The following is a 61906-nucleotide window of genomic DNA, read 5'->3' as shown; positions in this document are numbered from 1 at the left end:
CAGTATTTGGGAGAGTATTGGATTGGTTACTACTGTGTGAGTCATTGGTTCAAATTGTAATGGCTAAAAAGAAAAGGAAGATTCAATCCGAGACAAAGAAGATACTCGATTACGATACACCCGGTGTCGTCGGCAGTCTAGGGAGCGTGTCTCAATATGCTCAAGCTAAATGTATTTCACGTCCCAAAGCGAAAAAAGAATTAGAGAAAAATCTTGCCTATACGCTTCATAAACCGCGTCGTAGAAGAGGTATGTTTCAACCTTTCGTCGTCTTTGACATTGACCAACAGTGGGTAGCTGATTTGGTGGCAGTGTAAACTCTGGCTAAACAGAATAAAGGATTCAGATACATTCTGATCGTCGTTAACGCGTTTTTCAAATACGCGTGGGCTCAACCTATTAAAAAGAGGACAAGAAAAGATGTCGCGGAAGCATTTGCCAAGATCCTCAAAACTGCTTAGGGACGTAAACCTCAAACCTTACAGACAGATGCAGGAAAGGAATTTTACAATCAAGTCTTTCAGACTCTGATGAAACAGCAGAACATTCATCATTTTTCCATCCACGGAGATGCCAAAGACATTATTGTCGAATGATTTAATAGAAGTGTGAAATCGAAACTGTACAAATATTTTACAGCGGCTAATACCTTAAAGTATGTAGACAACTTACCGAAACTCGTGTATCAATATAATCACACGTATCATAGAAGTATTTGCATGACTCCCGCCAAAGTCACTATGTTCAATCCCAAAGACGTTTGGGACAATTTGTACGGCAAGTATGTGAATCTCAAGAAAAAAACCTCCTGCCTTTAAAGTGGGGGATAAAGTGAGATTGAATAAAAAATTTAGAACTTTCAAAAAAGGATACTTACCCGGTTGGACTGAAGAGGTGTTTGTGGTACGCAAAGTCTTACCGGTTATGACTACCACCAATAAAATGGAAGAATTCGAAGACACACCTTTGCAGGGTACGTTTTACGTGTGGGATTTACAAAAACTACAATTGGACGAATCCTCGTATTTTAGAGTGGAGAAAGTCTTGAAACGACAAAAAGATAAATTGTACGTCAAGTGGAATGGATATCCCGCTAAATATAACAGTTGGATCCATAAAAAAGATTTAAAGTGACGTGTGTACTCGTACTTGACACCATCCTGAGAGGAGGTAGTTTGAAACGTTTCAAAGCAAGTGGGGGTCCGAATCAAACGGGAGGTGGTATTTTTCGTTGGAGTTCGCCACCCCTGTTCTACGAACCAGGTGTACCAGGCGACATTCCACCACAAGTAGGAAGTGGTATGAGACAAGATTTTTTAAAGGTAGTGAAGAAAGAATTTAAAAGTGGATTGAAGAAGCGATCCTTGTCAGAAGTGGGACGTGGAGCGAAGAGAGGTGCTTCTATAGCACTCAAGAACGAAGTGAAACGAAAAATCAGGAGAAAGTTGAACGATATCTTTGGAGCCTAAAAAATGACTCGTATCAGTACCATACGTAGTAGTGCCACTATCATTGGGGTGGGTACAGGATATTCGAATGATCCTGTGACTCCTATTTTAAAAAAGTATAAAGGAAGACAAAGGTATCATGGTCAGCAAGGCAGTGGGTTTCTGAGGAAGAGAAGATCATTTAAGAACCGTTCTACTCGCTGACGCACCCATAAACGATGGAGACGTTGAAGTAAACACATCATCTGTAGCGAGATGGCCGTGAAAACAAGCCGCTATCAATCCTAATCTCAACCTATTCACGATTCCACCTACGGATCTTTCTACTGCTAGTTACAGGTACGTCAAAGTACCACCTCAGACAGCGAGTATTACTCACGTTTACATAGAAAGACAATCAATTACATTTATCTGGAGCGGAGTTTTGTGAAATTGTATTTGGGATTCAAGACGACGGGAAATGCCAATCTCACTTCGCGCAATGACACTGTGAATCGCATGACAACTCCAGCCAATAACCTGGCGCACACACTCTTCAAACAAGTCAATTTCCGAGCTAATGGCACCCTTCTCACAGGACAAGAGGACATGTACCATCTCAAAGCCTACATACAGACGGTGTTGAATTATGACAGAGATGATGGAGAGACCATCCTTTAACCCACAGGTTGGAGGAATGAAATCGATTCGCCCGTGACGATCGGCAAACAAAACTTGTCCCGAGAACCAAGTAAAATACCAATAACGACTTCCACGTTTAACTGCATGAAATTGTCCATAATTCTGATTGCCCGATTGCCTGATTGTCTGTTTACTTGTATGATTAGCTATTTGTAGATTTTGTGGCTAGTAACGAGTACTTTACTTCGTTTTTGGCGGACCTCATTTGAAAAACAGTTTGAATATCCTTACGTAAAGATTATTTAACTCCCAGACCAGGGGAGTAAATATGGCAGAATCCAAAAGATGGTTTCATACCTGTCAAGCTGATCGGTCGATATTTTCCAAGTTTCAGATTCCGGGGAACATTTTTCCAGGTTTGTTCTGTTAATGAACAGTTTGAAAAATTCAGAAGACAAGTAGCAGAGAAAGTCTGGACAAATGACAGAAAGTGATGGACCAAAAAGTAAGACATTTCCTGTAAAATTCAGAAACGACAATTGGGGAAACATTGTATGAAAACCAGAACCCCATGCTTCTCCATAAAGAAAAACTACCTCAACTTGTCCGGGTAATCATCTGGTGATGAGCCTTCAAAGAAGGAAACGTAAAATCATAAAAGAACTTGTAACTGTTTAAGTAACTTGCGTGTGCCTTTCTGAACTTCAGTTGTGGTACTCTAATTTCCTCTTAAGCACTTCAAAAAAATTATCGAACTATAATGAAGAGTTAAGGAGAGCAAAATACAATGGATGTTTTTCATTTGTCATGATTATTTTTGGTCGTTAAATGTGAACCATTCCAAATGAGATCACAGCCGACCGAGTTGCAAGATAAAAAAGACTGGTTAGAGGTCAATAACGACTAAGCATTCCACGCGAAATTTGATAATAGCCTGGGACTTAGCGCGTGTTGTGTTGGAACTCGCCATGTGACTAAACTTCGTTGTAAATAGAGATTACTTCATGGAAAATGCGCGCGTACGATTTTTATTCACGAGTTGTGTAGTATCAGAAAACGAACGAGTGAGCGCAGCGAACGAGTGGGTTTTCTGATACGTATCAACGAGTGAATGAAAATCGTACAAAGCATTTTCCATGCAGTAATGTTTTTATTTCATAGGTGCTGAGATTTTTTCGTGTTGTCTTTGGTAGACTTGGTAGACAAATAGCACAAATGGGGCGATGAAAAGCGTAAAAAGTAGTTTAAAAATTTCTCAACAACAAGTTTATTAAAGTGCATAAAGTTCATAACACTTAAGCTTACCTGTGTTTATTAGATATCCATCAAGTTCAATGTCTATTAATATTATAATAAAGGAAGCCATGCCAACAAACTACTTAGTGTCATGTAAAGAAAGTCAATATTCAGTTATCATCAGAGTCACTTTCCAGTTCTAAAGGCCTCAGACGTTTCCATCTCGCCGCTTCGGGACTTGACGGATCTGTGGTAAGCGTCGGAGACTGATTTACTGTGTTGATATAGATGGAAAAATTACCACCTTGAATAACAGCTCCGCTGAATAGTGCCATGGAGTGCTTACCGGTATTCTGGGAGTCGGAGGACGACGGACAAGCTGTTTCAGAGGAGGACGAAGCTGGGGTACCAGCCACCACACTGCTTAGCACTTCTGACATGTGCAAACAGTGCTGTAGTTTTCTATGCTCTTCAAATTCCTATGGCCAGATAGCTGTGCAATTTGCGTAGGGGGAATGTCATTTTCACTTAGCGTCTGGATCATTGTCTTTCTGCCGCTGTGATTTCGAAGCCTGTCGTTTTCGATTCCTGCTTTCTGCACCATTGTCTTCATTAAACCGCTGAGTTTGTTTACGCCAACCGCACCGGACTTGAACCAGCTTTTTCTTGCGAGCGAGTCCGCCTTTAAATCGTTGATTCATTTCCTCGGGTCTCTTCCTGGCAAAAAATTTGTAGACTGCGACAGGATCTCTTTCAGTTTCGTCGGTCGCAAACATTTTCGGCGGTACAGCTCTGACATTGCTGTAGTCTGAGCCAGTTCTAGTTTTCGTTTGACGTTCATTGAACTCCAAGTATTCCACTCCGTTTGCCGTTTTGTGAAGCTTTACATCTCCCCAACACATATCACGATGTTCTTTGCACCCACGGAGTCCAAAGTGAAGAGTGTTGTTTAGCCAGAGCGCCTCAGGACTACACATACCGAGCAAACCCTCCTCGTACAATATCTTTAACTCTTCGGTTGTCAAAGCTACCGATGCTTTCGGTTTATTCCCTTTTCCTTGCTTCTTTAGCTGCTTTTGCTTGGATTGAAGAACTTTTCTGGTTTTCTCAAAGACCAAGTCGTTGATTATGCTGGCAGAATAGCCCTTTTTCTTCAAATGTCGTTCGAAGCTGGCCATTAAACTTCGAAGCGAAGTCGTCTCGTACTCGTTGCCATCTTTACTGCGTACGGAGATAATAAATTCGCTAATGAATTCATTCAACTCAGCCGCTGGAATATCTTCAATTTTCCTGTCTTCGTCTTCGTTTTCAAAAATCTTTCAAGCAATCTTACATCTTTTTCAGTTTTTTGGGCGGCAATTTTGTTTTCGTGTTCTAAAATGAATTCTTCAACTGAGTAAACAGAAGCGAACCTTCCCTCGGCCATTTTTCAAAGCGCGCGGGTTTTGTGCAACGGCTCTCTCATGACGTTCTCTTCAGCACGTTCATTCATCATTAGTGAAATTTCGTCGTTCGCGTTGCTGATTGGACGAACGATAATTTTTCACGGTGAAATTTTGTCGTTCGTACTCTACATTTAGAATCAGTACGAATTTTATTCACTACGATTTTTGTGGGTAAATCTCAGTACCTATGAAATAAACATAGTTTACACACAGTAATTACATTTGATCTTGATACAGTCAACAAAATCACTTGCAGTAATATCAGAGTAATTATGCCGAGAAAATCTAGATCACTTTCGAAGAGGAAGACTATGTAATCTTGTATCATTATATCTTTCGGATCAAATGGCGTGCTTTTCGATCTTCTAAACTCTGCATGTTGAGGATTCGTTGAGTTAAACTGTCAATTTGTAGCACCTCTGAACTCACCCTTGCGAACTGAATTCCCAGTTTTCTGGGAATTCTCAAAAATTCCCAATTATGCAAATGACCCTTGCAAACTGAATTCTCAGTTTTCTGGTAAATTCCTGGGAATTCCTAGGAATTCTAAAAAATCCCCAACTTTGCAAATTAACTCTGATTTAAAAAGCTTGGAATTACTGGGAATTTCTGGGAAAGGAAGACTCCAGTTTTGTGAGGACTTGGAATCCTTAGGAATTCCTAGGAATTCTCAGCTTTACAAACTGCCTATAATTTTAGAAGTGTGGAACTCTTGGGAATTTCTGGGAATTGAATTTGAGGCAATTTTAATACCCTGAGGTCCACATAAATTCTAAGAAATTCTCAATACCTTGAATGTGAAGGTTTTAAGAAAAGGAGTAATTTCAGAGGCTTAAAACTTTGGCTCAATAAAAGGTATGCTATACAAAACTTACCAAGAGACATACATACATGTATATGTTTATAACTTAAAGATCATGAAATTTATTATTCAAGCTAAGTTTTAGTAAATCTTTACATTAATACGGATTTTCTTATGAACCAGCTGTCAGTTATGTTAAATGGAAATTGCCAATTAATCCAATGTACTCATATCACAGATTTGCTTTCAAAGGACTCTTGGATTCCATGATCAAAAAATATTTTTTTTTGTGATGCAAAATAATGTCTCGTGTACACTGGTGTGCCAAAATCATCAAACATTCATTGGCTGTTCCTTGGTAGACAACTTCCACAATAATTACATTGTTATCTACACTTAAAGAACTTCGTTAGTTATGAACATAAGTTACTTCCCTAACCTACATTACTGGTTGCCTTTGTTAGAAAACCTTGGAACAGTCAAGCTCAGTTGCCTCTAACATTGTCAGAGACTTTTTGTTTTTGTTTTATTTTTAGTAGAAATTTCATGCTTTACACAAACAAATTTAACACCTTATTAGTCTTTCTTTTTTCATGATTGTTGTTGCTGTTTTTTTTTAGTTTTTTTGCTCTGTTTTCGTGACTAATTGCTGTAATTTGTTTGGCTGTTTTTATTCTTACAAAACATTTTTGAAAGAGTTCCAATACTTGTGGATCATCCACACGCTTTGCAAACATTTGGCATGCAGACAAGACAGAGGTAGTCAATGTTCCCTTTGAGAAAAAACACCTTTTAAATGACATTTTCAATTTACTTTATTTGAAACTCTGATCTGAAAATATTTGTCAACAAGACTTGTAAGTAGTGAGAAGTGCCAACCAAGTTTCCTTTCATAACTTAATTTCTTAAATGTCCCAATCTGGATCTCCTAAAAAATATTACATCTTTTTATTTTTGGTACAAAATACAAGTCCTTCTTTATATAAAAATGAAAATTGCAAGTCACACTTCAATAATAACAGCTCTAAAGTTTACTTGTTGTTCTTCTCTGTCTGTCAGCTATCAACAAAATTGTTTTATACTTCGGACAGTGCATAACTATTTGTGGACCAGAGTTCCAACGCACCTCTGTAATCGCATATAGTTACTTCTGTCTCTTGTACAAATGTTTCTCCTTTGTAAGACGCACTCTACTCTGTTGTCACTACTGCTTTAAGTTCAGTGGAAACGACTGACTGAGGAATCGAGATGGCGGTGTTGGAACATGTTGCTGAACGCTTGCTACGGTCATTAGCTTTGTAGATTTAGGTGCTGGTACAGTGGGATCATCTATGTATCTCTTATACTTCCTAATGTGGTATCCTTCTTTTATAAATATGAGGGTAAAAGACGATTTGTAGTCGCATTCAAAACTGTGATTGGCTTGTATTTCACCTTTGCCATGAACACAACTCAAGTGAGTTTCGAGTCTTTGTTTCCTCGACAACTTTCGGCCACAAATCGTGCATTTGTAATACGATCGATTCTTGTCGATTATTTCTAGATAGAGTGAGCTCATATCATTATTTATATCACCAAGGTATCCATCGTCTAGAAGCAAGAAGTTTTCTCAACCGTTTTGCTTAATATAACATTTCTAAAGATAGCTTTTACTGTGATTCAATGGGAAAACGAGAACAGCGTGAGTGTTGTAAAAGAAATGAAAGTCGTTGGCGCCGTGGAGTTAAAAGAAGGGACAACAATTGACATATTGACTGGTACAAACAAGGGTCGAGTGGCCATCTGTAAAGCTACGATTTTGAATGTTTGTGGTGAGTAAAAATCGCGATATTCGTTATGTGATCAAAATCTTATAAAAGAATAGATGTAGCGGGTTGAATTAAGCTTACATAACGCTCGGCGTAACTGAAACTAGAATAATTCTGAGAATCGAATCGGTCACTTGCATGCCGCAGTTTCTTAAGCTTATGCTTTACAATGAAATAAACCTATCAGTAAGGTTTCAAGATTCCTTTAGTCACGTTTGGGAACATTCAAGATTCATAATAAGAACTGTTATTAAACAAACCTTATTACATAAAGAAGCCCTCCTTGGTAAAAACAAAATAATGTATTCAGCCCTTTTTTAGTAAAATCTAATATAAAAGTCACTCAATATAACAGAGATTTCTCAATTTGAGAATCCAATGAATGCCCTTTTCCTCATAGCAATCTTAAATGCCTGGTCTGAGCTTTAAATATATATATTTAAATATATATATTTTTTCAAATTCAGATGTCATGGAACCCAGATACAAAATGGTCAAGCTTCTTGTAGACAACCTCATTCAAGGCCTACTCATTGTGAGCCCAGGAAAAAAATAAAAACAGCAGCTAATTTTGCAGTTTAGGATAACTTCATTCTAATTTATTGTTACAGTTACAACAAGATTTTAATCAAAAAGTCAATTTACTTGTCTGTAATTAACCCCTTCACTCGTAAGAGTGCCTGGTTTTCAAATATAACTTAAGATATTGTATTTTATGGAAAAGAACCAACAGATTTTATTCACAATTTGTGTCAAACCAAATTTAATGATTGATTAGGACTATTTTATATGAATAGCTGTAATTGAGGATTAATCCTTATGAAGTTTTCAAGAAAAGAAAAATAAAATTCCATCTTAATATTACCACACATTGATGTTACTAATGAATCAAAAATATTTTACATGTAAGCCTTAATTAAGCTTCTAAATAAATTTCATTGATTACTTGAATTTTAGCTGGGTTTTTTAATTTAAAGTATTTATTTTGTGTCATCAGCCTCAAATTTTTGCTTAAAATTCCTAGTAATTCTTAAATATTCCTAAAAATTCTCAAAAATTCCCAGAAATTCCTAGGAAGTTTTTAGATTTACAGGTTTTCAGGGAAAGTCATTGGTTCTCTGAGTTGGAATTCCCAGGAATTCCTAGGAATTCCAAGTCCTGTTGGTTATAAACTTGGAATTTCTGGTAATTTCTAGGAATTTCTAGGTTTTTAGAACCAGAGTTGTTATGGTTGGGAATTCCTAGGAATTCCTAGGAATTCCAAAAGTCATTTCGCAAGGGCTGAGAACCTCTGAAATCATATGCTACAGGTATTAACATAGTTTACTGGTCTTACTTTACACAGTGCCTCAGGCTTTGAACATTTTGGTCACCATACCAAAAACAAAAGGAAAAAAGAACATTGTATTGAATAAATATTTAGCATCAAGTGCTCTCTTTGGGAAAAATTAGATTTACCTAATTCCTGTACAGTTTCAGTTTCTGGACTAACTCAATTTTGTTTACACCAATATAAACTGGGTGTAAGTAGAAGGGTGTTTTTAAGTTTGGCCATCCAAGGTAATTTATATTAGCTTAACACTTATGAGTGACCAGCATCTAATTTCTCCTGTCAATATCAGCCCTGAATCAAACATGAAGATCACGAGAATAAAGGCAATGATAAGCAACTGAAGAAATTCTTGATTGTTAAACAAATTCTCCTTGCCAGTGCATTAGGAAAAGTATAGAGAAGAGTATGGAGAAAATGCATACTGATGTTAGGGTGTAAAGAGTTAAGATATAGATAGTCATAGTTTGATTGATGATTCAAATATTCCTTTTTTGTTCATTTTTTTAATGTGTATTGGTGCAGTTACATTTAAATTTGTTTTTAATTTCAAGTATCAGGTATCACTTCATATGATAATTATTATTTATTAATAGGTCTTTTAGCATTTGCCATGGAGAGCCAGGATATTGCTGCAGTATTCAGAGAAGAAAACTCCATCTTGGTGAGTCAGTATTAATAACAATTTTTAAGAGTGACCAGCATCTAATATCTCCTTAAAATATCTCCTCTGAATCCGAACATTAAGGTTACAAGAATAAAGGAAATGATCATCAATTAATGTTAGTTCGGATAATTTAGTATTGGATCAGCTAATCCTGTCCGAATTGATAATTTTCCTTATTCTCATTACTTATCTGGTTGATATTGTATTGATATTGTAAGGAGAAATTCTGTCTTGGTCACTCGTGGAAGTTAAAGGTTAAGAGAATAATGCATTGTACCTACTGAGATCTGACAAAAAAAGCCTCAGAATTTAAAAGCTATTTCCTTTTATTGTCTTTTTAGTATTTGGCATCCCTTCTTTGTCATAAAAAGTTTGCTACAGAATTTGCGACTCATAACGGTGTCCAGCGGTTACTAGAAGTACCACGCCCATCAGTGGCTTTTGCGGATGTTCTATGTGTTTATATTATCTCGCTTACAATGAGGACGCCATGGAGAGGGTAAGACATTTTTCCATTTAAAAAAAATGTTTTAGGTTTTCTGATTTGTAGTTGTAAGAAATGCATTATTTAGTGCAGATTTAACTTACCAATGATCTGTGAGTTATGAGCAGACCAGTTTTTTTAAAAGAAAGAAGTAACGAGTATCATTCCGTTAAACATAAAATAACAATGAATAACGCATCTCTGCTTATTTTTCATCAATCTTCCTCTCCCCCCCCAAAAAAAAAGCTTAATTATGGATAACGTATAACCCACGGGTAGATAAAACATTACAGCACTTATTGCCTCATGAAGAGAGATAAAAAAGGAATTGAAGAAGAACTGGTTAGATGGATAAATAGAATCGCAAGCAAGGAGAAAGAAAAAGATAAAGATAAGAAACATACAGATAATCACTCAAAAAATGTTATCTTACAAAACGACCATTAATTCCACAAAAAACCTCAATGATTAAATTCTTGGTGCTCTTTTTTCTACATGGGCCAGGGGATCATGAAATTAACAAACAGAATATATCGAGGGCCCTTAATTAACTGTTTCAAGTAACTTGTTTCAGGTGTCCCTCCTACCAAACCCTGTGCTGAGTGACCTGGTCAAGTATGCATTGTGGCTTCTAGAATGTTCTCACGACTCTGGCAGATGTCTCGCAACTCTCTTTTTCTCGCTCACGTGTTCATTTCGAGCAGTGCTGGAATTGTTCGACAGTAATGATGGTCTGCGGAAGCTTGTGAACCAGATAACTAGTCAGTTGTATTTATTAATGACACGGCATGGTTTGGACCCCAGAGAAACGTGGATCGTGTAGTTCAATCGCCTGGAGTAGGATCACACCACAAGGTCAATTTGTTCTGTGACCTTTCCGTTCTCGTAGGAGTAGCAATTTCTCTTAATGACACTCATTGGAAATATTTTGCAATACGTAAAGAAATAAAAGAATAAATAACGTAGAATGTGATAATTTAATTAATAACGTTGAAGGCCCATTCTTATTTGTTACTCAAACTCCGAATATCCGTTGCTGTTCACCTCCGAGCAACTCGCGCGTGATTTGCGCGCGGAAATATTGCAATCATCACGGGAATAAATGAGTTAGAATCATCCCTTTTTGCTATATCATCTTACTGTTTAAGTATATACTATAACTATTCACCTCAGTGTCGATGGCTGGCGGTGGATATTCACCTCGCGGCTTCGAGACCCAGTGAATATCCACCACTAGCCAGCCACCTCCACTTCGATAAATAGTTTGTTACTGTTGAAATGTAGTTTAGAGCCATGCCGACCGCTGTGAATTACCAAGTATTTAATGCACGCCGTGTTTGCTTTTTGCAGACTGCGCAGTCTCGTTTAAATTTTTTCAAGCCATTTTACGGTCCTATTCCACTTGCGTTTGCATCTTGAAAACAACAAATATTACTGGCTGCAAACCATTCTAAAAGAATCTTTTTTTGTTTAACCTTGTTGTGGCAGCTAAGTACGCTTTCAATCCTTCGTCCCAACGAGGCAGAACTACTGAGTGATGATGAGGTGTTTGGCAGCCGGCAGACAGCAAAACACACTTGCATGGCTCTACGGAGATACTTTGATGCCCATCTTTACATCAGGGCAGATGCGCCTAATTCTAGGAGAAAATTTGTATATCTTTGTATATCGTCGGGTGAGCAAATTCAGTATGTTATGCGATGTAAAAGGACTATGCCCGCCCGGCTGTTTTAGTTCAGAGAGGTTGGAAGTTAACTTAATCCTGACAAGGTTTTTGGCAGTATTCTGCTGAAAATTTAATCCCATCATTGTAAATTTTAAACTTTTACCACGAAAATTTATGAACCTCGCCTAAAAACACTCCAAATCGTTTTAAATATTTACGCAGAAGATACTGTTTATGTCTGTTTGTCTGTCTGCTTTTTTTTGTTTGTTTGTTTGTTTGTTTTTTCCGCAGTTTTGTCTTTGGTAGCCTAGCACCATTTTGTTTAACTCATGTTGATGAGCAACTGTTCTCTTTCAGGCTGCATCCCTGTCTCACAGCAGTGTAATGGAGAACTGTCAGTTGATTTTAGAGTATGCTCCAACAATACTGCGCTGGGAGCCTGTTGAGGTAATAACTGAAAAATAGCGCAAAAGAAAAAAAGCGTCACATGGTCGTGGTTGATTATTTCGCAGAGGCGTATCTTGGTTTATTAAGTGGAGGGCACATTGTAGTACTGAAACTCCTATGTAGAGTGTTATAGTATTTTTCAAAAAAAGCGTCTCTACTCAGAGAGAGTCCTGGACATTGAGCATGGAACATTTACACCTTTGGTCTTCACCACGACTGGCGGAATGGGAAAGGAGTGCTTGAAGTATCATAGCCGTTTAGCACAGCTGATTGCCATCAAAAAAGGGGAGCAGTATGCCAAAACCATCTCATGGATCAGAACCAGAACCTCATTCGCACTCTTGAGATCTGCGTTGGTTTGTCTTCGAAGCTCCAGGACAAGAAGAGTGCCATGTGACATTAAGAATGTTGATATCGACGTCGAAGTTGTTGAAGGAGCCATTAAATCGGACTATTGATGTGTTTCCTTACTTCATATATATCTTTTTATTTCATTATTATTATTATTATTATTATTATTATTATTTTTAGCAGGACTTTTAGGACGCTAGATTTTTATTTAGAGAAAAGATTCAATATTGCATTTTATTTATTACTACTCTTTAATGTTTTTATCGTTGTTGGCAGATTTTAAAGAGGAATTAGTGAAAAGATGTAAATATTGGTAGTGATTGCTAATAGTAATAGTAATAATAATTAGTAGAGAAACATTTTCGTGGATTATAGTTCAAGAGATATTGAGACATTATGATTTTTTCTTTTCTTTCTAACAGATGTTAATCATCATTAATATTACTATTATTATATTCAGAAGTTTCCTCTTTTACATATACATTTCAGTCCAGTACATACGGTTCGCTTTCAGGAATAGAGTGGAGAAGTAACTTCATTCACTTATGTGTTTGTTCGTTTCTTGTTTTGTTTTGTTTTGTTTTTGTTTTTATTTTTCATTTTATTCATCAATGCGCATAAGCATAGACACACCTTGCCAATTTACCCATAACTAGAGTGAACTGGCTTCCGTCTGTGGGCTTTATAGTGTCAGAATACACACGTTTTCTAGTGTTTATTAGGGATTTGTGACAAACCACTACGGCCTGAGACGAGGACGTGGCCAAACAAAAGATCTAATTGCGCAGCACGTGCGTTTTAGAACTTTGTGCATTTCCGTAAATGCTCTCTGCGAAACAACAACGTGAAATCACCCAAATTTGCGTGGTCTGAGGACGGAAACACCGACGGCAAATTAATAAAACTTCCATTTGGAACTCAACCTTGCTTACATATGTTATGTTGAGGTTGTGGTTTGGCCCCGTAAGAGACGGAAAACACATCCAGCCACTCGCGAAATTCTAATCAAAAGTAAAAATTCATCATTTGAGTCGACGTCTTCCTCGACGCTGCCTTCCTGACTGCTCAAGTTCGTTATTATTTAACATGTTTTCCTTTCATCCTAAAGATGATAGACAGACTTCAAGGCTTCACCCTGCTGCTTCAGTTGATCTTCCTATCGTCAGACTCGGGAGTGACTAGTAATAGGTAAGTCATTGGTTTTGCTATCATTTCTCCAGAGTTTGTACGAGTCCAGGAAAATCAGGAAAGGTCTGCTTGTAGGACTGTGCTACTAGACTTTGAAATTCTTGGAAATTGTATCAACTCAAGGAATTGAAGATTTTGATAATTAAAAAATCAAAATCGTAGCAGAACATTAGTTGTAACGATTTTCTACTGCGTTCAAAAAGGTACATGAAGCTTTTTATATATATTATTACTTAAGATATTACAATTTTTCTCCCTGCATTTCAAATGCAATTTTTGAGGCCTGTCCACTGCTCTATGTCAATATCATCAATGGGTAATCGTTCCATATTTAATGGAAATTAATTGTTATTTCTAACATATTTTGCTCTATTTGTGAACTCTGAATATCTCGACTAACATTTTTGTACATTAAAAGCGTATAAACAGCTTGTTAATCCTCTCCATTCGTGTTTCTTTGTTCTCATTCAAGAGCGGGCGCCATCCGATTAGCAGCTGATGTGACCCGCCTTGCTTTAGAGATGTTGTTTGTGTTGACAGTCGGTCCTAAGGCTCAGATGGCGCTGTGCGAAGAAGTGAAACTTCCGTCAGGAGAACAACAGAAAGGAATGAGCTATGATCTACGGGAAGATAATTAATTTAGACGTGAAGACTCGAAAAATTCCCATCAAAGGTCCTTCGTGATCTTCACAAGGAGTAGAAATGTTCTTAGTCTCTTTATTTTAATGACCTGTGAAAACGTTTGTCAGCAAAAGGCCAGAAGGCTTATATACTCTCTATGGAGTCATCTTAAGAAATCTTTTTTTTCCAGGCTTCTGCTGCGTTGCGCTGAAGGGAGTTTACTCAATGACTCTGGGGTGCAAAAAGCCGCTCTCCACTTCATTTGTAACTGTGTGTGCGGTCCTCGAGTCAGGGTAAGTAGTTAGTGCACATTTCGATTGAGTTCTCTCCCCCCTGCATGAGTTCCTCAAAGTTTTCTCGCGACAAAAAAACAACAACAACAACAACAACAAAACAAGCAAAAACAAATAAGAAACAGAGTTACAGGCGTAGTTTGTTGGGTAGAGCAGGCGAAAATTGTTCATTTTGAAACTGACGTGGTAATGATGAATGTGTAAAGTTGAGTCAATATCGGAGTCAACACGATAATCTTTGCTTACCTCTGCACGGTTCCTCAACCCCCACCCTCCCCTCCCTCAACGCTGCTCTCCTCCCAATCTTAGGCTAATTAAAGTTCAGGAAAAAATTACTTCTCAAACGTTATGAATATTTGTTGAATTTAAAAGTACTTAGTGTTTAAGGGTTTAAGCTGCCAGGCCGAGTGCGTTGTTCCTTTTTTTCAGTTTTGGGTTCAACTATAGTACAGGCCTGTTTTTTTTTTTTTTTTGTAACTGCTCAATTAGTGTTTGGCGTCACCGCGATGATTACTCTTGTCTTCATTATTTGCAGATTAGCGGAGCTGTTGCAAAATTCCAATCGAAATCCAGGCCGACTTTCAAAAGTAGCGTCGACATCTGGTCCAAGATGTGGGGATGCGTCAGGGCCAGTAATGGCATTAAGGTTCTGCTCTCCTTACTGGTGGTGAAAACGTCATTGGTTGATGCAGCTTGTATTCGTGCTCTGGCTTGTAAAGCGTTATATGGTTTATCGAGGAGCAAAAAGATTTGACAAGTCATTGGAAAACTACAGTTGTTTACCAGCGGCCAGTTACTAAGTGAGTATTGCACAGTGCGGTGCTTCTTTCACGCCTGTCCAATCATGTATATTATACAGCTGGGATTGCCCGTGGGCAAGATGAAGCGAGTCCTGTGTTCTGATAGACTACCCGAGCTGTTATCCGCTTGGGATATCACTCTTTTATCTCGCGCAAGATAAAAAATTGCGTTGCGAAGACTTACAACGTCTGTAATGTTTAGCCAATGTCGGCAAAGAAGTCGTAAAAAGCAACAGAAGACAGCCAAAACACTTTGTCAAATTTAAAACGAGGAATCACCGTCACAGTTGGCTTTCTTTTCCAGCGCTTAAAAGAAACAAGTTATTCTTGTTTCTTATATAAGCAGAATAATTTTGCTATGTAGTAAGTCCTTCCTTGAACGTAATCAGTGAAGGGCTTTTGTTTAGGTCAAGACTCTTCGTCTCAGTCCATAAAAGCGCCAAAAAGAGCTTGCCAAATATCCAGCTATCTTGATCTCACGCTCGGTAAAAAACGCGTATTTTCAGCCTTGTTGACCTTCTAAAACATCATTTAATTTCTTTCATTTACGTTGACTCAATGTCGTTTGTCTTGAATTTGTTGACAGTTTTAATGCGAGAGCCGATCATTGAGGATAATGCTTCTGACCTCACCCTTTCAGCAAATATGCTGCCGAGCTACTTGAAAGAGTCACTGGTAAATCCCTCGCTACGTCCTCTGCTGTCCCGTCCCTGACTAGAATAAACAAGGTATGAACTTGAAATTGACACAAGCTGTCGTCTCACACAGGGGAGGGCGGAAACCTTCCACAGCGTCTTTACTCGACAGTTTACTGCTCATTAACTTTCGTTTGAACGGCAAACGTACGGAAAAGTCTAATTTTGATGATTAAAGTTTTGGTTAAATAATGGACAATCGATGATTTTGATTTGAAGAATTTATCAGAATCTACTACTTCGTATTTCTTGTTTAAAAATGAATGATTATCGAAACTGCCTTCAGGCTTTCTCTGTTTTTCGGAGGAGGGGAGGAGGGACATCCTTTCCCTGCTTTCACCTCCTAAAAGAAAACATTTGATCGTCGCTAAGATGGTCACACTATCGGATTTCATTTAAATACTTTTAAAATAAGAGGTGCTTTCTAGAGCATTATAAGAACAGCCCAGAAAGAAATCATGTGTAAACTTAACAGTTTTAGAGTTTGACTTGTCCTTTTACTTCTCGTACTCAATATCTTCTGTGGGGTCGGTTTTCTTACTTATTTCGATGTTTTCTTAAGTAGGACACTTTTAAACCCTTTACAGTCTAATACCTAAATATCAGCCTTAAATTTCTTAGGCTGATGTTGTTGCGCAGACTCATATTTCATATCTGGCAAAAGAGCTTTTACAACTGGTTCACATTCACCTCACAACCCAAGGTTTGTTGTGGAACGTCGAGGAGCGTTAAGAGAAAATCAGGTCAAGAGGCGGAATCACAAGCAAAATAATTTCCCTTTAAACCTATTTTTAGATCACGCCCGCTTCATAACACACTCTTGAAATTTAGAAACGAAAGTCCCAAGTCCAACAATTATGTAGAGCTGGATTATTTCTATGATTTAATAGGAATAATCTTTGTTGTAAGGCCTCTTTGTTTTTAAGTCTCTGCTTCTTATTTTGAGTGTCGTAAAGCAATCAAAACAACCAATCAGAACGAAGAAAAATAACAAGTGGAGCCAATTAGAATTTAAAGTAAAAATAAGCAACCTTCTGAAGCGCGGGAAAACGCGGGTGACAAAATCGCAACTGGTTTTAGTTTTGAATCTGATTGGTTAAGAAGGTGGCGTGAGTTTTCTAGATCAATTACAGCCCTTAGTAGAGCAAAAGTGAAGCGTCCCAGATTACTTTGGACTTTGGACTAGTCTTGAGGGTGTTTGGCTCATTTGTTAATCGAAGGTGTGGTTGTTTTGGACCAGGACTTCATGAGACTGCGGAGGTTTTACGGAAAGAAGCTAATCTACCTGACCCAAAACCTGAATCAAATCTGCTTTATACGCCTACTAAAAGGAAAGTATGTGGTGCATGTTGTCGTTGTTAAGTGTATTCTGTGATCACAAGGTCCCTTGACTCATGAGGAAAATACGATCATCTCGTAACAGCGATCGCATTTTCTAAAGTCATGTAATAATGGCACGAGTCTGCGTGAACGGGTTACGATGGAAATGACCAAATTTGTATTTTTTTTCTGAAATTCCTTTGTAAAATTCTTTTACAGGAAAAAGAATCGACAAATTAAGTCAGTCCATCTGTCCTTCAGTTCATCATTCCGTTCCTTAGTCCACCAGTCCATCAGTTAATCAGCCGTTAGTAAGGGACTGAGCTTGTCAATCTATCAGCCAGTCAGTCAGTCAATCAGCCCATCCGTTAGACAGTCTGTTGGTCAATTTAGTATTATCAACTGAGTTGGTAACGTAAATTGGCCGCCATAAAGGATAAAGCTGACATTTCGAGCGTTAGCTCTTCGTCAGAGTGACTGATGTAGGGTCTGTCAGATACTCCTTCTCTGTCAGGCAGTCAGTCAGTTAGTCTAACAGTCAGTCTGTTAGTCATTCCGTCTGTCCGTCTGTCAGTCAATCAGCCCGTCAGTCAGTTAGTTTGTTAGTCAATCTGTCTGTCATTTGCGCCTGTCCGTCAGTAAGTCAGTCAATTAGCCCGTCAGTCATTTAATTTGTTAGTCAGTCAGTCTGTCACTGCGGCTGTCCGTCAGTCATTCAGCCTGTTCGTCCATCAGTCAGTCAGCTTGTTCGTCCATCAGTCAGTTAGCTTGTCCGTCCATCAGCTAATCAACCTGTAAATCGTTCAGTAGGTTAATGCTCGCTCGTTTGGTCAGTCGATCGGTCGATCAAGTGAATCAGGCGGGCAAGCAGTCAGGCTCTTAATGTGGATCGTATCTCTTCGTACAAGACTAACCGTATGCTTACCGTCATGTCCCACGTCACTGTACACAGGTTCGATTCAATCACTCCTCAAGCCTTTTTACGGCCTTCTCCGGTGTGAGCACTCCCGGCACTCCATCCCTCACGCGGTACCGATTCAACGACCCTGGAACACCAACAGGAAAGGTAATAGCAATGTTTAGATGATTGAGCGGTCAGGATAACTGTATCTGAATGCTGATCATAATTTTGGCGTGTGCTTATCCCACCCCCGCCATAAGAACAAAGAAATTCATGGAAAAAAATTTTTTTCAATCTCGTGTAAATTTATTTGTCGAAAAGGATTATAATTTGTTGATTATTACGATATTATTATTTTATTAATGTTTTGTGTAACAATATTGTTTATGAAACGACGATCAATTTCTTTGTCTGCATGTTTACTTTGGTCAGCGGCTTCTACTTTCCGAACTTTCTCGCCCTGCACGCTCACCGTCACCTCCAACGTTGGACATGATCGTGACGCAGTATCTTCGCGAACAGCATGCGCAGTGTAACAATCCTGTGTCCGCTGGTCCTCCATTCTCCTTAATACGGTAAGTCATGTATGCCAGGGCCAAAAACATCTGAAAAAGTATTTCAGCTCGTTTGGAGGATTGCCAAGAGTTTCATTGAGAGTCTCTTATTGGCATTCCACTCTCGCTTAAATATGGCCTCGTAATGCCTTCTGTTAAGATTTTAAAGGTGGAAAGTTTCTAAAGAACTGTGGTGCTTTGTTGGTTGGAGAGTTTAACAAGGTAATTTAGTACTATAAACTGAGTTGAGAACGTAAATTAGCCACCGTTTATAGTTCCGAAGTTAACGTTTCGAGCGTTAGCCCTCCGTCAGAGCGATGACGAAGGGTAAACGTTGACTGAAGTGGTGATCAACTCGACTTATGATACCAAATTAACTCGTTGAGATTTTTTACGAATTTTGTACGACCTCTAAGTAATCACCACCGCCTATGTCTTTAACGGTAGCTACTTATATAAAAGGTTTGTGAAACCCTAAGCTTTCCTCCTGGTAGACCAGTAGCTGAGTAAGAAATATTTCTTGCCTGCAAGGTTTTCTAGGTCACTAGACAAATAGACTTTCTCTTGTTTTGTTTGTTTGTTTGCTTTTTTTTTGGTACTCCCTTACTGTTTTTTATTTATTTGTTTCCTTTTTTTGTTACTGTTTCTCCGAGTGTTTGCCCGTTTATTTAAAACTGTTTGTAACATTTATAACAAGAGTTATAAATGTGGCATCTTGCAGAATTATTTTTGAAAAACTGCACATAATGCATCTCCTCTCTTTCAATTAAAAAATCCCAGTGTTTATAAATCTGTACTTAAAATAGGGCTGTTTATCGAATCAAACGCCACTATTCCAGATGTCTAAGAAAACTCAAAACTGTGAACAATCAACTTATTCCGATTTGCCTATCGTCACACCCCACAAATGCCCTGAACCAAAGTACAGATATTACGCACCATCGAACATGACGACGAGGTTAAAGCGAAGAGAGGTATGTATATCGTTATTGTTCTTAGCTTTAAACAAAACTATTTTGCCACGGTGGCGGACAAAGGAAACACTTGTCTCATCATCATAATAGTTCGTTCTGATACTCGTGTCAGCTCTTATTCCAGAGTGATCTCCCTCGACATTTATCTGTACTAAATCTTGAAAAATGTTTTCGCGTCATGGCGGATTTAACGGCGCCAGACTAAGCAGACGGTTTGTGTACGGAAGATAGGAGATGTCTTATTTGTACTTCGTATCGCTTCATTAGAAATTCTTAATGTTCTCTTAACAGAATCATTGTAACCTGATTCTCAGACCCCTGTCCACACATAAACGGTATTTCTGAACACAGGTGACGGAGGTTTCCATAATCTCTCAACAGAATGGATTTTTTGTGTTTTTCAAAAGCGCCGGCTTATCGTCTTCGCGTCGACCAAAAGAAGTGGAGTTTTTCCTGTGCAAGGACGTGACACTAGTTGATCTCCTTTTGAAGTCTTTTATTTTCAGTTGTATCAGCAGATAGGTTTGGACTCAAGGAAACGATTCGAATATGCCAAGTTTGCTCAAGATAATGTTCAAGATAATGTTCCTCTACGGAATTCTGACGCATTTTGCGGGTGAAGTTTCACAATTAGTCTTTGATTGTGTCCAGTTTAGTTCTCGGTTGTGTCTAACTGTGTTGTTCTCCATTAGATTTAAACCGCTCAGGGCCATTCGCGATACTGAAGAAAACAGCTTCTTTACATGTGCATGTTTTGCAGTAAGTCTCTCTGTTATCATATTTAATGTGATTTTTAAGATCTATAACTGCTTAGTGGAGCGAGTGATATCGAGGACTAACCACTCTCAAGGATAGAAAAGATCCTGATTGGCTAAATTTGGCAAACACGAAGCAGTTGAAGTAAACTTAAAAAGGGACCTGTCATTTTTCCTCCTGGGGAGTGGGGCGGGGGATCGGAGTATTCTTTTTGCTTCACAATAAAATTAACCTGATCCCCCCTTAAAGTTCTGTAGTATTGTAATGATCCCACTCATTGGCAGTCAATTCTATAGTTGCTCCTCTAAGCCCTGTTAGAGACGACTGATCCCCCTCAGTTCCCCCCCTAAAAACCGTGGGATCCCCAAAAATTTTTACCTACCCCTACCACCAAGTGATAAATAAAGACTGGCTCCCGAGAGTGAATAAAATTAAAACCAATTGAAACTGAAAACCGATTTTTTAATTTTTTTTTTTTTTACGATGAACGAACCGTGACAATTCTTCAGACCTCAAATTTACTCCTCAAAAACCTATCTTCAGGGCTTGACCATTTACATGCTAACATCAGTATGTATATTCTCCATACTGTTCTCTATGTAATTCTTAAGGTGCTAACAAAGATAATTTAGTTAAAAATCAAGAGCTTCTTATTTGGTGATCATTTTCTTTATTCTCGTGATCCTAATGTTTGATTCAAGGAGTGATATTGTAGAGAGAAATTAGACGCTGGTCACTCTTAGAAGTCAAACGGTTTGAACCTCTTGTTTGTGTCGTTTGCATTTGGCTGATTCGTAATAAAATGGAAATTATGATTTTGTGTTTCCTTTTTTTTTAACTCGTGAATTGCGCGCATGCGCTAGAGCGAGTTGTAGATATGTGGGGAATAGCACTCGCTCGATTGGTCGATTCCTGTATACTTTTTTCCGATTTTAGGCTTTTGAGTGCATTTGATAGTTTTTGGCGAGTAATAAATAAACGAAATGGTGAGCTTTGTTGCTAAGAATAGTGGTGGGGTGAAAAAGAAGCCAATGATAATCTTAAAAGAGTGGTTTTTTTTTTCGCTTTAGTTTCAACAAGCGGCGTCAACGACTGGCAGGCGTGCAAGGATTCACACTGAAATAACAGAACAACCTTCGTTTTTCATAAAATTGTAATTCACAATCCTTGAACTTGAAAACAATCCGAAGATTCATTGAAAATATCAATTACTGCGAAGCGCATGGAGTTTACAGAATTAGCGTGAGATTGAGGACAAAATCGATCATTACGTTTCGTCGCGTGTGTTTTTCCTATGTGAAGCAACAAAAGATGCCGGCGACTGACGAAATTACAAGTTAAAACGAAAATCAGATAACACCTAAACAAACAATTTTAGCTACCGATTTTCAGTGAATTTTTAGAGAACAATTTTCTTTTACGTTTCAAGACAATTTGAAGATTCAAAATACATATTACGTACTAAAATGCGCAAGTTATACACCACAAAACTGATAAATAGGCCTGAAATGAAATTATATCTTGTTATTAATTATACGTTGCCTAGCACGTGACTAAAATCTACCCAGGCGGAGATCCAAACTGACGGTGGCAGGCTTGGCTTAGTTATATATCTCAAAACTCGTTCCCATTTGTCTCATTTGACAAAGAAGAATCGTTGTTTTCATTAAGACAGTATTGCCTTGATTTTCCAATATTTACAGTGATAGACAGTAAATTTCACTTTTCACCCACATTTACTTCCAACCTTTTCTTTTGAACCAGAAACAAAAATGATCTACGTTTAAAACACATGACGTCATCCACCCTTGTCAAATGTAATAGCATGACAATTTCAATTGTAATGCCTTCTTATCCCAACGTTACTTTGTTTCTTTGCTACAATAGCGAACACTGAACTACTGCTCGTACTCTACAATCAACCACAAAACCAGATAACATTAAACATAATCCAAAAAATCATGTGTCAATTCAGGAGTTTGCTCACAGAGCACTTTGATTCTACCCGTAATAATTATCCTTACTATTGTTTAAAAAAAAATGATGGCTTTTATGAGGTCATGTAAACGTAATATGTAAGTTTTTCCTTTTTCTCCTCAGCCCGATGGCAAGTTTGTTTTACTTGGAACACAAATAGGCGAGTTGAAGGAATACAACTTAATAACTGGACAGGTACAAAACTCAATTTACACCTTTTTGATTTCAAGTCAAACGCCAAATTTATCTTGAAATAGCTATATGTGTATGAATTAGTCGTTGATTGTGATAAGTTAAGTCGTCAGCTGTATCACGCCTATTTTTTTTTTTTTGGTTCTTTTTTAGATCTAAACCGCTCAGTGCATGGTTTTCATGTTCATTTGTATTTCACGTATTTATTTTTAAAAAATTATAATTTGTGGGAAGAGACGACTTATCTCTGTAGCGCAGACAGAGCAATTTCCATGTGCCAATGTTCAAAAGTAAGAGTACAACATGGAAGTTTCGCTCCTCATGTAGTTAAAAATACCTTTCTTTCTACTTCGAACAGGTCGAAAGTTTCATTAATGTTTTTCACGTTTTTTTTTTTTGCGGGGGGGGGGGGGGGCGCACCCGCCCCTCCCTCCCCCAACCCAACAACAGTCAAATGGTAACAAGTTATGTTCGATGTTGGATTTCGTTCCACATCCACAAAAACAAGGCAGCTCCGCTATTGCTTTTAAATAACTTAACGTTCGGTCAAATCCAGTTTTCTTGTTAACTGTTTAGTCTCCATATATTTCGCTGAAACCAATCAACCCTTTTTATTCATCAGTTTTGCAGCGCGTTTCGCAACGTTATGAACCTTTCTAAGGCTTATGTGACCCTTTCAGGTTGTGAATTCATTTATCACTGAAATTTTCTTTCTGTACTTCATTCTTCAATTTTTAGGACCGCGAACTTTTATTGACGTCATTTTCGTCTGCTTTGCCTCCCTGTGCTCTTTGGTCATTTGGAGACGTTTTCGAAGTGAAGTAAGTGTTTGAACTTGAAAACCTTTTTGATTCATACCACTAGTGCATTGGATAGGCACGTCCTTGTTTGTGTCTCTGCTTGGTTTATTTGTATCTCATCTTTAACAAACTACATTGTTTGTCGCAGAAACATAAAACAAACACATACTTCACCTTGTTTTACCATTAATTTTTATTGACTTGAGGATCGCTGAAGTACTAAAAGAAGTTTTACATTGTTCTGTCAGAGCTACAACTTTTACAGAAGACACTTAGACAAACTAATGTCATAAATTACAGGAGACGAGCAATGATTCCAACTTAATTCACCTGCGGCAATCAACGCTCAAGATCAAAACAAGCAAAATGGGAAATAATTTAGGTGTATATCATGGCTCGTATCCTATAATCGGATTCGTGTTAATAACGCGGTGACAGTAGGCGAACTGTAATATTTCGTCGTTACATTAATCTCTCTATTTAATAAAAAATGTTATTTACTTAATAATTTTATTTGTTTCTCTGGCTCAGACATCCATTTAACGAAGACACCTGGGTAAAGTTTAGTAATTTATCAGAAGACAGAATTATTGGCACACACGACGCTACTGCGCATGTGAGTTCAAGACATATGATGCATTTTCACTTCTAAACATATCAGGAGCAGCCTTCGTGAACACGGGACAGCAAGGAAGATAGAATCGCTAATTTCGCCCAAGTTTGGGCGCGATCATTTTTTTTCTCAAATACATGGACTTTCAAGAGGCATTTTTAGCCCAAACTTCATTGCCAAGATCACTTTTCTGGGCCTCAGTTTACTTGTTTCGAGGCCTCTTGGCTGTATTTGATAATTTTTTTAATTTGTTATTTTGATATGCTTCAGAAACAACTTTGGTTTTTCTTTCACGCCACTCAGTTGGAATGCGTCTTTTGAAACATTAGTTAAACTTTAAGGCGCTAAACTCGAGATTTCTATCGGTAGATCGTTGATAAATTGGAGGCAAAGCCTATTGATTACCTTAATTAAGGTTGACCAGTATTTTCTTGTATTTGATTCAGTTGTTTCTTTTTTTCGGTTTTTTTTTGACGTTTATGGCTTGAGGTACTTCTCTGCCAAAACCCCTTTTTATCGATAACTGATAGAATGCAGTTAGAGTGTGATGATGATATTCACTAGATTATATTCAAGCATCAGATTTACGACACTGCGACAGATCAGCGGGTACTAACTCTGCATGATTTCAACAACACTAATAACTACTCAAAGAACCTCGCCTCCTTCAATCCCACGGACGACCTGGTACTGAACGACGGTGTATTATGGGATGTCAAAGGCAAACGGGTTATACACAAGTTTGACAAGTTTAACAACTTTGTCAGCGGCGTTTTTCAGCCCTCTGGGCTGGAGATTATCATCAATTCAGAGACTATCCTTTTCTTGTTTTTATAGAACGAGCCAATGCTATACTGTAAAGCAGTGAGTCAAGATTACGTTTCACGAAAATAACGGAACACAACGTCGGCCTTCCAAGGATCTCGAAAAATCACTTTACCTCCTTCTTCTTTCTTTGACAGTGAATTAGAGAGAAATAGATATCAAGGACTATTATTTCATACGAAAAGTTTTTTGTTTCCTCATCTTGAGCGTTTTCGGGAAGCAATACACAGTCACCTGACTGATCCACCGAGTATAAACTTATGTCTGAATATCCTAGGTGATTTTCCGGCCAATTTACATCATCAACCTAGTCGATAAAACCAAACTATCTGGTTATTACCCGCCCTCCCCACCGACGGAGCCTACTGTTTCTTGTGAAACTAACCCCTTGGATTGTCTTGAGCAACTCATTTCAAATCAACAGTTTGCCTTTTGTTTTGCCAATAATCCTTGACGCTAAAAACAGTGGGATCTTCGCTCTTTCCATTTACTGGACTCGTGTCCTTCACTAGATCAATGTCACGTGATCGTCAATAGCAGTGGTGACGTCATGTATGGGGGTAATTTCATGTTTACTTGTTTACACACTTCTCAAATTCGTTGATACTTTATTAATTTTTCACGAAGGAAATCAGACCCGACATTGAGGTTTTAGTGCTTCCAGGTCGTGAGCTTTTAGTTGTGATCTATATGTCATCCCGATATTCAAATTCAAACTGAGAGCACAGAATACTCACCCGGGATTATGGTTCCACAGGTTTTCTGCAGTTTATAGACATCCAAAATTGAGTAAGGAAGTTTTTCAACTTTTCATCAATTTTTTAGCAACTTTTGCAGTGTTTGGAAAAGTGAAAGAGCTCTAGCTCTTTTATTCGACTCATAACCCTAAAACTTCCGGCTCCAGTCTTTCGAAGGTGGGATAGCGCTATCCACTAGATAGAACTCTATGCGTCGGATAGCGTTATCCGCCCTTTACATAACTGGGCCCTCAGAGAACAGTTCCTCAGAGCCTCTGAAAATAAAAAAAAATGAAAAAAAAATTAATTCTGGACTGAAGGGAGCGGTGTTTGTTCTTCCGTATTTTATAGTAAAATATCTTTCGGATCCTTTGGAAATACCGCCTTCCAGGCTCCTTGGACCGTACGAGACCTCGTTCGGATCTTTGACGCAACAGATTATCAACCAATAGGTAAGCAGGAGGGCTTGCTAAAAATTTCAAAAGAAATTTTGTTTGGCGCTCGTTATCAGTTAATTAATCATTTTAATCAGTTACCTTGACGTTTACGAAATGAGCGTGTAAATGATGTTGGAAATTTTAATTGCTTTTGAACAGTTACAATCGACGTTAAGAAGACAATATTTGATTTGTGTACCGATATAACTGATAGCTTTGTAGCCGTTATTGAGGTAAGGTTATAAATCGGAAACCTCTGCATTGTTTTGTTTTCCTCCCTTCCATCCTTCTTCTTCCATTCCCATCCTCTTCCTCTCCCGCCCCTGCTTACCTTCCTTTCTTCTCTTTTTTCCTCCCTCTTCTCACTCCTTCAGAGATGAGAGGATTCTTATGATTTCTATGAAACATTCAATTCAGTTCATCTTGATCGTAAGACCTGAGCCGACAAATTCACCTTTCATTAACGGGTAGTGATTAAATATCTCAGTCGGCCAGGGCACTGCACCCGGCATCTCGCGAGGTCACAAGCTCAAATCCTGTTCAAAGTCTCAATGTTGTTTTTGTTTTTGTTTTTGTTTTTTTCCTTCCTCCAAACCTCTTTGTGAAATCATTTGAGGAGCTGAAGCCCAATCATTAAAGTATAGGAGTCTGGGTTGGGACCCTGGTTAGGTCTTTGTGAAGTGTTCTTTGGGAAGATACGTTATTCTCACAGTACATCTCTCCACCGAGGAATAAAAATGGGTAGCAGCAATTGGTGCGAAAGCTTGACAAAATGCTGGGGAAGGGGGTGGGGAGGAGAGCCTTGCGACTAACTAGCCTTTCATTTCCAGTAGAGGAAGAAATTTGTAACACGGGGTTGAGCCACGGTCAAAAAGGGGGGTGGGGCAATGAAGATTACGCTCGCCTGAGGTCATTTTTGGTTTGGGAAACTGTGTTCGCCCACAAACAGAGTTGTGGGCGAACACAGTTAGCATTAAAACTAAATATAAAACAAACCTTCGTGTGCAGAAGTGTGTCTGCTTCAAAGTACCGTTTACGATCAAATGGAAGAAACATCGTCAAAGGGATTAACGAAAACTACACTCAAAGAACATAGAATGCAGTGAATATCAGCTCATATCTGTGTCCTCGGAGGGGGTTAAGTCGAAGCCATTTGTCTCCTCGCTGAAAAAAAAAACTGCCTCACAGTTTCACTCATCCGCTCTACGCTTTTTTGTTTTTCTTCTTTTTTCTTTTTCTTGTGGTTACGGTTACTTGCTCAATTCCGAAAATTCGGTGACGCACAATTCATCAGGTGTTTCGCTTTTTAAGCAAGCGTTTTTTCGCCTTTCATCGTCCACTCAATCTCCAAGTCAAACATGGCCGGTCAAATAATAGATCGAGAATTTTTTAACCTTAACTCGCGCTAATATAATGCCTGCATTGCAAGCTTAGGAGCTAGCAGTAATCCCAGCTACCTTATGCCATGACAACTGGGAGAAACTGTGACAATGTGAGCCATCTGACTGGCTTTACTTGACATTTCATGATTGCATAAGTTGCAAAATATCACCACAAGGATCTCGTCATCATGTTATAACAGTTCACATGAATTATTTCATATCATAAATCCCGTAATGTTCTTTTTTAGAATCAGGCGAGCACCGACGAAAGCGTTTGCCGGGTATACGAAGTCGGACGAGCGTTCGTGCCTTATTTGCTTACAAAATCCTGCACTTTGTTAGGTTGTGGACTATAGCGCTCCCCTGGCACTAAAGCAGAGATGAACTTTAAATCACGTCACTTATTGCAACATGTGTTTGATGTAGGTCAGCAAAATAACGACTCAATGCCTTTTTTCTCTTAGGAATCCGACGAAGGTGGCAAGGAAGATGACGATGTCGATGACGATGATGATGAGAATGATGATGATGAGGATGAGGATGATGATGATGACGACGAAATTGAAATCACGATATCTGGCGATGATGATTCGAATGATAACAGTGATATTGCAATCTTTTGAAGCGCGGCTTTTAAGTTTCCATCTTTCTGTTGTTAATTCAACTCAACAATGAGCACGTCATTCTGCTTTGTTTTTATCTTTGAAAAATGTATGTGTATCACACAATTTGGGAATGATAGTTTAAGCTCTGAGTTGAGCTTGTTGACGATGGAGTTTTATGTAAATTGCTATGTAGCAGAAAGTAGAAGTCATCATCGAAAAAGTTACACCCATGTTACTGATTATCAAATAAATAGAAAGGATGGAATGGTTTGTTATTCCTCTAGTAATGTAAACAAGCCAACAAAGGACTAAAGTTACTCTTACTCGCCACAGAGTTACTGCTTGTCAATATATTAGCCCAAGTGAAACAGCTAAAAGTCTGCTTGTATTTATTGCACTCACTGTGAGGACAGACACGCCACAGAAAATGACCCTTAAGGTTCGGTTGATAAGCGAGCTATGGTAACAATTTGCAGAGTGTTCTTGGGAAATTGCGTAAGCAAGATGAAACGGCTGGAAACTGAGTCCAACGGTGATATCAGTGCATGCAAGATTACTGAAAAAACATTTTGATGGTTGATGAAGGAGAGAGGGAAAAGAATGAAACCATTTCACACAATGTCTTTAATGAAAATTATTAGATCAATGACGAAACAAACATAATAAGACTTCGCCCGTGAAGCAACGAATTGATCGATTCTTGTTTGGTTTGTATTTTCCGTCAGGTTTTCCATGTTATTTTATAGCAGTTACCACTCTCATTGCTAGAGGCGTTGAGAACTCTCCTCTTGAAGACCACACAACATCCAAAGAACGAATCTAGTTTCCGAAATGAGCAGGTGGTGATATTTAAGTCTCTCCAGCCATTTAAGACTGTCAACTGCAGAAGGGGGGTTTTCTATATTCAAGAAAAACACAGTTGAAGTTTTTTAGGTCAATATCATTTTGTTTTCTTTTCCTATGGTGATTTTCCAATATTTCCTGTGGCTTATTTTTTCATTTTTACTTCAAAAGAAGCATGAGGTAATTGTTTCTTTTCAGCTGGCTATTTGCGGTAGTAAAACTGTTTTTCCGCACACTACATCCTACTCCTTTCAAAGCAAATTTAATTAATTTTAAAGTTGTGTTTTCTCTTCAGTTCATAATCGAATTCATTCAGAGGAAAAAGTGATATCGAGCTTGGATTTTCACGAATATTTTTCAGCCTTGCACTTATGTTTTTCGCCAAGTAAAAGAGTACCACTACTTACTAACATATTTTGACGTGCCGGCAAATTGGCTCTGGCTAATGAGTTCTGAATTTAGGGAACACACTCGCGGCAAAGTAATTAATTTTTCTGTTACGAATAATAGGGAACTGGCATACGGTAGCCAGTTTACTTTATCAACTCAGTTGATATCATTAAATTAAATTTGAATCTCTTTCTTTACTGCGGGAAGTTCAGAGAAGTGAGAATTGCAGTAAAGAAGACAATCAGGGCGTTTTTTTGTTGTTTGTAGCTCAAGGATGCCTTTATTTTATGAGAATTGACCTCAATGTTCTTAAACATCAGTATATTATGCAAATTTTTTCATCTAAAAAGCACTTGCTCATCATAAAGGAACCACAAATATGTTACCTTAAAAACAAAACAAGCGTAGCTAGGAAGGACAAAGACACACATGGGTCAGGAACTGAAAAGAAAAGCTGACTTGTTGAGCAAGTTCTACATAGTATCGGTGAGAAATAACTCGCAGATTCTACGTCATTTAGTTTGTTAAATAAATGTGGCACCCGCTCACTAAACATTATGAAAATTCGAAGAATTTGAATAAAACACGAAAGAGTTAAAAACAAGTCTAATTATAGCTGTGACATTTGTCATCGGAAAATCAGACGACAGGAGGAATTTTTTATCCAATAGAAACTCCTAAAAATTCTTAACAGAACAATAATACTCTTATATCGAAGACGGATCGCCTAAAAACGTAAACGTTCATTTCCTGCCAAAAGAGGGAAAGACAGAGCCACAAGTCTGAACGTGAGCGCCAATGGCGACCCTCACAAGCCAGTTATCTTCACAATTACCAATTGGAGTAGTAGCATTTCTCCTCGCTTCTATTAACATCTTATAAAGTGTCCTCTTTGCATCCCGCTGCAAAGGTCTTGTTTGAATGTCTAGCCGCTACCGATATTTGTGTGGGTCTTTTTTCACAACCTCTGTTCGTGACTGTTTTATTTCTTTACATTGATCTTGGTATCACCGACATAAATATTTTGTGTTACGTCGAAGAGGTTGTTTGTATATCCAACTATGTTTTGTTTGGAGTGACTGTACTGATATCAACAGCCATCAGTGTTGACAGACTTCTTGTTCTGTTATTGAGGCTGAGATACAGATAAGTTGTGACACTAAAGCGAACTCAAACTGTTATACTTTTATGCTGGATAATTGCTGTTTTATGCGGATTGGTTCGTGTCTGGAGTCAAACGGTTTCGGAGATTGTTGCTTTTGTGGCCGTCGTGGTATCTCTGGTTACTTCCGTGTTTTGCTACGTAAAGATCCACCTGAGATTACAGCGGTACCAGGCTGAAGTAGAAGACAACCCTGGCGAAGGACGGTCAAACGCAGGAGAAGATATAGGAGTAGGAAAAGATGAAGCAGGCGCAATAACGGGGACAAGAATAGCCACAGAAGAAGGAGCAGGAGTAAAAGGTACAGGAAGGGGAAGAGTACGTGCATGGACAGCAAAAGGTTCATCAAAACAAAGATTAAATGGGAGAGTTCAATTGAACATCAAACAATATCAGAAAACAGTTTCCAGCATATTTTGGGTGTAGTTGGCTTTAGTGGCATGCTACACCCCTTTTATAATTGTGTCGATATTGAGACATACAGTACTTAGTGGATCAGTAGTTCATGCTCTGTGGCTCTTTACGAAAACTTTAGTTTATCTGAACTCATCTCTGAATCCCTTTCTTTACTGTTGGAAAATCACAGAAGTGAGAAAGGCAGTAAAGGACACAGCCAGGGCGTTTTGTTGTTGTTCGTGATTTAAGGTCGTCTTTACTTATGTGGAAAAACTTCCGTGTCCTTAAAGAAATAATTTTTTCGCAAATTTTCATATTAATCAATAAGGAATCATTGAATGCTGACAAGTAATTGCACTTACAGAGTCGAAAACTCTATTGCAATATGAGGAGGAATACAAATTTCTTTTTCTTTTCCATGTTCTCTTTACAGGAAGGAGAATAAGAAGAAGAGGGAGACATAACATCAATTAGTCTCTTTTTTTTGCCATGAAATACAATGAGATATTGATTGAGAATTGATTCTTTCCATCTATTTTGGACGGGTTTCTAAAATTTCTTTAAAGATCGCCCATGCATAAACAAAATGAATAATAAACGTTAATTGTGGACTTGTCTTTGCTCGATATGCCTTGTTCTCTCACGTAAATCTAATATCTCGCATTTTGACTGAACAAACCGTTTTCAGCGAAGTGCGGAGCAACTTTGTTGAATAAAACCTTAAAAGAGTCTACTCCGTACACTTGTGCGGCCCCTTTAGTCCTCTTGCTGGCGGCGCTTTTAAACAAGGAAGGTTGTTATTTTCTTTTCCTTTTTCGCCGCCTCAGTTATTGCTGACTTCTCTATTGATACATTCACAGTGAACCACTGCTTACTTTTGCATTTTTGGCCTCTTTCAGCTGACTTTCCCCACAATCAGGAGGGAAAACCTCAAGATGAATATGTCTAACCTTTATTTTAAAATGCGTCATGCTTGAATATCAAATAAGACCACATTAAACATCTCACAAATTGAGGACGCCACAAAAATGGCTGATTGGTAATTAAATGGCTTATATTTTGCTATTATTAAATTCGAGAATAATGAAAAACGAGATTTAGCTAAACTTTAAGTTCTCTTGAACATTAACTTTATGATGAAAACACCAGCGGTCGTCTCAACCCTTATCAATGTTCAACAATTTTTTTTTTCCACAAACAGTTCACATCTGCTTCCAAAAACAAAGCGTTAAATGTGTAATGATGTAATACGAATAAATCATTCACACGAGCTCTAGAATATACTGTAGGCCATTTCGGCAATAGTCTTGGTTTTAAGGGCGTGATGAATGACTCAATAGCTTAGTAATTAAAACCGGCTACGCTCTCACAGAAAGGTACAATCTGTCTCCTCCAGACGGTTTTTAAGAAGTATTACGTGCTTAGTTATCGGTACCTCTTATAATATTTAGCTAGCAACTGGCAAATTGGGTCATTAGGCTTTCAAATACTTTATTCTTAGTCGCATTTTGGTTGACAGATATGTCAGCATGCTTGTTTTGATAACACCAAGGGTAACAAAACATGATTATTGACATACTTCAGTTGTTGTTGTACAGGTGCTGGTGTTGGTGGCCAGCCAAGACCTTTCAAGTTTATTCATATTTCCTTCATTGACCTTAATTTTTACAAGATATGGATAGAAAAATGATCCATTTTCCAACATTGGCTTCTCGGAAATGTTTGCATTATTACGATAAGTTGCGATGCCAATCGCCCTATTGAAAGTTTATCAAATGTTTATTTCTTAACTCTTCACCAAGGTAGAGTTAACTAGTGGTGGAAATTTACCAAGCTGCCAAGCGCAGATGTAAATATCTACCCCTAGCCACCGGCACTTAGAAGAATATTTGTTTTTGTATATAATTTAATACTGTGAGATAAAATAATACAAAAATATGATTTTGAATAATTTATTCCTGTAATAATCACAACATTTTTGGGCGCAAATCCCCTGGATGTGAGTGGAGAAGGATGTGCGGAGTAACGTTTTAGTGACTACTTTTGGGTTCCTTATATCTATATATGGATCGAAATATGTCAGATTTTCGGGAGATTTCATTTTAAGGACACTCCCTGTCCCAGAAAAAAATTATTGTCTTAGCCCAGCCTTGAACTGGGAGAGAAATCTGAAGTTTAGTATCATCCAATAATATTCAGTAAAACAAGATTGAGAGGCATATAAAAAGTCATTTACATAAATTCTGAACAAAACAAGTCATAGAATAACCGCTTGTGGCGCTCTGGATTCAAAGACCAGAGAGTCAGGGACTCAGAATTCATGAGCGCTACTTGTTTTCTAACAGATGGATTAATGATGAACTAAGCCACGCCGAAATGCCCTCGTTTATTTTGTCAAAGGCCTTGCTCATGTCAAGAAAAACGACGATGGACAGTAAGAAAATAACTGCCGTTGCCTATTTCTCTAAAAATCATAGTACAGTACTTCTCAAGATGAAAGTTGAAGTAATAGGTTAGGCAATGTCAGCGTTATATGTAAGTGCTCGTGAAAAAAACAACTGATAATGACTGAATGAGAATCCATTATTATATTAGCTCGTCTGTGTTTCTCGAAAACGCCATCTATTGCCTGATTAAACTCGACATATTTGCTGACATAGTGCACCAGGAAGGTACGATTAGTGTCAACAATATTCAAACACAATATCCCGAGACGCCAAATGCCTGAAACTGTGGAGATAAAAAGTAAAAACTAATGCTTCCTTGGCACTTGGAATATCTGCCTTAGGCCAACTTCTGCACTAAGAATCATCACAATGGGGTCATTTATGTTTCAAACTTCTAAAACACTTTTCTCAGACAATGATTAGAAGCAGTGATGTGAAATAACAACATTCAAGACTAATCAGCTTAATACCGCCTATCTAATCAACAAACTGGAATAGAGAACTCGATTGAAAAGGCCGGTGAGTCAGTAGCTGTCTAAAAAAAGGATAAAATGTATTGGGTTAATAATGTTTTGAGGATATGCTACTCCTGGTTGCTAAGCGAGCGTAAGCTGGGAATAGAAAAATATATACACTTATCAGAACTAACTCAGCGCTCTTTGAAGGAGGCCAGATGTCATTTTAGTTTATGGTATCCTTCAAATCTACAGTTAGATCCAGACCAGCAATTTTGCTGCAATGAATGGAGTAAACAAAACGAGTTTAGCTTAAATAAGTTTATTGAAGCATTTAGGGAGTGCTTTACAACAAATAAATTATTCTTAATTAGATTAGGAAATATTACTTATACTAGGAACAACACTCACAAACTTGCGCAGCACTTCTGACTTGATCAGTTATAAAAATTATCTTAACAGCAATTTCTTTCTTTTCTGTTTTTTTGTCTCTATCAGCCTACAGTCAATAACATCAACAAAGCACTGACAAGTGCACCTAGTGAATAAACGGTAAACTAAGAAATGCTAAAGTGAAGCAAATAAACAAGTTTTTCTTTGAAGGAAATTCCACTTAACCTCCGTTTATAAACTATGAAAATGGTTACCATCACTACCAAAGCATTACTAAAGTGAAAGTACGAAAAAACCTACGTCTTAAAATAAAAAACCATGAAATATTGAGGCTGAAATTCTCGAAATATAAACTACAAATTACCACAGAGTGTTATAAGACTACAACCTTAGAGGTTCAGCAATTCTGCTATTAAGCCTCAGTCCTGCACAAGAGGAGTTGCTTCAGATGACTCCTCGTCTTCGTCACTTCCAGTTTCGTCTATATCCGCAGCAGTAAGTTGATTACCATCATACTCTTGTACGCCAGCGTCTCCGTCAAAAAGGTCTACAGCATCACTTTGGTCGTCCATATAGTTTCCAAGATCGTCTTGTTCATCCTTCGTGTACTGTAGTTGGCAAGTCTTAGGTTCTTCTTCTACTGCCTCCTTTTCAGATTGAACTGCTACAGCACCTTCATAACAAACGGTATTTTCTGGTTCACTTGTTACACCTTCTTCGTCATCAGTTTGAATTTCTGGAGGGAAGACGGAATCACTGAGGCCTTTTTCGCTTAGAGGATTGTATTCTAAAGAATCAAGATCTTCTTCTTCGATCACACAAGGGAACGGTGAGGCATCGGGTTTGTTCACCTCATTTGCGGAGCGTGCGAAAGAGGTAGGATCTTCTTTTTCAGTAACAGAAAGGCATTCTGTGGCTTCCAAATCTTCTTCCCCAGGTACAGGGGAGCATGCTGAGTTATTGGAATCTTCTTCCTCAACCACAAGGGGGCATGCTAAAGAATCAGAATTTTCTTCGTCAGTCACAAGGGGACATGCTGAAGCAGCTAGACCGTCTTCGTCCATCACCAGGGAGGATGGTAAAGGATCAATTTGTTCTTCCTCAATCGCAAGAGGGCACTCGGAGTCATCAATTTCTTCTTCCTCAATTGCAAGAGGGCACTCGGAGTCATCAACATCTTCTTCCTCGTTCTCGCTAAGGTATGGTAAAGTATCACTCTCCAAAAGGTACGCTTGGGCATCCATATCTTTCTTATCACTCTCAAAAGGGTATGCTGCGCAACCTTCTTCTTCTACTTTGATTCCGAGAGGGAAAGCTGTAGCACCATCGTCAATTCCAACCATAAAGGGATGTGCCGTAGCATCGTGCTTACCCACTTCACGGGCGAGATTTCCTGCAGCTGCCCCTTTGTCTTGTAAGTTAATAGCGAAGGGGAAAGCTGTAGCACCATCGTCAATTGCAACTACAAAGGGATGTGCAGCAGCACCGTGCTTACCCACTTCATGGGCGAGATTTGCTGTAGTTGCCCCTTTCTCTGGTACGTTAATAGCGAAAGGGAAAGCTTGAGCACCATCGTTTATTGCAATCACAAAGGGATGTGCCGTAGCACCGTGTTCACCCACTTCACGGTCGGGATCTGTTGCAGATGCTCCTTCGTCTCCTACGTTAATTCCAAGAGGGAAAGCTGTAGCATCATCGTCCACTGCAACCACAAAGGGATGTGTCGTAGCACCGTGTTCACCCACTTCACCGATGGGATTTGCTGCAGCTGCTCCTAGCTCGTCCGGTCCCGCATCTTCTGGGTTTGCAACAGCTCCACGGTCATCGACAAAGTTGTACTTATCCTGATCATACTTGTCATCGTCAAAGATATCTACATATGTCTATGAAAAAGATTAGAAGGTAATCAGGAACTGCATGAGTTAAAAAATCTTGAACGAATGAATTTCAAAAATTCAACAAAGAAATTCCGAAAATGAGTCACTAAAAAGAAAAAAAAAGAGCAGATCAGATATCAATCACAAAGACGAGAACCATTAGTACTTGCATGAATTGATAAGAATAAAAGTCAGGTAAGGTCTTCCTTTCTGTCAAAGTTTTCCAAAAGTGTTATTTTAAGATCTGTTCCGTTCTTTCTTGTGTGTAGACAACAGAGGGAAATAAGGATGATCCAGACTAACATAACGTAACCACACTTGCATATGTTTAAAAGTAACATTAGTTCATGATGAAACTGAATTCACAAATTGTTAGCGGCTGGGTAGTTAAGGCGTTTTGACATCACATTGAAATGAAAAGAAATTTGCAATTGACTTGGTAGGATACCAATTTCAATTTCTCAAGTATATCCTGAATTAGACGCTGTATGGCAAACCTTTGTTTTAATATATGTATCCATTGTTTGGTAGAGCTTCACAAAGTGTGGTCGGCTGGCGCTTTCGTATTTCCAGCAGTTTAACATCACCGCGTATCTATAGAAAAACACAGGGACATATGATCACAGTAATTCTGCGGTAGGCATTAATATTGCAAGTAGCGAAGTTGAGAAACCACAACTAGTTACAAAAATAACTGAAATGCTAAGTTTATCTCATTACATTGCAGCTCAAACGAATTCTGTGATGAAAAACCCAGCATATTCTTTATTCGACTCAACAACTTTTCATTTTAATTTTTGTAGTGACAAGATAAAAATAATTTCTTAGGAAGGCTACTTATTCAGAGCGAGTGTATCAAAAACACCTGACCACAGCAGCAATCGATGTTGCTTTTGACTTATATAACATTCCACACAAAGGAAGCAACACTTACAAACTGTCGTCGATATGTTCAGGCTTTGGCAGACGATAACCTTCTTCGATTTTTTTCATTGTCGTGGATTGAGACCATCCTTCGTAAGGAATGCCTCCTGTGGAAAAATAATGTTTTTTTCTGTTGGCCGAAAAAGCACACTTTTTTTGTTGTAATCACTTTCATTCCTCTCAGCGCAATCGAAATGATTCTTCTGTCAAAACGACAATTAATTGCTGAAATACATTTCGGTTTTACATCAGATGAAAGAGTACTGTAAAAAAAAACAAATTTAAGTGTAGCAATGGATTTAAGGTTTTTCAATAATGTACTAAATACTTTCAGTTCTACTTAAACTTTAGCTTTATTTCAAGTTGCTATGCATCGTCATAATTTTATTTATCAGCGACATTGAGTGTTGCTTCTACTTCTCTATTGTACAATGTTCTTTTGTCCGCTCGGTATCACTCATCAGTTAGTAATTATGCGTGCAATTTCGGCAGGTATATTTCCTGAATATAAAGTAAGAAATAAGTTAAGTACCGACAGTGAAGATTTCATACAAGACGATTCCGTAGGACCACCTGTCAAAGAAATGGAAGGATGACGATATATCTCAACTGGGTTAGAAAGATAATAATTACTTAGATACTTGGGATGTTTAAAAACATGCCATCAAGATATAAGCAACCTCCCTAAGAGAAAACGCCATATTTTTTAGTTTGATTATCCACTCATCCTTTCATCCGTTTTTTCTTGTCCTTAACAGATTGTGGATATTGCTCGTTAAACTTAATATTCATATAAAGTCTCATACTACAGCTGTAACCTCAACTGTTCCTCAGCTTGACGTTTCCTAATGACCCTCTAATCAATAGATCAATAGAGCACTGAATATTCTAGGTTCTCTCGCTACGTTAAGGTAGAATCGTAAAAAATATTCACTTATGGAAAATATTTAGTTATTAAACTATACAGTACGTACACATCGCTTTTGGTTGACAGCTGTTCCACATGTCCAAAGAGAATCTCGGGTGCAGTCCATTTGATTGGGATACATCCCTGGATGAGTAACCAAAATATTATAAACATCTGAAATCTAAAGAGGCTTGTATACAGCTCCTAAAATAATTTGCATATAAGATTAAAACCGTGATGTGAGGATTCACGATAAAGTCAATAGCAGTAGACACCTTTGTACAAATTCTATGAAAACAATTCACACACTCTTTTTGCTTTAAATTTTTCTGTTACTTTGCCCTTCGAGTTTGCATCTTTGTTATTCAGAAAACGATATCTCTTCCGGCTTTGTTATTTCCTGTGTTCATTCTTTTTTTTCTGTGAAAGCTTCGATACGCTTAGGATGGCTTCCCATTAAAAGGAAATATGTTTTGCAGGAAGATTGTATAACTGAAAAGAAAGGTTTGTAAGGACAGTAATATTTAATTCTTCACATTTTTATCTTCCATACCAGCAGCCCCAAAACCAATTGACTAAATGATGAAAAAATTCTAAAAACTACCTTCTTGGCATTTCCTGGGCCGTATTTGAAATCCTGATAAGAGAGCCCAAAGTCAGTCAACTTGCAGACACGATGCTCATCAAGAAGGATGTTACGAGCTGCAAGATCGCGATGAATTATCTGAAATCGAAAACAAATAATTATTTGATCTGCTAAAAGAGACTTTTATAAACTACAAAAAATAAAAAAAAGTAAAATATTGGTAGAAAGTTTAACATCATGCTAATGTCAGACTATTTCTCGGTGAAATAGTGACTCTAATGTGCTGGATATTTTTAGCCGTATGGAGTATTACTTTGACGATTTGCAAGTCATGCCATTATATCACATGCAGGACCTCATGCTGACCAGAAAGAGCTTGAGCACTTACCCCTCTGGACGCGAGGAAAGTCATACCATGTGCGATTTGTTTAGCAAACAGCACCATGTCATATGTTGTCAAGTGGTCGACCCCTCCGACCCCATGATGATATTGGTCGAAAACCCCCCTGGATTTTCTGAGATAACCCAGCAAGTCACCTCGCCACAGGTACTCCATGATAAGTATTGGCTGAGCTAAAAGGGAAAAACAAGAAAATTATTTTACGGCAAGCAGTGCAGAAGTTCCAAAACGTGTTTGAATTGTACATGCTTTATCTAGTTATACCTCAAGTTATATCTGTAATGAATCAAAGTAGAGACAGAGAGGGAAAGTGAAAGAAGAAAACACACAGATAGAAAATAGACGGACACATACGGCCGATAGAAATCTACAGACAGACAGACAGAAAAAACAGAGATGGCAGATAAATAGACAAAGACTTGCCATCGTAAGTTGAAGTTTTTATCACAATCAGCATGTAGATTTTAGAGCTAACATCCTCCAAGTAAAATGCCCCTCATACAGTGCGAAGTAAATTCATTTAAAACAGTCAAACAATTGAAAATAACCATTGAGTTAGTACACCATCTTAGTATGGACTATGAATACTGATAGAAGTAATTGTACCAGTGGTTGAACTCAGAGATGTCTCAATCGTTGCTGTGAATTAGCTGATTATAATCATAACAATAGCTGATTACCTCCAACTGTGACACAACCAATGAACTTAACAACATTCTCGTGGCCCTCCCTTCCAAAGAGTTTTAATAACTCGATCTCTCTCAGCAGGGCCTTCCTTCCTTTCTCTCCGGAGATTGCTAGGAAACCACACAAAAATTAGATAAACAAACAAACTTTGCATGACAAGAGAGACAATTGATTATGTGGTAAACATCCACATATAGAATTGTTGTATACTTGGTGTTATATTACCAGCGCAAATTATGATGCATTTGGTCTACATAAAAAAAAAATTAGGTAACTAAACTCCATATAATCCATACTTGGCAAAAATGTCAGTTAGCCGTATTGTTCACTGTATTGAACATGAAATTTACAAAATAATTCATCCTCGTTGAAAAAATTATTTGGTTAGGAAAACGCTGCTCATCTCGAGCATTGAAGCGCAATTGTTTACAGACAACTTACAAAAGTAGAGACGCAATTAAGCCTAGAAATTCCACCTGTTATAATACCTAATAGTCGGTCGAATAGATATTTGAGACAATTTTTTTTAAAGATATGCTCTGTTTCCGCCTTCTTGTCTCCTACCGTTCATATGGTACATAATCATTGCTTTTATCCTAATAAAAGCTACAATAACTCGTGAGCATTTCCGGAGCTATTGTAAATTCATTTGACTCTGTCAGCTTGTTACAGTCCAACCTGTATTTAGCGGTCATGCACGGAAAATGGTTGACCGTTTAATATGGGTTCCACGGAATAGGGCTACTACTGATAAAAGTTAAAAAACGCCATTCTATGCCATCACGGACCACATAACATATACAACCTCGCTCAAAAATATTACTAACATTGATTTCGGCAGATAAACATGAATTCAATTTTACTTGAAAAATTATTCTTAATTTTATTTGAGTACTTCCGCTTTAGTGACCGTTCAATAAAGGTGGGGAACATTACAAATAGGCTGTTGGGACTTAGTAAAAGGTGACCACAACCGCTTGATATAAAAAGTACTATAAGTAAAGGAGGAAAGTTTCGGGATTTTCAAAACTGACCGCTTAATACAGGTCCTACTGCATTGTAATTTTCAGCTTTTCCAGCGGAAGAAGCTCATACTACCATCACTAGACTAAGCTGGCAAATTGCTTCGAGATTTTTTCGCTAGACTCACCCTCTCAAGGTTTCTTTGAGATCTCATGACATTATTTCCCATCAAAAACTTCAAAGCGGGTAACTTTGCAAAATATACGACGGAGTGACATATTTCTAGTATTGTATTATTTTCCGCTTTTATACACTTGAATGCAATTTAATCAATAAATTTTCATTTTTCTTCACAGCTTCTAATACTCCAAATGATATTCGTGTTCTGTTCTGTTTTAGTAGCGTTGTATGACAAAAGATTTAACAACTGGTCCCCCCCGGGAACCATCCGCTAACAATTAATTTGACATGCCAGCTGATAAATCATTTGAACAGCGCATAGTTTTTAAGCTATCCATGTTATGTATCAGGTAGGTTAATAAAGCATGTTCTAAGAGAAATACTCTTTATTAGGATAAATTACTTAAAAAATTAATAAAGGATAGTTCAATCAAGCTTTGTATGAGAGAAAGATCTGAAAAAGTACTTACGTAGGTAGCATTTCGCAGCAACTGTGCGATTTCCAGGTCTGCCACGGGAACGACCCAGTAGCGCTCGCCACACTGAACCAAATGCCCCTTTGCCAATATGCTCACGAAGGATCAGGCGGTCAGCTGCAATCTCCCATCCGTCTGTGTTAGCGTTCAGCTGATCCATCTCAACTTCATCTTCCCCTTCACTGAATAATTGCAGATGAAAACAAGACTTTAACTATCTGTGTTACCTATCTATCTTTTCCTTCTTTGAATCTGGTTTACCATAACGTAGTGAAGATATATATCTTCAATTTAAATTTTTTTCTTTTCATTTCATTTCCGGGTGCTTCAGAAAATTATCACTTGCCAATGAAAAATTATTGAACAAGGTGAAATTTGGATGCTAATTTACTGAACCCTGTTTTTCGACGCTTCGACCCAGAGAGGAGATTTTATTGAAAAAAAATTGAATAAAGATAGAAGATAACCTCAAAATAACCTAACCTGACTGTTTTTCGGCATTTTACATCATATAAATATCGTGCCTCCTACGCGAGAAATAAAATACTAACCAAACCATCCGAAGTATTGTCTACAATCGATATATCGAGTGGTATTTTAAATCGGTCTACAAGACTCCGAGTGTATTTCAACTGTAGTTTCTGTAACAAAAAGTGACGAAGGGTCAAAGCTTCTCTTCTTCTTTAAAAGTACGCCACCCACAACCATGCATACTGGTAACAAAAAAAAAGATACTAAACAAGGTGTTAAAACAATTGAAGGACGAACGAATCCAAAACAGAAAGAATATTAGGAAACATTTGACTGCCATTTGATAAGAACCTCTTCAAAACTGCAGCTGCATCGAAAGAAAAACCTTTTATTTTAGCCAGTGTGCTCTTAATGGTGAATATAATCGGTCCAAACTGATAACAAAAGACGTATTTGCTCAGCAGTGACACTTATCACTTCTCTACTAAATCTTATTCAAGAGTTAGAAACTTCGGAAATAACGACACGTTCAAACAATGAGCAAAAAAAAAAAAAAAAAGAAAAAAATTTCACTTACTGCAGCCTGGGTGGCACCTCAGGTGGGGCTATTAACAAAGGATATGTGGAAAAAGATGGAAGAAATAGCTTCGTTGTGAGTAAGAATGACATCATTAACTTAGTGAAAGCTTGCGACTCAGAAACCACGTGTATCAAATATTTGCCTCTGTTGTCAAACAGCGACAGAAGGAATATGGCTGGTTGTCATGGTAATCAGCTGGATATAATTTTTAACCTTTTTGTAATTTGATTGGTTAGTGCACTTTCCGGAACTAAAGAAGGACCTTCAAAATCAGTGCTGGAAATGCACAATATGACCTGCCTATAATAGCTCACTGACATAAAATTCTAATTAAATTTCTGTGTAATGGCAGTATAATTTGAATTTACACAAATGAAGAGTGACGTGATATTTCCTGAATTTATAATTGTTATCAAAACATATGCAGATGTGAAAAAACTCTACAATTAGCATTTTTGGCCGGACACGAGTAATTCTTATAAAAATATCTCTACTCTTAGACTCTTACCTCAGTGTTCCCCATCCCCCCCCCCCCCCCACACACACACACATTTCCTTCTTTTACTTTCAGAAAAAGAAATCTGAAATAACACAAAAATGGACGTCACCTGCCCTTCGACGCTTGCAGAAAGACCAGGCAATTAGCGAAATGACAGTCGCTGCCGCCACTGATCCACCAATGTAATACCACAAAGTGTTGAAACTTTGCATAGCTCGTGGCACTTGCTTCGCTAATTGTGTAAGATAAATATGTGGCCATTAGACAAATCTCGACGGTAGTAAAAGAACTGATAAAATTCAAGTTGTTTGGAATAGCTTTGTAATAGCTTGGAGCATTATTTAACCCTTGACTGACACCTGCTCTTAAAAGCAAAATAACTGAAATTCACAGAGCAATGCAAGGTAATTTCATGCAGATGGGTCAGGTGACCCACATTTGTTTCATCTTTAACTGAAAAATAGTTTTAATCTGTTTGGAAATATATTTTTCAATTAATAAAGTTTTATGCCTTTTTAAGACACAACAGTAACACCAGCTTACCTTTGATGTTTATTTTTACAAAGGAACGGTCAACAAAACCGAGCTTATTACGTCCCTCACAAGAATACACACCACTGTCCTCCTTCTCAACTTCAGTTATTGCAAATGTGCTCTTCTTGTCATCGAATCGCGTATCAATCTTTGCTCTTTCAGGTGGTGAGTCTTTATCTTTTTTCCAAGTTACATTTATTGTTTCTTCATTGACGATGCAGGTCAACGTGAGGTTGTCTCCTGCTGTGATTGCTGGATACTTATCTGGAAAAACTTGAACAGAGGCTTTTCCTGCGTTATGAAAAAGGCAACTGATTAAAATCCTGGTCCATATTTGTCACCCTCATCGTCAGCATCACTTCAGTGCTGGCGTCACATCATCTTTATCGCCATGGATATCGTCAGCGTCATCGTCAAAGTGAGCGTCATCGTTATTGTTATCGTCATTATCATTAAACTTACCGTATACACGCAGTGTTGCAGAGGAACTAGTTGTATTTGCTTTATTTTTCGCTTCACACTTGTAAGTCCCTTCCATCCTTTTTGTGACGCTTAAAAATCCTAGGAATGATTCTCCTTCGTGATTGGTTTGATTGATACCAGATGGCAGTTCAGCATTATTAAAAATCCAGACTAATGTTGGTGCTGGCACACCTGAGGCTCGGCAACTAAAGTTCACAGAGTTTCCTTCAGTAACAGACTGGTTTATCGGAGGCTCTATAATCTGTGGAGATACTTCAATAAAAAAAAATCCAAAATTAATAAGGTTTGTATAGTCCATTTTAACTCCATTTATCCAACCTTTGATAAAACGACGAAACAACAACCACAAAAAAATCAAAACAATAAAGGCGATGTTCGAGTCTATTTTTAACCAAGGTCAATTTTTTCCAAAGGTTTTCTTCGCGTTAAGCATAAAAAGTTATTGCTTTGCCTTAAGTTGCTCCAGTTGTGCCGATAACCTTCACTTATTTCTTTCTGGTTGTTGAGTGTGAAGTTAAAAACATATATGTTTAATGGCTATCAGTTTTATTTTTTAGCAGTATTTATTGAATTTGAAAAGTTATCAGGCAATGATGATCAAAACAATGTGAAACATTCGCATTTTGTGATAAAGAAAAGGAAATATGTCATTTGACGTCTCCAAATTGAGCATTTTGACATGCGTCCATGGATAAAAATGTTAGAGTGGACCACAGGATTTGGAATTCCTAAATTGCGGGAGGTGTTTTTCATTATTTCTTTGGTTTTGGATTTATCTTCATTTACAATCTGGGTGTCTGTAAGTCAGAATCAACTCTAAGTGACCAAGAAATGGATGAAAAGAGAAAAAAATAGGTCTATTTAAATTTGGCTTAAACTTTAAAACAAACGCTCTGTTAAGTTGCAAGTTTGATAAATGACATAAACTACAATTTTGGGTTTACCTGTGACATCGATCCAGAAGGAAGAGTTTGCTTCGCCATAATCATTTTTAGCAGTACATTCATAATGGCCTTTATCTTTAAACATCGCTTTTCTAATAACCAAGGTGTTGTTTTTACTAATTAGCACTCCATCCTTGGTCCAGTTGACATAGACTTGTGGGTCACCTCTAAAATAACACTCTCTAATAAATGGGTAGCCAAATGCAATGGTGAGATTTCTAGACTCATTACGAACATGGGGTGGAACTGCAAAGTAAGCATGTAAACACAAATTACAAAATGAGAAGCCAGCCAACCTCCCCCCTCCCCCACCCGCAAAAAGAAAAAAAGAATTACAAGAATAAATAACAATAAAAAGAAGGAGAAGAAGACAACGAGCCACTTTTTTACCATATCAAACAAATCCTTCCGAAAACCACGTCCGTCAGGCTATATCACTAACTTATCCATGAAATCATCAAATAGTTAGAGTGGGAACAAAGGAACAATTCCAACAAGACTTTCCAGTTCTTCGCAATAAATAACTAATGAAGTGTTCTGAAAAAAATTTTCATCCAGGACCTGGTCGTCACTGGTGAATCAGTCGCAGATAATAGCTGAAAGCCCTTGCATGTTCTTAATTTTTCTGATAGTTTTCTACAATTACCTTACCCTTAGCTCAGACCCAGACACCTTAACCTAGAGTCGGGCCCACTGACTATTGATCCGCACTCCGTAGATGCATCAATTGCATGATTGATTTATAATACAGTTGTGAGCTTTACAAACACACCCTTTACAGAAATATCAATGTCTTTGGTAGAAATGCCTGCTTCATTCTCTGCCTTACAAGTGTACTGCCCTTCGTCCTCCTTTGTTATCTCAGAAAAGAAGAGAGTCAAACTCTCTCCTTGCAATGTATTATTCTTGAGCCAGGTGATCTGTGGTTTAGGCCGACCCGCCACAGCTTTACACGTAAAGTTTACACTGCTTCCTTCTATGACGAGATTGCGTGCTTCTATGCTGAGATTGCGTGCTCCATAAATAGAAACTTCTGGTCGAACTAAAAGGTAAATAAATAACATATTATTGGAAATCGGAGGTATTCCTATATCATTTATATTGAACACATCAGACTTCGTAACTAAATGAATATTTGATGATGATAGTAGCGCTTCATATGAAGTATAATCGTTTGTCAGATTGCGAACCTTTCGAACTTCGTATTGAGGTCTACATAGTCCTTTTATCTCGGACCAGTTTACGTAAGAGAAAAGATGCAGCCAGGGGGAATCTGGTCTCCGCCCTTATTGCTAATCTCCACATATATAGTTATAGGAGCAATCGATAACCTTATCATCTTACCAGCGAAGGATCTGGAAACGCTATGTATATGACTCATTCACAATCTTGGCTCGCGAAAACGCTAATAGTTTCCTACAGCATTTGAAGAACCGAAAGCATTACATTCACTTCACTGATGTTACAAATAGTAACAACAAACCCACCATCCATGGCACTGCACCTTTAAAACAGGAGCCCGTGGTTTACAAGATTCCATGTGAGTGCGGCAAAATTTAGATTGGCGGAACAGGCAGACCTATCGAAGTAAGGTTAAACGAGCAATATGGCAGATCGAGAAACGACATGCTAAGACAAAGGCCTCTGCAGTTTCAGAAGACACCTGGAAACCACCGGGTCTGGACTGAAGTAGAGTATATTGATAGTGATCCTATCATTATAAACGCAGGGTAAAAGAGGCCATCCACATAAGACTTTACCTGTTACAGCATAAATTGGACATTGCGGTAGACATCCCAGAAACATGGATGCTGACCACAAGAAACACAAAAACAGGATAACTTTGCGACAGTGGACTCCGGAAGAACATTTAATCAAAGTGTGCCAATCGAAGCTTTTGTGGGATTCCAGGCAATCAAAGCCAAACAGAAAGTTTCATAAAGGTCATGCATATCAACCGACCTTATAGCACGAAGATACAATATGCAGTCAAAAAGTCGCGATCCATATCCAAAGTGTCTTCATTGCGAGACAAACGATTATACTGCATTCAGAAAGTGAATTTGTCACCACGACCAACCGAAGTCGATTTAAGCACATTACCAGTTTGGAAAGAAACTATAAACTTCATCAGAGGGCACTTACTTTGAGTTATAACGAGGAAACTACACCGTTGACAAATAACTTAAGTATAATTTTTTAACATGACACCCTACTTTCAAGCAACTAAAACGAACGAACATGTTCACGATAAAATGTCGCCTCACATAGCTGCGAATATGAACAGCGAAAAGGTTTTGAAATTGAATAAATTAAATTAATCACATTTGAAAAACTGACTTTATGACCTTCTATATATTATCTCATTGGTCACTCACTTATAACTCTCACTCGTATGTTTTTGTCTTTGCTTGTGACCCTCTTTGCTCCTTTAGTTTGTTTCATGGTACAAGTGAGTGTTCGATTGTCTTCAGGCTTTACAAAACCAATACGCAGGCTACCATTGGATACTTGAGTGAATCGTTTCGGGTCTAAGGACTTTCTTCCTTCCTTACTCCAAGAAATCTGTGGATTTGGTTTTCCATCAGCATTACAGCTTATAATGCCAGACTCGGACGCAATAACGGTTTGTTGGCTCAACGTCTTCTCAGTAAATCTTGCTGTTGAAAGGAGTAATGAAAAGTACTAATATCATAGCTACACTTTTGAAAGGTCAGAGGTGTACTTGTCTTACATGCCATTGTCATGCATGTTAAGCCTATTTCTACAATATAAAAAGATTTGTTTTCATACCATTAATGTAGACAATGTTATATTGAACATATTCCAATCTCTGGCATTCATATAGTCCTCCATCAGACAGCTGCACATCTTTAATGAACAGATCACCATTGTCTCCAGCCCTGATCCTTTGAGAAGTAGAGTTTGTTATTTCAAGCTTTCGCCCATTGATGACCCATCTAGCATAATTGGTTTTATTGTGTATAGAGCAGTGAAGCTTTTCTACGCTACCAATTTCAAAATAGAGTTCAACCCCTTTCAACACATTCTTGTTCTCTGCAAAAAAAAAAGAAAATGGTTCGGTGTGGAAGATGTTGTCAAAATAAGTCAAATTTTTTGTAATTAACACTACAAAAAGAGAAAAGTTGAATATATTTACCTGTACTAAAGCTTAACTTGTCAATTTTTTTAAACTTTGTCATACTTAAAACTAAGTTACATTACTCCAAACAAAGTCACGTCAGCCATTATTAACGTAATGTAACCTTTGAATAGAATTATATCGCATCCAAAAATGGTTATGTAACCCATTAAAAAAATTAGGTAACCCTTGACTGAAGTCAAGTGATCTTATGAGCAGTCATATTGCCTTCATGAAAGTCATGTAGACCCTAGCTAACGTCATTTTACCTCAAGACCAAGCTGAATCATCTATAAGGAGGGTAAGTTTCTTAAGAGCTAATGTTAACATGCATCAGACAAACAACGGCAAGTCACCCAAAATTTGCTTTCACACCTACTTTCATATTTTGCAGCTCAATATGTCCTTATAACTGTGGTGTAGTTTTTTGTTTGTGAAAAAATATTTTAGTTTTCGAGAAATTATTTTTTTCGTTCGACCGCTCAAATATGCAAATTTTCACCGTGAATATCACCCGAGTTGTGTGACCTCATGTAACGAATTTACTTGACCTCCGATATTTCTGTCAACATAATCCTTTTTTTTAACATCTAAACTTAATCCCCTCTCAGTATTGAAGCTAGCAAAGAAGTATTAATTTTAAGGTGAATATTTTTGTCTGACAAACTTTTTCTATGTCGAAAAGTAGCACCAAAACAAAGACAGTTTTAACAATGACCGCTCTAGCAGAATCTATTGAGCTTCTAGTTTATAAAAGACAAAAGGATGGTTATAAAGTTACTATAAAAATTTCATTGTGTATTTGTGTTGTTCTATCGTGAGACGAACTCAAAGTCCGGCAAAATTTGTTTATTGGCATAAATCACGACAATTTGTAAAAAAATCTAGCATAACACTCTTACCTTGTTTACTTATGATTTTATTAGACCGATAAGCTGTTTCGGCCATTATATTTCGCTTCGGTATTACTTTTTTCCAGGAGCCCAAGTTTTAAGTTGTGTTTTCCCCTACCCCATTTATATCATAAGCTAGTCACGCAATAATTGATCCCAACAAAAATGAATATTTACCCTGTATGAAGATTTTTGTTTATGTTGAATTGACAGTATTTGAATATGTCACTTTTGTGGCCACAAATCGTTGTTTCAGTAGCAGCGTAGCAGTTAAAAGCGGGTTGCTGGGTGCTGAAAGGGGGTGTATTGACCAATTCCCAATCGAGACCTAAGTCTGACGGGGCACGTAATTTTGCACAAGGTGGTATTATGAATTTTCCAGACGTCTTGCGTACTGTCTGTGGTACACGCTTGCCAATTCCCCAATCAGCTTTTGGAATCGACTTAACCCTACCTTTACCACGGCCGTACACTTCTTTAGGCACCCAACACCGGTGTCCCAGCGGATTTGGACCCCCCTGGATTTGGACCCCCCGGTTCAAATCCACAAGCGGATATGGACCCCCCCGGTCCGAATCCGCTAGCGGATTTGGACCACCCCCCCCCCCCCACAACAAACTGAGTTAGAACATCATCCTTAACGTTCTAGTAAAAATGGATGATATTTTACGTTCCAGTGCGTACTAGAGTATGTTTTTAATTCAAAGCATGCGTATCGTTAATGCATACGAACTGGCATCCCGTCGGATGTTTCTTTCGACTAAGGGAAAATGGGCAAGAATTTAGTTTAATGTCTGGAGAAAGGTCGTTTTTAAACCTTTTCCGCGATATTCGAACACCGCTAGACTCAATAAGAGACAAACTTGTAACACTAATTTATTTTGTCATTGTTCAATGCCCGAGTGTTGGGATGAAGTGGTGCAGTGCGAGTTGTGCGAGGAAGGTTACACATGAACTGCGAGGGATTTAAGACCGCCCCGAGGGCGAGTGGCTCTGCATTGTCTGCAGATTGCCAGACCGGGGGGTCCAAATCCGCTATGACACCGGTACCGATATTTGATCTACGAGTGGGGCAGATTGTAAAATCATCGGTATCTTTTGGCGTCCCGAAGATGCCGGCTTGCGACAAAATAAGACCAACTTCAGTTTCTGGATCTCCGCAAGTGACTTGAAATGTCTTTTTTACAACTACGCAAGGGAACGACCTGAGATATACAACGTCGGTCTTCTCGATAACGATACTCAAAAGTCCCACCAGCGAACGATTTAAATGAACATCAAATCTCCATGTTAGCATGTAAGATGAGACGCTTACACAACAGATCAATTAGCTAAATCAGTATGTAGCTTGTCAATCGAATTGACTTTTGCGAACATTCTTTGATTTCCGCCGGCAAAGGCACCAATGATGGATCTGGATATTTTAGTTTTCTGAATACAGTAATTCCTGGAAGGTTTTTATAGCTATGCAGATATGCAAAGAGGGAAAAAGAACCTATCTCTTGGTAATTTGGAGGTTGATTCATGCTTGAATTTGTATCACGCTTTTCATGCAACTCATATAATAACGTGGAGAAGATTTTTAACCTGGCTAAAATGTGGTAGGGCATAACTTGATCGTCGAAACAGCTGATAAAATAACAAATAAATAAGGTAAGAGTGTTATGTCAGATTTTTTTTTACAAGTTGTAGTGATTTATGCCAGTAAACGGTGGTGACAAGAAGGCAAGTGCCTGTTTACGTGGAGGTGGGGGACCCCAGGTAGGTGAGGTAACCCGCCTATCCGTGGTCGAAAAATAAAACGCGTTTACATGCAATCTTACAACCCCGGGGTGCTGGGGTGAGGTTTCTTGAGGTTGTTGTTGCGCTTGCAATTAAGGAGTCTGAGCAGAGGTGTCCCAAGCTCACATCTCGAAAAAGATGGAATATTAATTCTCGCACACATATGTATTTATTCATGAAAGCGTCACGCGTTGTGTTACGCGGTGTTTGGTTTCGCGGAGAACCGTTGACTTAATACGTTCTACGGAATATTTTGGGAAACCAAATATGGTCAATTTACAACGCTAAATATTCCGAAATGTGAACATTTTACACTCCTTGTGTGTCCGTTATGGTTTCTGATGATTTCTGCCATGAGACGGCTGGGGTATGTACAAAGTTTTAAAACATACATATTTCGCTTTTGAGCTTTTTGCCATGAACGCGACCCCGGCTAGGCGGGTTACCCCACCTTGAGACGTCACACTTTGGCAGAATGTTTTAGAAATGGTCTTCTGGTCATCTGTGTATCTCAATTTACTCTGATTTCCCTCTACTTTAGAAGGTCAATGGGAAGAAGAAAGACAACCACGAAAACCAGAGTAACTAATCAGATATAAAAATTTAGTTGCTTACTTGGTTGACACAACGCTTGAGAACCCTTGTCATCCGATTGACATTGAGGGGGAATATTTAACTTTCCATCGATGCGATCGCATGATGCAAGTTCAAACTCTTCTCCGGTGCAAGAGACATCGGACATTGCAAAAGGTATTCCCTCAGCCTTTATGTCTGACCCAATGAACTCCGCCAAAGCCTCTTCAAAGCCAAGTTGACGACAAATAACTTTGACATCATTTAAGTCCCATTTATTCCTACATATCTTTGCCCATTTCCCCTTGTAAAACACTTCCACTCTTCCTCCATACTCCACATTTGCGCCATTCAAGCGAACAGGAACTTATGAAATTACAAAAAGTTCAATCCGTTAAGATGGAAAACACTAATTATCAACAATCAAGAATGCCTATAAATCACGAAATGATAAATAGTTCATGCCAGTCTAAGTGTTTTGTTTTAAGTGAAATTCTGGGTGCAAATTATTCAGTATTCGAACGTTGGCCGCATCGTTCGTTGTCACGGTGTGGTTTCCTTGCTGCAATATTTTACGACAAACCTCTTTTACATTGCTTCGTGACTGCGTTTTAAATTGTAAAACTAGATGTTTTTTTTCAATAATTTTGGAACATTCAAGACGTTTTTTCTTTGCCTTCGGGGAACACAAAAGGGTGATTAACATTTTAAACTAGAAAGTCATTTTAAAGCATTTCTCACAGAATAATCAAGAAAAAGGCGTTTAGTTAGGTATAAATAGAGTAAAAAAATGTGAAATTACCTACTTGCACTAAAGAGAGAAAAACAAGGAAACTAGAAGGATGCAATAGTTTTAAGGAAACTTAGTAAAGGGTTTGAAGTAAGGTTATGAAGTCCATGAAACTGAAATGCATAACTGCGCAGCTAAGTTCTTCTTTCGGCAGTAATTCAACTGTAATCGTCTTAGGGTGTAAACAGTAGAAACCCGCTAGATTTTTAACGATAGAAACCTTTTTAGAACCTAAAAGATACCCGAAGATGAACGATCATTGATCTCGTAAAAGTTTTCATATCTGGAGTGTGAGTAAATCTATCAAGTTACCATCTTTGGAGATCGTGTGGATATTACATGAGTACAATTCAATATTACCTTTGCAAAATTGTTGTTTGTTTTGACATCTGGTGGGAATGGTGCAGTTGTAGTGGGTGGACATCTCTCTAGCATTGCCACGTTCTGCGTACCATGTGTCATTAGCACCGTTGTTATAGTAGCCCATGGCCATGCAGGTTGAATTTTCATCTGCTTCATCCCATTGACTGGTACAAAGCTTTTGCCAGCTGCTGTTTGAGAATATCTTCATAGTACCAAAAGATGGGTTCTTCTCTGTTTCAAAACGCAGGGGAAAATATTCAAAAAAAAAAAAATGAGGATAACAAAAAAAAAAATGAGGATAACAATAAACAGCGTGAACTACTTCAACATAGGTAAATTCTTGTGTTGATGATATCCCCATATAATTACCTAGAAACAGTAGTCCTTGCATTTTTGGAAGATTTCTTTTCAGTTTATGGTGGAAGAATTTCCTGTTTAGCTAGCATGATTTTCTTTGCCAGCAGGTCAATGCCAAAAGGTTATTTAGTAATTGAGGCTCTCGCATTTTTGAGCATGTTTCTTGTCATTGGATGATAGTTAGCATTACCGGATTAGCTAAAAGGGTATTGTTTACGGGCAGTCCAACAAAATTCGTAATCGCCATTGCGCAGATAGTGCAGACTTCTTACAGAGCGACCACAAATATTAGCGAAAGCTCGTGGCAATATTTTAGTACCTACATTTTAGTACTAATGATAGTGGATATTTGTTTCATTTCTTTCAAGAAAAGAATGGTGAATTCCATACATGTAAAGAGTTTGTCCATTCATGAACTCCTGACTTTTGATAATTTGTGCATTTCACATACTTTGCCTAGATGATTATGTGATTAAAGTTCAAACCCAGTAGTTTCATTCATTTGTTGTTATTCTAATTTTTACTCCTGAATTTGTTCAGTTTTTTTTCAACAAAGAAGTTTTCATCCACGGAAATCAGAAAGGCTGCAATTTGTATGTTACCTTCTTGGCAACTGGACATGTTGCTACATACTCTCAACAGTGCTCCGGTCCCATTGCAGTGTTTCCCACAACGTCCTGGTTCTGGATTGGTGCATTCTCTCTTTCTTGTTTGTATACCACCAACTGGCTTGGTACAGATACTCCAGGAGTTCCACTCACTCCAGCCACCATCCACTGACAATGCTGTAAACAAAAACATATGATAAACAACCATAGACGACATGTTTGGATCATTTAACAAATAAAGTATGTAAGACACAGGTGCAGTCTGTATTTCTACCTTTCTCTATAATTAATTTGAATGTTTATGTCAGCATCTGGTTACGGTAAACTCATTAAGTTGGTACTTGGCGCGATGCCCTAGGGTTTGAAATAAACTTATTCAGACACACTTGTGAGAGCAAAAATATAATTTGAAGGCGATAATGCGATGGGAATCCGTGCCGGTCTGTCTTTACCTTTATTCCCATGTTGATAGTTTCCAGACAGACCCCGTCCTTTATGTGCAAACACTCTGGCGTGCATAATAAGTTAATGTACAAATGCACAATACACAAACTATAGCTTAAAAACAACATTTTAAGCCCCTCCTTTTTAGGGGGAACAGAAACAAACTCTATGGAAAACCGTAACAAATTTCAATTATGAGTCTTGGTAGCTTTTCAGGCGAATTACGTAGCAGAAAAGGCCTTCCTAAAAACTCACTCTAACCTTCAGATCGGGTAAGATCAAAATGGCCTGCTCCTTATTGGTTCCCCGACCAACATCAGGGACCAATAGGAATAATGGAAACTCGATCCTTAAGCCTAACGATCTACGTATAAAAAGGGCACAGAAGCAATTTCCATTCGGGAACGGAACTGAGAACACCACTCTACCTTTCCCTGAAAGACCTTGCTATTGCAACACCATCTTCAAACAACAACAGCTGAAGAGACTCGTGAAGAGTCGAAACCGTCGATGTTGTTGTAGCCATTATAAACAGTTGCACCAATGTCCGCCTTTGACAGTTCTCTAGCGGAATACCTTACACAAGGTCTTGGTGAAGAAGACGAAAACGATATCTCACGAGAAAAAACATGTATATAGGCAACCGCTCAAAGGAAAGCACACGGCGAACATTATAAAAAAAAAAGTGACAAAATAGCCAAATTAATTAATTAAACCTAAAAAAAAGCCGACAAAGGTACAACAGTCATCATGAATAACCACAACGTTTCAAAGCACCAATAGTGAAAAACATGCAGAAAAGAGTTAATGAGATCATTGACCAAATGCGTCAGGGCAAACCCATTGATTACATGAATAAGAGTTGGCTTTCACAAACTTCCAATCAGCCTAGAATACCAACATTCTATAAGCTCACGAAAATATACGTACCTATACCGGTCGGTAGATCTATATCTCAGGTTGCGAGGGCCCTACCGAGAGAAAATCATCTTTTGTGGAGACACTGCCCCAGCCTACGGCGCAATTGCAACAATCCTATATGAAGGATGCCACTGCTTTTCATCAATTTCATAGAAAAACAAAGGTAGACAAAGGTACTATTCTAGTATCAATGAACGTTTCTAACTTGTACACAAATATACCTCAAGAAGAAGGAACGAAGTGTACGAAAAGTTCAACAACCATAACGCACCGATCCCAACGCATTACCTCAAGGAAATGCTTGGCTTAATATTTCAAGAAAATTTGTTACAATTCAATCAAGAGAACTTCTCCCAAACGAAAATGGGCGGTGTCATTTGCCAATATTTCCATGGCGAAAATTGAAACGAAATTAATCCAACAAAGCGAAACCAGGCCAAGAGAATGGAAACGTTACATTGATGACTCTCTTTTGGATTAAGACAGAGAAGGAGTAGATAGTTTATTAAACGAGCTAACTATTTCCATCCTAGTATCAAATTCACGGCCTAAATATCAGAGAACCAGATCACCTCCTCGATTCCACAGTGTTTAGAGCAGAGAGATTCGCAAAGCCCACTACAAGGCGACCGAGACCTTCCAGTTTACGCACTTCGCCTCGTGCCACCCACCAGGCGTAAAACATAGTTTCATTTAATGCGAAGCAGTCAGGTTGCTTAGAACAAATTCTCCGAAAGAAATATAAGAGGAGGGCCTTTTATAATTCAAACCACGCCTCAAAGCAGGATGATACCTAGAAAATATCATAGAAAGGTCTCTGTTAGGGGTCAACTTTGCCTCCAGGCAATCGGCTCTTACGCATACACAAAAGCCAAAAGGTCACAACGTACCACTTGGCAGTTAAAAATTTAAAACAAATATCGATGGAACATTGGAGTCAGCCCTTGATGAAAGTAATCTTTACAAAACCTGCGATCATCTCTTTCAAAAGGGAAACTCACGCTTGTTAGAGGAAAAATATAATTGGAAGGTTTTGATGCGACGCGACCACAAAAGCCTCATGGGGAGTCCGTGCCAGTCTGTTCTCACCTTTATTCTCGGGCTTAAAAAACCTCGAGTGAGATGATTTGGGCGCTGCTCAGTAATTAAAGTAAAAGTTTCAGTAGAATACGAGACCCGACGTTAAAATGAGAAAGCAAAGTAGGCGTTATAGCTCTGCGCTGCAAGAAGCTATGAATCTCAAGTAGAAACCTCGGAAAACATTTCAAATGGTTTTCCATAGGCTGATACAGTCAAAGTGTGAGCAACTTCCGGTTGGGGATGTAGCGAATTGAAAGCGAAATTTAAAGCTTAAAACGGCGCTAATAGTTAGTTTGAAAACAACATTTTGCTCGTTTTTATTGCGGCGCTAAAAGCGTCCTCCTCTATTCCATTAAGCAAAGGCTTTCGATAAATTGAAATCTGGGATATCGTCTAGTATGGCTTCATTTCTTAGGGCAGGAAAATTTTTCGGTTATCTATGGGTTTACAGGGACAATAGCCGATAGATTTTTGACCGATCAGAGCGTACCTTTTCTCTGAGTTCTGTTATAATGTTTGCTCTACCGGTTATCTTAAACTCGTTTTTTAAAAGTCATCATTGCTTCATTAACTGAACAATTTTTGGATTCTAAATCAACTTTCTTTTTATGTGTTTTAAAAGTCCGCAGATCTGATTCGGAAAACGAGAATCGTCTTTTTTTTCATTTTCGCAAAAAAATTATGAAAATTACTTTTCAGTAATGAAAAAAAAATCGAACATTTGTTTCAATTATGAATCAGAACTCCTTCTCGTTTTTATGAATGAGAACTGTACCTCCTTTCACTTCAATAAAAAAAAAAGAACAGAAAATGAAAAAGTAAAGCTTGCTTCTTTTTTTCCTTCACTGTTCTTAGCGCTACATGTATATTGACCAGCGTCTTCATAAGTCACTTGTTTAATGGTGAGCTTGTTCGTGGTATCAGGTAGCTTTCCATCTCTTGTCCACTTCACGTCTAGTTTAGGAAAACCCTTCACAAGACAATTCACTTGAAGGATTGAATTAAATTTGACAGACTTCTCTCGCCGAGAATTTATTTCAGGAGGACCTTTTTAATTTTGAAAAGGAAAATAATGATTTATTTAAAACTTGATCCCCATCCCCTCCCCCTCTACTTCTTTTTAACCTTCGTTCAGAATCTTGGTGCAATTATCTTTCTCTCCCCAGTTCTCCCCTGCTGTAAAAATCAAAGTTTGCAGCCATGATTTTCATTTAGGAAAAATACTTAGCACCCGCTCGCAAAAGTCACGCCTGTTCTACATGAAACTGTAATGATCTTCCTTTTTCTACTAAAGAAAAATTGCCTTTGTTGTTTGTGACAAAATTGAAGGATATCTTTGCAGCATTTTCCACCAACAATTGAGTCTTTAACTTTCTCATACATAAAACCACTTACATGTACAAGGCCGTGCTTCCAAAGTTCTTGAGCAGTTAAATTCTAGAAGTAAGGTTATCCAGATAATCTTTTAAAAGTAATAAACGGTTGGAGATTAAGTCATCTTATTTCTAGTAAAGAAAACATCCATTGACAATAACTGCTGAAGGTTCCTGCCTAATTATCATTGCAATCTATACATAAGAATTAATCCAATTGAACAAAAGCTAATGAATGCTGCATAGTTTTGGAAGTTGTAAAACAATGGCGAAAACCCGCCACTGCACTTTCGAGTCACAAATTCTAAGAACTCCCTCTTGTCACTTACCGACTCTTTGCCGGTACTGAATGTTCTTGCACTCTTCGCAGCCGCTACTCCAAGATGACCACGCCATACAACCTTTAAAAACAATAAGTTGTGTGCAAAGAGTCATGTGTCATATTATCACTCTACCTATGCTCTTTACTTCCCTTGCTGCATTAATCTGCAGCTTGTTATAGAGGATACCAAAATACGTAATTATTATCGTCTATATCCCAGTTTCTAATTTCCAAAGAGACTTCGAACTAGCATCTCCAAGTTAAAAAGGATTGATGGCTTGAAGCTTATAAATCACCCTGCTTACAATTCCCTACTTATTAGCATCATTAGTGTTCTCTCAACATCTGTCAGGGACTTATCATGTTATAAGCCAGGGAGAGTGACACTGTTTTCTGTTGCTCAAATGGATGACTGTGCAAAAATTTTAAAAGAAACAAACCAGGATTTTTAACGATTTCAATTTTTGATTTTCCACTTTATTGTAAAAGTTCCACCAGTATATAGCGGAAGCCTGAAACGTTGAAATTCAATTGTTGTAACAATAAAAAAGTTTTATTTCTATGCAAAATCTCTGTCCCCACACCCACTGATCAACAGAGAAGAGTATCCTGTCTGAATCCCTCTACTGGGATCCATTCGTTGATAAATGATAGTTCAAGCATGGCTACTTACAATCTGTTATATCAGTTAGGATGAGGATGTTAGGTGAACATGAAAAGAAAGATTCACATTCGGTGAGTAAGTAAGTGGCTTAATATAGCCTTGGAATACTTGACTAACACATCACAAGCTTAACAAACAAACTGAACTCGTCGCACTCACCCGCTTATGAATCCGGAAAGAACGCCGTGAAAGAGAAAAAAAATTTTGAAAAGATGTTAGCCCATTTATCTATTCATTTGTTTATTTGAACCAACCAGTTTCTTTGGTACGTCAATATTTTACATTGAGATCGATAATAATGTAAGAAAATTTGTTAAATCAAACAACCAATCAGCCAAATATGACTGATGTCTGATGATAATTATACAAATATCGTTTATTACGGAACTTGGGTATTGATTTTATACTAGTACTGTCCACATCAGTAAAATCGTTTGGATAGTAACATTATAACATTAACAGCTATCACTAACTGCCATTGATACATACGCAGATAATTCTTTGCTATTTACGATTGCAATTTGCTGATCAGCAATCAGCCGGTGCAGAGAGTCAGTAGTGTATATTAAGCCACAGGAGAGTTCTTTATTTATAGGAACGGATGATATTGATAGTTACCTTCCCTTTTGGCTAGACAGAAAAGACGAGATAAGAAAGGAGGAGCGGTTAATGATCTAAATAACTTTCTCAACAAATGGAAAGCGAGCATTAGCGCCTAAATTTACATTTCCCAGAGAAAGATGTGATGTTGGAAAAAGATTCTCCAAAAACTTAAGAGAAAATTATCAAGGATGGGTTGCATTTCTAACTTTCTGTGGAACCTCGTTCACGCCGGTTTCGCGTTAAGGGTTTGACTGATTTTATGCGTGGTATGACCAGCCCTTGAATTACTTGTGTTAAACTTTGTTTTACTTCTGTTCTGCGTTTGTCAGGTCTTATAATGATCCTATGGTAGACACCGGGAACTTTTTTGTTTGCGGTCTTGGACGAGATTAAGTCGTTATCAGGAAGTAGAGAAAGTTAGCATTGCTAAATCGAATGTTCCTCGTCAGCTGTCACCAGCAGATCACAGGATGAGGGGCCAGTCATGGAAGTCTTTATCAATAAAAATGTTCCGAAAGCACGAGTTGAGCTCAAAATTCAAAATGAAGCATAAAAGTAGACTTAGGACACACTGATGACATGGATGTCAGCGTAAATTTCATTGGCTGAAACTGTATTATTGTAAGAGAAAGCGATTTCCAATGGGGATTTCAGAAGTAATCCTTGATAACATCAGAGTTTTTTTACGCCTCGTCCTGCACTTCAGCTTCTCAGCAAATTTTATTTCACATGATCTCGTGCGTTTTCCAGTCCTGGATGCCAAATGTTTGCTTTGAATATGAGATTCTTGAGGCTCCAATGATTTTTCGTTGTTCTGATTCGCTGTGGTGATAACCTAGCTTTGTTTTTACAACACTTCATCGACATACACTCCGAAAAGAGTAAACAATTCATACGCGGTCCAGTTGTAAATAGGATCTTAGGTACTAAAGGAAAATTTAATTGTCTTTAGCATGATTATTAAGAATAAGAATTGCGCGAGATAAACTTAATTCAACTTACCAGCTGAGTGATCGCAGAAGTGGCATGTAAATAAAAGTTATAACAAAAATAAAATTAAAACGTGCATCTGTTGCTTAAAACATTCATTTGTTTATTGAGAAATGCTATGCACTTTTTCTTTCGTTAATCACCTGTACTTTAGTTAAATATGTTAACGTAAACGTACCGTGAAGGTGCCATGCAAATAGATATGCTTTAAATCACAGCGAAACATGTACTTACGTCCTAATCGTTTTTCACAGTTGCCAAGGCCAAGGAATAAGAAAAAGAATACATCAAGAACAGAAAAATAAATAAAATGAAAGTAATTAACTGCTAAGAGAGTTGATATTTATTAATCAGTCGGCTAAGACCTCTGCTCAACAAATAATTCTGATATTAAACCATTTTTATGGCTTTAATTCTCATAATTAGTTTGAAGTAACTAACACCTCAAATTTACAGTCTACCACAGACGACATTAAGTCTTTTCGTAAACTGAGCCACTGAATCAAAATCTGATCCTTATCTACTTATGGTTCACACTGAATATATATTTTCACATGAGCCTAGTTCAAAACGACGTCAACAAGTTTCCAACCATAAGTTAGGAAGCAAGGCGAATATCAGAATGCCATGTTTATTGATGATCATAATTTCTCATCCAAAATAATATCAATAAAACGAAATTGTAGCTTTCATTACTACAAAAGTAAGCGACACTGACACAAATATGTTACATGACTGTTACTGCAGTAGTGAAAAGACATGTGAAATCCGCCAAATAACTATAAAAAGAAGAGATACTTACGATCTATTTGCCCGTTAAGGTAGGAAATAGGAGAAAGAGATATGTTAGTTAGTGATGCACATTTGTTATTGCCTACATTGTTCTTCAGTTTGGTATCGTCAAGTTAAAGTGTCTTGTTAATGGAACAGCGAGTAGTATGACTACGCATCCTATTACACTAGCCACAGCTGTTGGGTATTTCAAATGGTTACCATGTTGGCAGTCAATGGTGAAGTCTGACCAGATAAGAGTCTTTAACATGCTGTCGGCCACCAATAGTAAAAAGGACATTTTGCCAAAGTATAACTCTTGGCCGCAATAAAAAATATTGACTTGGGCGAAAACTATACCAGTTCATTGTAAGTAAAGCTTTTTCTTTTACAAATGTACTCTTTCGCAAAAATGATGATAACTCTGAAGAGAGTCTAACACATGATGACTGATGATGACTGTCGAATAGTACCTGGTTTGTTAGAAATGTAAAAATGAATGAGGAAAAGTAAAGAAAAAGCTACTTACGACCTGTTATGTCAATTAGACGTTGGTGAACCCGATGGAAAAGAGGAGAAAATAAATCAACTGAAATTTACTATCAGTTTAAAGCCGTTGTGAGATACTGTGTACTAATTGAAAGAGTGGGAGGGCCGGACGGGAAAGTATTTGGCTCGAGGTCACGACGCACGGACCGTGCACAACACAGAGGTCCGAGTACTGCGCGATAGACTGGCGCGCGCGGAATAACCACAAAAGCGATTCTACAATTAATACTTTTCCTTTCTGTTTTCGAGTTAGAACAGGAAACCCACACTTCATCGAAAAACGTGGCACTTGTTTCCATTTGTACTCTCTGCTGTCACTCATTTTTGGCCACAAAAGAGGACAATGTTTTTCATTTAATATTTTTTGCCCAAGTACACAAGGGCCGGGCGGTTTTTCCGGACCGGTAGCTCGTTTCTCGGGGTCCGCTGGTGACTCAACGGGCCCGTAAAGCTGTTCTGCTTTTCTTCAAGATGGTTTCAAATGCTTTAAAGATTCTACAATAAAACTTTTAGCTAAAGAAACAAAATGGAATACTAAGGTTGCCAGGCTGCTTCTCTCTTCCTAAAATTTTGATTTTAAAGTATTGCCTCGAGCCCGTTAAGTTACCAGGCATTTCGAGAAACGGGCGCCGGCTCACGCAAACCCGTCCGGCCCTACACACGTCAGCTTTTCTATGGAATCGCGCAAGCAGGGCCAGACGGGCCATATGATAAAATCGATTAATGCTAATTAATTTATGTCTTTGAGCATATTTTCAGACATCAAGAGATTATAATATCTTGCAAAGCATTTTGAATTGAACAGAATAAAAGAAAAGGGCTTCGAGAAGGGTTGTTTACTTTTCACTTTTTTTTGCTCAATAACATGATCTAGGTATGAACTAAAATAATTTCTTACCCGCTAAATCGTCCACAAACCATGATTTTACAGAGGAAAGAGCAACAGACATAAATTGTTAGCTCAATTTAAGTGTTTCATACAAAATAATAATACTAAGGCAACAAATTGATACTTTTAAATACTTGATATGGCGTAAGATAACAAAATTCTATAAATTATAGAATATTGTTTTCTTTCACCGTATTGTATAACCTAGTTTATGAGTTGC

The 61906-nt window shown here is 38.0% G+C and overlaps 2 protein-coding genes and 2 pseudogenes across 2 annotated transcripts; 1 reads left to right on the top strand and 3 right to left on the bottom strand.

The window, feature by feature from the left end:
• Positions 1 to 3475: 3475 nt before the first annotated feature.
• Positions 3476 to 4731, bottom strand: LOC149045632 (uncharacterized protein KIAA1958-like; annotated as a pseudogene).
• An 11067-nt stretch (positions 4732 to 15798) lies between these two features.
• Positions 15799 to 27726, top strand: LOC149045631 (DDB1- and CUL4-associated factor 1-like; annotated as a pseudogene).
• Positions 27727 to 34139: 6413 nt separating this feature from the next.
• On the bottom strand, positions 34140 to 38547 carry LOC149045630 (uncharacterized). Its single transcript, XM_089207379.1, has one exon. The coding sequence runs from the start codon at positions 35402 to 35404 to the stop codon at positions 34481 to 34483; it is 924 nt and encodes a 307-aa protein (XP_089063505.1). The 5' UTR covers positions 35405 to 38547; the 3' UTR covers positions 34140 to 34480.
• On the bottom strand, positions 36443 to 57653 carry LOC113667813 (uncharacterized). Its single transcript, XM_089205929.1, has 18 exons — positions 57228 to 57653; positions 56921 to 56962; positions 53075 to 53257; positions 52113 to 52346; positions 51005 to 51328; positions 47366 to 47629; positions 46951 to 47232; positions 46333 to 46383; positions 45345 to 45614; positions 44573 to 44818; positions 43608 to 43880; positions 43155 to 43436; positions 42721 to 42843; positions 42110 to 42137; positions 41056 to 41243; positions 38374 to 38471; positions 37833 to 37913; positions 36443 to 36532 (listed from the first exon to the last, which is right to left on the bottom strand). The coding sequence occupies exons 1-18, from the start codon at positions 57331 to 57333 to the stop codon at positions 36443 to 36445; spliced, it is 3165 nt and encodes a 1054-aa protein (XP_089062055.1). The 5' UTR covers positions 57334 to 57653.
• Positions 57654 to 61906: the final 4253 nt, after the last annotated feature.

This window comes from Pocillopora damicornis, chromosome 5 (genome assembly GCF_964200805.1).
Source record: "Pocillopora damicornis chromosome 5, jaPocDami1.2, whole genome shotgun sequence".
In the NCBI taxonomy this organism is placed as follows: domain Eukaryota; kingdom Metazoa; phylum Cnidaria; class Anthozoa; order Scleractinia; family Pocilloporidae; genus Pocillopora; species Pocillopora damicornis.
Note: the sequence above shows the minus strand (reverse complement) of the source record. Positions and strands in the feature narration are given on the sequence as shown.

Coding starts and splice junctions, on each gene's coding strand:
- LOC149045630 (XM_089207379.1), bottom strand. CDS start 35,404: ATGGTTGGAATTGACGATGGTGCTACAGCTTTCCCTCTCGGAATCAAA.
- LOC113667813 (XM_089205929.1), bottom strand. CDS start 57,333: ATGACTCTTTGCACACAACTTATTGTTTTTAAAGGTTGTATGGCGTGG. Junction 38,472..41,055: donor TGCTGCGAAATGCTACCTAC/GTAAGTACTTTT, acceptor GCGATCTTGCAG/CTCGTAACATCCTTCTTGAT. Junction 37,914..38,373: donor GCCCAGGAAATGCCAAGAAG/GTAGTTTTTAGA, acceptor TTACTCATCCAG/GGATGTATCCCAATCAAATG.